Source organism: Bos indicus, chromosome 6, assembly GCF_029378745.1.
Source record: "Bos indicus isolate NIAB-ARS_2022 breed Sahiwal x Tharparkar chromosome 6, NIAB-ARS_B.indTharparkar_mat_pri_1.0, whole genome shotgun sequence".
Taxonomy (NCBI): Eukaryota; Metazoa; Chordata; class Mammalia; order Artiodactyla; family Bovidae; genus Bos; species Bos indicus.
This window is the reverse complement of record NC_091765.1, coordinates 9,863,494-9,935,582: the sequence shown is the minus strand read 5'-3', so window position 1 is coordinate 9,935,582 and position 72,089 is coordinate 9,863,494. Positions and strand designations below refer to the sequence as shown.

The 72,089-nt window shown below is 36.8% G+C and overlaps 1 pseudogene; it reads left to right on the top strand.

Moving 5' to 3' along the window:
* The first annotated feature begins 21,513 nt into the window (after positions 1-21,513).
* LOC109559974 (peroxiredoxin-6 pseudogene) lies at positions 21,514-43,972 on the top strand (annotated as a pseudogene).
* Positions 43,973-72,089: the final 28,117 nt, after the last annotated feature.

The following is a 72,089-nucleotide window of genomic DNA, read 5'->3' as shown; positions in this document are numbered from 1 at the left end:
GAGAGAACAGATTCAGTTCCACCCACCAGAATACAGATGCAAGCTCCCCTAACCAGGAAACCTTGACAAACCACTAGTTCAACCTCACACATAGGGAGCAGGCTCCACAATAGAGAGGAAACATGAACTTTCAGCCTACAGAAAGGGCACCCAAAACACAGAAATCTAAACAAAATAAAAGGCAGAGAAATATTCAGCAGGTAAAGGAACATGAAAAATGCCCACCAAATCAAACAAAAGAGGAGGAGATGAGGAGTTTACCTGAAAAAGAATTCAGAATAATGATCAGATCAGATCAGATCAGTCGCTCAGTCGTGTCCGACTCTTTGCGACCCCATGAATCGCAGCACGCCAGGCCTCCCTGTCCATCACCAACTCCCGAAGTTCACTGAGACTCACGTCCATCGAGTGAGTGATGCCATCCAGCCATCTCATCCTCTGTCGTCCCCTTCTCCTCCTGCCCCCAATCCCTCCCAGCATCAGGGTCTTTTCCAATGAGTCAACTCTTCACATGAGGTGGCCAAAGTACTGGAGTTTCAGATTTAGCATCATTCCTTCCAAAGAAATCCCAGGGCTGATCTCCTTCAGAATGGACTGCTTGGATCTCCTTGCAGTCCAAGGGACTCTCAGGAGTCTTCTCCAACACCACAGTTCAAAAGCAACAATTCTTCAGCGCTCAGCCTTCTTCACAGTCCAACTCTCACATCCATACATGACCACTGGAAAAACCATAGCCTTGACTAGACGAACCTTTGTTGGCAAAGTGATGTCTCTGCTTTTGAATATGCTATCTAGGTTGGTCGAATAATGATAGTCCATATCATCCAAATATCTTGAAAACAACATGGAGTTAAGATAAATAGAGACAAAGATTGAGAAGATGCAAGATATGTTTAATAAGGAACTATAAGAAATAAAGAAGAGTCAGTCAATAATGAGTAATGCAATAATTGGGATCAAAAGCACTCTGGAGGAAAAAAAAAACAGTAGAATAACTGAGGCAGAAGATAGGATAAGTCAGGTGGAAGACAGAATGGTAGAAATAAATGAAGCAGAGAGGAAAAAAGAAAAAAGAATTAAAAGAAATGAGGACAACCCCAGAGACCTCTGGGACAATGTCAAACACCCCAACATTCAAATCATAGATGTCCCAAAAGAAGAAGACAAAAAGAAAGGCCATGAGAAAATATTTGAGGAGATAATAGTTGAAAATTTCCCTAAAATGGGGAAGGAAATAGCCACCCAAGTCCAAGAAACCCAGAGAGTCCAAAGAGGATAAACCCAAGGCAAAACACCTCAAGACACATATTATTCAAACTAATGAAGATCAAACAAAAAGAACAAATATTAAAAGCAGCAAGAGAAAAGCAACAAATAACACACAAGGGAATTCCCATATGGATAATAGCTGATCTTTCAATAGAAACTCTTCAGGCCATGAGGGAATGGCAGGACATAATTAAAGTGATGAAAGAGAAAAACCTACAACCCAGATTACTATACTCAGCAAGGATATTATTCAGATATGAAGGAGAAATCAAAAGCTTTACAGACAAGCAAAAGCTGAGAGAATTCAACACCACCAAACCAGCTCTTCAGCAAATGCTAAAGGACCTTCTCTAGACAGGGAACACAGAAAGGTTTATAAAATTGAACCCCAAACAACAAAGTAAATGGCAATGAGATCATACTTATCAATAATTACCTTAAATGTAAATGTGTTGAATGCCCCAACCAAAAAACAAAGCCTGACCAAATGGATAAAAAATAAGACCCCTATATATTCTGACACACCTCAAGCCAAGGGAGACATACAGACTGAAAGTGAAGGACTGGAAAAGATATGTCATGCAAATGGAGACCAAAAAAAAAAAAAAGCAGGAGTAGCAATACTCATATCAGATAGAATAGACTTTGAAACAAAGACCATGAAAAGAGACAAAGAAGGACAGTATGTAATGACCAAAGATCAATACAAGAAGAAGATACAAATAAATATATATGCACCCAACATAGGAGCAACTCTATACATAAGGCAAATGCTAACAAGTATGAAAGGGGAAATTAACAGCAACACAATAATAGTGGGAGACTTTAATACCCCCACTCACACCTATGGATAGATCAACCAAACAACATTAGCAAGGAAACACAAGCTTTAAATGATACAATAGACCAGTTAGACCTAATTTATATCTATAGGGCATTTAACCACAAATCAATGAATTTCACCTTTTTCTCAAATGCACAGGGAACACTATCCAGGATAGATCACATCCTGGGCCATAAGTCTAGCCTTGGTAAATTCAGAAAAAAATTGAAATCATCTCAAGCATCTTTTCTGATCATAGTGCAGTAAGATTAGATGTCAACTACAAGAAAAAAACTATTCAAAACACAAACATATGGGGGCTAAACAACTCTCTTCTGAATAACCAACAAATCATGGAAGAAATCAAAAAGGAAATCAAAATGTACATAGAAACAAATGAAAATGAAAACACAACAACCTAAAACCTATAGGATTCAATAAAAGCAGTGCTAAGAGGAAGGTTCATGGCAATGCAAGTCTATCTCCAGAAACAAGATTAATATCAAATAAATAACCTAACTTTATACATAAAGCAACTAGACAAAGAAGAAATTAAGAACCCAAAAGTTAGTAGAAGGGAAGATGTAATAAAAATCAGAGTAGAAAGAAGTGAAAAAGAAACAAAGGAGACTATAGCAAAAATCAACAAAGCTAAAAGCTTGTTCTTTGAGAAGATAAATAAACAAACCATTAGCCAAACTCATCAAGAAAAAAAAAAGGGGGGGGAGAAGAATCAAATCAACAAAATTAGAAATGAAAATGGAGATAACAACAATCCAGAAATACAAAGGATCATGAGACTACTGTCAGGGACTATATACCAATAAAATGGACAACTTGAAAGAAATGGACAAATTCTTAGGAAAGTATAACCTTCCAAAACTGAACCAGGAAGAAATAGAAAATTTTAACAGACCCATCACAAGCACAGAAATCAAAACTGTAATAAAAAATCTTCCAACAAACAAAACCCAGGACCAGATGGCTTCATTTGTGAATTCTACCAAAAATTTAGAGACGAGCTAACACCTACTCAAATTCTTCCATAAAATTGCAGAGGAAGGTAAACTCCCAAACTCATTCTATGAAGCCACCATCACCCTAATACCAAAACCAGACAAAGATGCCACAAAAAAAGAAAACTACAGGCCAATATTGCTGATGAACATAGATGCAAAAATCCTCAAGAAAATTCTAGCAAACAGAATCCAATAAACATTAAAAAAGATCATACATCATGATCAAGTGGGCTTTATCCCAGAGATGCAAGAATTATTCAATATTTGCAAATCAATCAATGTGATATATCACATTAACAAATTGAAAGATAAAAACCATATGATTATCTCAATAGGTGCAGAGAAAACCTTTGACAAAATTCAACATCCACTTATGATAAAAACTCTCCAGAAAGCAGGCATAGAAGGAAAATACCTCAATATAATAAAAGCCATATATGATAAACACACAGCAAACGTTATCCTCAATGGCAAAAAACTGAAGAATTTCCCCTGAAGTCAGGAACAAGACAAGGGTGCCCACTTTCACCACTACTATTCAACATAGTTTTAAAAGTTCTAGGTACAACAATCAAAGAAGAAAGAGAAGTAAAAGGAATTCAGATTGGAAAAAAGAAGTAAACCTCTCACTTTTTGCAGATGACATGGCCCTCTACATAGAAAACCCTAAAGACACCACCAGAAAATTGCTAGAGCTAATCAACAAATATAGTAAAGTTTTAGGATATAAAATTAATACACAGAAATCCTTTGTATCCCTGTGCACTAACAATGAGAATCAGAGAAATTAAGAAAAAAATCCCATTGACCATTGCAATGAAAAGAACAAAACACTTAGGAACAAATTTACCCAAAGAAACAAAAGACCTATATATAGAAAACTATAAAACACTGATTAAATAAATTAAAAAATGACACAAATAGATGGAGGAATATACCATGTTCATGGATCAAAAGAATCAATATAGTGAAAATGAGTATACTACCCAAAGCAATCTATAGATTGAATGCCATCCCTACCAAGTTACCAACAGTATTTCACAGAACTAGAACAAATAATTTCACAATTTGTATGGAAACACGCAAAAAAACTCAAATAGCCAAAGCAATCTTGAGAAATAAAAATGGAAACAGAGGAATCAACCTGCCTGACTTCAGACTATATACTACAAAGCTAGTCATCAAGACAGTATGGTACTGGCACAAAGAGAGAAATATAGATCAATGAAACAAAATAGAAAGTCCAGAGATAAATCCATGCACCTATGGATACCTTATCCTCTGGTCATGGACATTTACATTGCTTCCATGTTCCGGCTATTGTAAATAGTGCTACAGTGAACATTGGGGTGCATGCATTCTTTGGATTATGATTTTCTCAGCATATATGACCAGTAGTGATATTTCTGTGTCATTTTTAAGGAACCTCCATATTGTTTTCCATAGTGGTTTTGCCAATTTACATTCCCACCAACAGTGTAGAAGAGTAACATTTTCTCCACCAACAGTGTAGGAGTAACATTATCATTTTTAAGGAACCTCCATACTGTTTTCCATAGTGGTTTTACCAATTTACATTCCCACCAACTGTGTAGGAGAGTAACATTTTCTCCAGCATTTATTTTTGTAGACTTTTTGATGATGGACATTCTGACTTGTGTGAAGTGGTGTCTCATTGTAGTGTTGATTTGCATTTCTCTAATAATTAATGATGTTGAGCATTTTTTGATGTGCTTTTTGACAATATGTATGTCTTCTTCAGAGAAATGTCTATGTAGATCTTCTGCCCACTTTTTGATTGAGTTTTTTTGTTTGTTTGTTTTTTGACCTAGAGCTGTGTGAGTTGTTTGTATATTTTGAAGGTTAATCTCTTGTTGGTCCCTTCATTTGCAGATATTTTCTCCCATTCTGTGCATCATCTTTTCACTTTGTTGATGGTTTTCTTTGCTATGCAAAGGCTTTTAAGTTTAATTAAATCCCATTTATTTCTGCTTTTATTTCCATTATTATAGGAGGTGGATCAGAAAAAAATTACTGCAATTTATGTCAAAGAGAGCAAATACATTTTAATATTTGACTTTAAGTTTTCAGTATTAGTTTGCTTATGGGTATGTACCAGCAAAAATGCATACATTACTATAGCATATTTGCAGTGTTATTAATAAAGACATGTCATCTTGTGTACAACCTCTATCCTAACAGCCTTTAGCTTCTACAACACTTACCAGAAAATGTAGCCTTGGATGATTGTAGAGTCACTACAACTGCACTGGAATATGTTGTTCAATTCCATTAAAACATTTCTCATTGAAGTGAAAATGACCAATTACATATAGAATTGGGTAAAGAGAAAGAAAATAGATACTTATAGTTGTCCCTGAAAAGTGAAATTAACATGGCTCATCCAGGTAAACTAACTCTGCTGAGGGGAAAACTAAAGAAACAGTGAAGAAAATAGGATTTTTTTTTTTTTTTAATGTACAATGTCTAGCAGCTGTATGTTTTCCCTGGTGTCTCAGAGGTAAAGAATCTGCCTGCAATGCAGGAGCCACAGGAGCCACGAATTTGATCCCTGGGCCAGAAAGATCGCCTGAAGGAGGGCATGGCAACCTACTGCAATATTCCGGCCTGGAGGATCCCATGGACAGAGGAGTCTGGCAGGTTACAACCCATTGGGTCACAAAGATTTGGACATGATGGAAGCTACTTAGCACACAGTTTTAAAATATCAGGTAGATTTTATTACTCTCTCTTAGAAGCTGTCAAAAATTTTGTCATACATTATACAGTTTTGGACAAAGGAAATACTTATTATAGTTTAAGTCATGTTTTACCCTACTTCCTAAGTGAAAGCTTTTAACATTTAACGTTGTTCTATTTAGAATTAACTATCTCCTAAGACAACATTCTATTGATTATATCTTACAGCAAGTACCACATATGGATAAAGATAAACATCTTTTCATTTGTTCTTATTTTCAAATATAATTTGCCACCCATGCTGAAATAAGCACGTTTGGGTAGCTATAAACTGTATCTGGGAAGATATTTAAATAATGCCACTTATAACAATGCTACTCTTCAGCTGAGACTTCTCAGTTCCCCAAAGGAATCAGTCCCTAGTGGCAACACAGAGTCTCGAGGCTGCTTCTCTGCTTTTTTGTTATAGATTGTATTGACTGTCAGTAGTTCCTACTTTGAAACAATTTGTCTTCCTCTTGAATATTTATTCAATCATACTTTGTTGTGGTATTGACCTTACACCATGAGGAAGCAATGAATAATGACAAACTTCCCCAGGTCCTGACAGATGGTCTTAGTATTTGGCTTTCCTATCAGCTCTGAACCTCAACATGTGGGAAACAAAGGAACAAAGTACAGAGGAAATGTCTGCATTAAGAGTCAAGTGACCATTTGCAGACAAGAAGTATGCCAACTCCTGGATTTTAATAGGGATATATTTTCATCTAAAAACTAAGTTTTCAAGGCTAAACATGAAAAGAAAGGTTAATATGTGTATTGCTGATTTTAGCTGCCAGACTGAAGCATATGTAAAAGGTTAAAGACATACATAATTACAAGTTTGAATATTACAAATAAGCCATAATTTTAGAATCTATATATTTTTGAAGTATGTATCATAGATATTATTTTTATTTTGTCATGCATTCAACACTTAACAGTTATTGATGTACAGTCAATTGACAATAAATTGTAAATACTTGAAATTAGATTCTAAAATATGATTTATCAATAGCACATGGTTTTATAAGCAACAGGTAGATAGATGTCTTATATTGATATAGTCATTTCAGTTACAAACTTTCAAGCAAATAACATTGGATTTTTTTGGTTTAATATTCTATTCTCACTTCAACTGTTTCTCAATAATGTTATACTATGGGAATTACTGATTAGTATTTTCATTATAGGGGACTGGAATGAAAAAGTAGGAAGTCAAGAAACACCTGGAGTAACAGGCAAATTTGGCCTTGGAATACGGAATGAAGCAGGGCAAAGACTAATAGAGTTTTGCCAAGAAAATGAACTGGTCATAACAAACACCCTCTTCCAACAACACAAGAGAAGACTCTATACATGGACATCACCAGATGGTCAACACTGAAATCAGATTGATTATATTCTTTGCAGCCAAAGATGGAGAAGCTCTATACAGTCAGCAAAAACAAGACCAGTACCTGACTGTGGCTCAGACCATGAACTCCTTATTGCCAAATTCAGACTTAAATTGAAGAAAGTAGGGAAAACCACTAGACCATTCAGGTATGACCCAAACCAAATCCCTTATGATTATACAGTGGAAGTGAGAAATAGATTTAAGGGCCTAGATCTGATAGAGAGAGTGCCTGATGAACTATGGAATGAGGTTCGTGACATTGTACAGGAGACAGGGATCAAGACCATTCCCATGGAAAAGAAATGCAAAAAAGGAAAATGGCTGTCTGGGGAGGGCTTACAAATAGCTGTGAAAAGAAGAGAAGCAAAAAGCAAAGGAGAAAAGGGAAGATATAAACATCTGAATGCAGAGTTCCAAACAATAGCAAGAAGAGATAAGAAAGCCTTCTTCAGCGATCAATGCAAAGAAATAGAGGAAAACAACAGAATGGGAAAGACTAGGGATCTCTTCAAGAAAATCAGAGATACCAAAGGAACATTTCATGCAAAGATGAGCTCGATAAAGGACAGAAATGGTATGGACCTAACAAAAGCAGAAGATATTAAGAAGAGATGGCAAGAATACACAGAAGAACTGTACAAAAAAGATCTTCATGACCCAGATAATCATGAAGGTGTGATCACTCACCTAGAGCCAGACATCCTGGAATGTGAAGTCAAGTGGGCCTTAGAAAGCATCACTACGAACAAAGCTAGTGGAGGTGATGGAATTCCAGTTGAGCTATTCCAAATCCTGAAAGATGATGCTGTGAAAGTGCTGCACTCAATATGCCAGCAAATTTGGAAAACTCAGCAGTGGCCACAGGACTGGAAAAGGTCAGTTTTCATTCCAATCCCAAAGAAAGGCAATGCCAAAGAATGCTCAAACTACCATACAATTGCACTCATCTCACACGCTAGTAAAGTAATGCTCACAATTCTCCAAGCCAGGCTTCAGCAATATGTGGTTTTAGAAAAGGCAGAGGAACCAGAGATCAAATTGCCAACATCTGCTCGATCATAGAAAAAGCAAGAGAGTTCCAGAAAAACATCTATTTCTGCTTCATTGACTATGCCAAAGCCTTTGACTGTGTGGATCACAAGAAACTGTGGAAAATTCTGAAAGAGATGGGAATACCAGACCACCTGACCTGCCTCTTGAGAAACCTATATGCAGGTCAGGAAGCAACAGTTAGAACTGGACATGGAACAACAGACTGGTTCCAAATAGGAAAAGGAGTACGTCAAGGCTGTATATTGTCACCCTGTTTATTTAACTTATATGCAGAGTACATCATGAGAAATGCTGGGCTGGAAGAAACACAAGCTGGAATCAAGATTGCCAGGAGAAATATCAATAACCTCAGATATGCAGATGACACCACCCTTATGGCAGAAAGTGAAGAGGAACGAAAAAGCCTCTTGATGAAAGTGAAGGTGGAGAGTGAAAAAGTTGGCTTAAAGCTCAACATTCAGAAAACGAAGATCATGGCATCTGGTCCCACCACTTCTTGGGAAATTGATGGGGAAACAGGGGAAACAGTGTCAGACTTTATTTTGGGGGGCTCCAAAATCACTACAGATGGTGACTGCAGCCATGAAATTAAAAGATGCTTACTCCTTGGAAGGAAAGTTATGACCAACCTAGATAGCATATTCAAAAGCAGAGACATTACTTTGCCAATAAAGGTCCATCTAGTCAAGGCTATGGTTTTTCCTGTGGTCATGTATGGATGTGAGAGTTGGACTGTGAAGAAGGCTGAGCGCCGAGGAATTGATGCTTTTGAACTGTGGTGTTGGGGAAGACTCTTGAGAGTCCCTTGGACTGCAAGGACATCCAACCAGTCCATTCTGAAGGAGATCAGCCCTGGGATTTCTTTGGAAGGAATGATGCTGAAGCTGAAACTCCAGTACTTTGGCCACTTCATGCAAAGAGCTGACTCATTGGAAAAGACTCTGATGCTGGGAGGGATTGGGGGCAGGAGGAGAAGGGGACGACAGAGGATGAGATGACCGGATGGCATCACTGACTCGATGGACGTGAGTCTGGTTGAACTCCGGGAGTTGGTGATGGACAGGGAGGCCTGACGTGCTATAATTCATGGGGTCGCGAAGAGTCAGACACAACTGAGCGACTGATCTGATCTGATCTGACCTGATATTCATTTTCCCTAGGGGACTCTTTCTTCTCTCTCCAATTAATTCTTCATATATTCGTCAGAATTTTCCTCCCTAATACAGATCGGATTTTCTCATTTACCTTTCTGAATATCCCATATGGTTCTCAACTGTTCAGAAAATAGACATTAAGGTCCTTAGAAAAAAATTTAAGACCTTTTATAATTTGAATGTGATTAACTTTTTTTAGTATCACAGGCCAATTCTTGCTTCAAATACTGTATTTAATCTACCCTGAGTCCTCTGAAAGTATTATGCTTTTTCACATCTCTACATTGTTCATCCCATTATTTAATCCTTCCCACCTTGCTCAGCCTAAAGATGCCTTACTCCTGATTCAACTTTGCACTGACAAGTTATATCCAACACAAGGGCTTCCCTGGCCCTACCATTTAGATCAAATTTCCCTCTGGTGTACTTTGATTAAAAAACCCTACATTTTAACCTCTGATTTGTTTTGCTTTTTAAGTTGTCCCCTCACTCACAGGCATGCAGATTTACTAATGCAGAACCCACAAACAGATAAAAATATTAGATTATGATATTCTTCAGCAAAATAACTTAGTTTTATTTCTTATTTTCTCCCCGGACCCATGCACAGCTCTCAGCCATGTCTCCCGCAGTGCATATATCTGAAACACTTGAATAGAGAACAGAGGGTAGAGGGTCAAAATAATCATAGAAATAGAGAAGTCACTTTATACTCTATTTTTTCCCATTTACCTCTAATATTCTTATAATAAAAATAACATGAAATTTTAAAAAACAACTAATTATAATTTAATAACTTTAATTCATATATTTAAATGTGTTTGATTTTTTATTTAATGAAACTATAGATTTAAAATGAAAGATTTATGTATGCAGAAATAAAAACTTTATGGTATAAATAAAAAATATTTATTTATTTAATTTTATTTTTCTATAACATCTTTGAAAAAATATTTCTATAATATTTTGGAAAATAATATCTATACTATGTAGCCAACCAAATAGCATCATTGCCATTTGAATAACAGACTCATGTAAAATTATATATACATCTCATTCCAGAAAGGAAAGATAACATAACAATCTTATTAAAGATTTTCATTATGCCAGATATTTTAGAATTAAAAGCAGACCTGGAAGCAAGGCATGGCCTTTTAAATTTAAATGTCATCAGACATATTACACTTTTAATATTGAAGTGCTTAATTGGGCAACTATATCTTTTCTTCTTTTTTCAATTAGTCTTTAAACTATTTTATCTTCACAATAAAATCATGAATATTGCATGAATAAAACTTTTTAGTTGTATATAATATTTGAATAGTCCTAAGGAAACATCAGTTGTATTAATTAACAAGCACACTTGTTTACTAAAAATTGAAAACAATTTTTTACAGCTCAGTTGGTAAAGAATCCACCTGCAATTCAGGAGACACTGGGTTTAATTCCTGGATCAGGAAGATCCCCTGGAGAAGGGATAGGCTACCCACTCCAGTATTCTTGGGCTTCCCTTGTGGCTCAGTTGGTAAAGAATCTGCCTACAATGTAAGAGACCTGGGTTTGATCCCTGGGTTGGGAGGATTCCCTGGAGAAGGGAAAGGCTACCCACTGCAGTATTCTGGCCTGGAGAATTCCATGGACTGTATAGTCCATGGGGTTGCAAAGTGTTGGACATAAATGAGTGACTGTCACTTATAGAACCATAATGTTTATGATGGAATCAGTCCTATGCTTAGTATCAGAGCTTATATTTTAAGTCTGGATTCTAGCTACCACTATTATCTTTCATTCTTCTCAGGCTTTCTTTATTCGACAGAGTATAACAAACAATTATCCTTCAGATTCTATGGTTATATTTTAGCAGAGTAAATATTTTAAACATTTTGTAAAACTCTAAACTATTTTAAGGAGCTTAGGTCAGCATTTATGTTATTGTATTCAGTGCAAATGGAGAAATAGAACAAACCTAATAGTATCTTACAGTCTCTGCAAAAATTTCCCATTTCTAGCCAATAACTAAAATTCAGCTTGTTGTAATAAAACAAATAGATAAATTATAAAAGTGCTTAAATTGTAGAGAATCATTAAGAACAACCATCTATTTTTATAAATGAAAAAACTGAGTTATAGGCCACACAAATGACTTCCTGAGAATCCTATATCTATAATCAGAATTTTAACATTGTGCCTGTTTCTCCCATAGTTGACCTCATATGGCAAAGGCCAACAGATATTCTAAGAATGTATCTTTTCCTATTGTGCATAAGGACAGATAAATCTCTGTAGGTAACCTTACAAGTGTGACAACTGATTCCACTCAAGTCATGCCTGCACAACTCCAAGGGATACCTTATAGTTTTCCTCCAACTATTCTCCAGTAGCTTCCTTCCCCATACACTGTAAGGATAACAAAGTCTCCTCTTCTAAAACAATGGTCTTATCCCTTCCTCATCTTATTTACTCATTTTGTATCTGACTGATGTAGAAAAGTAATTTAAACACTCACACAATGAATGACTGCTCAACCAACTTGGGGTATTCAAGTTGGCTGAGCAGTCATTCAATTTCCTTGTGATTCAGGTGAATATTTGAGGCTTGTTTACAATCCTTGTTAATACAGGTCTCATTGAATTTTCACTATAGACCAGATTAGTTCTACTATCAAGGTGGTGCCCCTGCTTGAGTCTCTACTGAATCGCAATCATTCAACAAAAACTGTCCATTTGTGCTAGATGGAATTTTAGAGTCAGCTAGATACACATGGGGCTTCCCAGGTGGCCCTAGTGGTAAAGAACCCACCTGCCAATGAAGGAGACATAAGAGACAGGGGTTGGGAATATCCCCTGGATGAGGGCATGGCAACACATTCCAGTATTTTTGCCTGGAGAATCCCATGGACAGAGGAGTCTGGGGGCTACAGTCCATAGGATCTCACAGTGTAGGGCATGACTCAAGTGACTTAACACACAAGCAGGCAGGTATACATGAGCTGCTTCATCTCCCTTGTCATTCTTTTCCTGGCCTCTTCAATTTCACCCTATGCCTATGTGAGTACAGTCAATATCATCCTCTAGGGGATAATACACAGGTTTCTTGAGCTCTTTCTCTGCCTAGCGTCTTCCTCTCCAGTGAGCGTCCCCACAGATTTCAACTGACTCAGCAACCTGGAACTATCTCTGGTTCCTTAACTCTACAAAATTACCTGGCTCTGTTTGATTTTCTCTGTAAAACATGTTTTGCAAACTCAATGGTGATTGTAAGGTTAACCTTAATGTTTTCTGTTAAGGCAGGATAACTGTCCTGTTCTGCCTTTGTCCTTTTACTGAAAAGGGTCATTTTATACATTTTGTCTAGTTTCCTGTGTTTACTCTGCAGTTTTAGCACTTACTCATGCCTGAAAGTAGAAGCCCCACTTGAACTGTAGTTACTGTCAATTTCACAGACATAGAACTAATTGCATAGTGGGAATATACAAGATAATGTATTAAAATTTATTTATTGAAAAGAAATTGTTAAATAGAATGATAAACTTTTATCTTCAAAAGCGTTAAAAATACTCTTACGTGTATATTATTCTTTGTCAGATAGGGATCAATAAACTGCTAAAATAAGCATCTTGTTATAGAATGTGCTCTGTAGGTGCCAATAGTTGCAGAGGTTTGACATTTTTGTTTGTCTTATGGGACTGATGAAGATAACATAAAATGCAAATTTAAAATTTCAATTTTGGTCTACATATAATGTGACATATAAATTTAAAAGTGAGAAGTTTAGACTAAGATCAGCATTGGTGTGGAGGATTAAAAAAAGGAAAAGGTATGTTAAAGAAGTTTTTCTTAAAAAAAAAAAAGCAAGAGTAAAAAGTAACTTTCTCAAAGTCTGGAGATTTTAAATCATTTCTAAACATCTTTCTGTTATGCACTGTTATGAAGGAAGCTTGGTGCTTTACATTTTGATATGTGACTTTCAGGAAAAAAAATCTATTATGCTTGCATGGGTGGTGTCCTAAGTTCTGTCAAAAATAGTGCCAAACACAATTATAAATGAAAGTTCAGAAATCACATCCATATATTTAATATCTTACGTGGTCCAAACAATGACACTAAGCCAGTTTTATGCTGTCTAGATGGTATGATGAGTGATGGATTCTTCATTTGAGGTAGACATTTACTTCCTGGATAAGCTCTGGACAGTTCCTAGAGGCTCGGCTCCTCTCTAACTGGGGCATCATATTTGGTTTCCTCTAGACTACTCTCAGTAAATTTGATTTTTCTTCTAGGTCTTGCTGCCCTAATTATGTGAATCTATTTAAAATTCATCACTGATTTAATTAACCTCAAATGCCATTCATAATCCAGCTGTCAGAGCCAAGAACTGAGTAGCAGCTGGGAATACAAAACAAAGCAAAGCAGACAGTGCAGTAGAGCATTAAAAGGAGTGGAATGACAAATGGGGAATACCACCAGGAATAGAGAATTACCTTAGGAGAACAACTCAAAAGCACTTTGCATGATCAAATTCCACATGTACTTGTTTGGATGCTCTGGGAAATGCAGGCAGCTCTGTCTGCTGTTCATAGCAAGTTGTTCAGTGTCTAAAAGATAATTAGGCAAGTTGGACTACTATGTTGTTTTTCAGCACATATTATGCTGAAACACTGTGATAATAAGGCAATTTTATATAAGCTTAGCCTTTAAACTATGCTCAACTTCTTTTTCCTGAAAAGAATATCCTAAGCTTCAAACCATGATTCTACCACTAATTATTATGGCTTCATGAGACATAGAAGAATGAAAAAAATTGCCCCAGGTTCAAAGAGAAATTTGAAAATAGACATTGCATTTTAATTAACAAGGTCATTAGAATTTTTAAAAATAGCTGTCTATAATGTTTGGAGCTTAAAAAGTGATCTATAAAGCCATGCTAATGAAACAAGCATGTGATTCTTATCTGCCAGAATGAAAAAATTTTATTTTGCTGCTCCCAACAAAACTGTTTACCATCCACCAACCAATCATGGAAAATAGAAATATTGACTACATAATAGTACTTTGGTGAGGAATTAGTGTTCTAATAGGAGAATTGTTTTCCTAAAATGCTATGTTGCTGTTTTCATAAAATATATCTAGACATAATTGACTTCCAATAGCAACCATATAGCACAATAGTTAAGAGCACCTTCTCAGTCATTTTCTTGATGTGTTACTTTCAGCAGTTACATGTGTGCCTCAGCTCCCTGTTCTGTAAAAAAAAAAAAAAAAAAGTAAATTATAATGGTATCTAATGCATAAGGTTTTTCACATAAGTAGTGAAATGGTAAAATGCTTAGAAAAGCACCAAGTAAATACTGAGTATTTACTGTAATTATTATTATCACTGCCATTGTTTCATTACTATTACTGTCATTTCAGTGAAGAATAAACTAATTTTGATTCTTCACATCTTAATTATTAATGTAACAATTTATGAATAATTTATTAATTATAAATTATTAATGGAAACAAGTATTTTTCCACAGATGTTACTTTATTAATATCTTCCAGATTCCTTCTGAAGTAGTTACAGAGTTGAACACAAATGGAAATGTACTAAGTATTTACATACTGTAGAAATTTTTACTTACCATAATTAGCCTAATAACCCATTATTTGTATATTAATTTATATTATCAAATGAGCACTCTGAGTTTAATAAAATTAAGTAATCCAGGAAAAAAACGTGAATAATCATGACTCCAAAACTGACTATTCCGTTTAATTTGTCATTGTTGTTCAGTCCCTAAGTCATGTCTGACTCTTTTGCATCCCTACGTACTGTAGCCCGCCAGGCTCCTCTGACCATGGATTTCCCAGACAAGAATACTGGAGTGGGTTGCCATTTCCTTCTCAGGGGCTCTTCCTAACCCAAGGATTGGACACATGCCTGCCTATTTGGTAGGTAGATTCTGTACCACTGAGCCACTCTGCATGCCAATGCAAGAGATGTGGATTCTATCCCTAGGTCAGGTAGATCCCCTGGAGAAGGAAATTGTAACCCATTCCAGTATTCTTGCCTGGAAATCCCATAGACAGAGGAGCCTGGCAGGCTATAGTCCATGGGGTTGCAAAAGAGTTGGACAGGGCTTAGCAATTAAAACAATGTTCCCTTTACTTAGAGAACAGTAAATTCTCAAGAATACACAGAGATCCTGGTCTTCAACAGGTAGTGACACCAGATTTCCCTTTCTTTGCAACAGAAAAGGAGAAAATGCTGGAAAACAAAATAGTTAAAAAATAGAAATACAAAAAAATAAGATGTGTAATTCAGTGTATTTCTCTTAGTTTGATTCAATGATTCTTATTAAAGTGCCAGATGTATTTCAGACACTTTTTAAGTTTTCAGTAGGGTAAAGGTTTACATAAAATATGTGTATTCTCAGAAAGGAATGGGGACAAAAGAATGTAAAATAATGATTATATATAGTTTCACTAGAATTCAATTCAGATTGTATAGCCAAAAGTCTGTCACTTTCAAAAAACTTTTATTTTCAGAGCTTTTTGGATTCTAAAATAACAGACAAGAATAATTTACTTGATTTTACTCATAGTATCCATTGAATTGATTTTCTAATTAGGAGTGATTTTTCTTTGCCTTAGTCATTCACTTATTAAAAAATTCTTACAACTACATACTTTACCTATGATATACATACATTCCATGGCCTTTATTTATTCAATATCTTTAAAAATATATAAATCAACTATTTTGTCCTAATTATCCCCAGATCTCACTAATTAATTAACAAAGCCAGCTTAATGTAACAAAATACCAAAAAGAGCAAAAATGACAGACACAGACATCCAATGTCTATTAATCATCTTCTTAGCTACCTGTTTATCTTTTTTTTAGTTGAATGATGACATTCCATATAGAAGTTCTAAAACTTAAGTTCTAGTCATTCTCCATTTGGATATATGCAATCTGAAGAATTTGCAAACATCCTGGAAGAGCATGATAAATGCATTTTTTTTTAAAGTATGGCTTTCTTAGTCGAAATCAGATCCTCAAAATTATCCATAAATCAAATTAAAAATTACAAAAACAAGTTTCAAATATCATAGAATTGAACTTTCTGATAAGAATTTTTATGTCAGAAGTACATCATTAGTGTATCCCCCAGAATATTTTTAAGAATAAAATTATGGGAAGTGAAATATCCTGTGTGCATCTGCTCCACAGGCCTTCCTGAAGGCTTGTCCTTGATGCTGGCACAATCTATATCAGTATGCCTGGAGACAAACTGGGAACAAAGTATAAGCATGCGTGCAGCCCAGGGAACTCCTGCTGACTTTACCCAAGTTGACGTTGAGTCCAACTGTGGTCATTCTTCATTTGGTAGAAATTACTTAATCCTACATTTTACAAAACTCACGCCAGTACTAAAAATGTCTTTTCCTGCCAGTTTGCTCCTTTGTCTATAGCAGAGAAAGTATGGGGTTCCCCATGTTAACATTCTTGATATGTTCCCAGATATCATGTATATGAAGGTAGAATAGAAACATTCTTCCTCTGAAGGTTTTATTTTGGCAGCTTTCTTTCAAGTATTATTGAATACTTGCCTTTACATAGGGTTCTCATTTAAAAGTGATCTAAGTAAATACTAGTGTCTTAACCTTTGCCAATTTTGTGTGTTCATTATTCCCCTGAGAACAGTCAGACCCAAAGTGAGTTTTGAAGACAGGAGCTTTTGTCTCTGGTCAAAACCATTGAAAATGCAGCACAAAATAAGAATGGCTCCTAATATTCTATGTAAAGGAGTGATTGTCATTCACAGGAAAAAAATATTGAATTTACATTCATTAAGTAAAACAGAAAAATTAAACTAAAAGCTGGTTCAGTTCGGTTCAGTCTCATTCGTGTCAGAGTCTTTGAGACCCCATAAATCTCAGCACACCAGGCCTCCCTGTCCATCACCTGTTGGGGGCCAGAGTGAGGTACTCCGCCCATGGCAAAGGTCATGAGGAAGGAGGCTCGACATACGCAAAGGCGGGATCGAGCCTCAGGAGTCCCCCTGGAAATCCTCGAGCGTCTACCCCCATAACCAGAGCCTGCCTACTTTACTACTTTGTGCTCTCACCTACACCTCTGACTTTACGGGGGGCTGTCCCCCACCACCTCTTTCGGAGAAGGAGTTAACCTAGAGCTCCAGTCAATAAAAACTCTTGGGTGTGACAAGAGTGTTTTAACCTACAAACTCCTCTGAAGGTTCTCTAGCCTGCCTGACAGGCTCATCTGGCCACATGTGATTGCTCACAGCCTCCCAACTGTGAGAGGCACGAGATGCTTTAAACCTTCTAAAAACAGGTTCTTTAGAGAAGTTAGAAAACTATAAGTATAGTGGGCTAATTAGAAATTGTGTTGGTGAAGGGTTTTTCATTTGTTGAGCCAATGTTTGTTGCTATGTCTCCACATCCCCTGCCCTTACACACATTAATGAATATATAGAAGAAATAAGTATTAACCTTTGATATTAATCATGTTAGACCTTAGGCTAAGTAAATTCTTTCCTTAACTAAAACCCACTACACCCTCACCCTGTAGGAATGTAACTTTATTTGGGTGGCGTCTGTTTTAAGAATAATCAGCCCTGGAGAAATAAGTGTCCTGATTGACTGACTGTTGTCACAAGGAGAGGGTCATAAATTGTCAGCAGGCCCCCCTGGCCAGAAGATGATGTAACACCCCTAAGACCTCTGTATACATTTGTATGAAGCACCTGACTTTGATAAAAGTCAGGACTGCTGACCCCGCGTGACTTTTGCATAACATCTCAGTGTATAAAAGTAGACCATGGAAAATAAAGAATTGGGATCAGTTTCTCGAAATACTGGTCTCCCCATGTCTCTCTCTCCCTCTGGCTGATCTCCATCTGGAGCGCGGAACCCACCAAGCTTACTAATTTTGCCTGGGCTTCTAAGATCCGACCGGGGAGGCCTCAGTGTCTCCTCTCCTTCGGGAGAACGGAAGGACGCCTGCGGCCTACGTAAGTGGTGCAAGCTTCTTGTCTTGAAGTTTTATTGGTCCCCCGCGTAAACCAAGCTACTCAGCCTCTTTTCTCCACTGAATTTTCCTACTGAGCTATCCTTATTCTATTACTCTTTATATCTCTAATTAATATCTAATAGAAGCTATCGTATCCTGACCCTCGCCGACGCCGTCTCTCCTTCGAGTACCCTGGATCAGCCAGGGCTGGTCCTCGGCAATCACCAACTCCTGGAGTTTACCCAAACACATATCCATCGAGTCAGTGATGCCATCCAGCCATCTCATCCTCTGTCGTCCCCTTTTCCTCCTGCCCCCAATTCCTCCCAGCATCAGAGTCTTTTCCAATGAGTCAACTCTTCACATGAGGTGGCCAAAGTACTGGAGTTTCAGCTTTAGCATCAGTCCTTCCAAGGAACACCCAGGACTGATCTCCTTTAGGATGGACTGGTTGGATCTCCTTGCAGTCCAAGGGACTCTCAAGAGTCTTCTCCAACACCACAGTTCAAAAGCATCAATTCTTCGGTGCTCAGCTTTCTTTACAGTCCAACTCTCACATCCATACATGACCACTGGAAGTATTAAATAAGCACTGACATATATGAAACACTGAAGATACATAACATCAGTTATGGAAACATTTTATATCATTCATTATAAATTTCAAATTCCTCATGTACTTAAACAATTTTCACTGTTGAGAGACCATGCCCTCTTATATGCTTATACAGAGAGAAAGTCATCCCTGGAAACTCAGTTAAATAACAATTGAAAAGGTCTCTGTTGGAAAGATACTAAAATGATTTTTTTCTTATTTTTATACCTATAATTCTTGCTTTAAACTATAATTTTAAAACATCAACTACTATTACTAAAAACACTGTGATAGGAAGCCCACACAAAATTTTTTTTTCCTAAAATATACTCTAAATACTTTAAAAGAACCATGTTGTTCTAATGTTTCCTTCTTTTCTGTTCGTAATCTGGATGCACCATGATTGCCTAAAAAAAATACATTAAAATAAAAAAGAGTCGCTTATAACTACCAATTTAATAATCATGGCTATTAAGTGTGGTATAAAATATTAGTTCAATAGTGTCTATACAATTTAAATAGAGTTTTAAAAATATCTGAATAGCTAACTCTAATTAGGGCATAGTGGTGGCTGGTGGTTTAGTGGATAAGTTCTATCTGACTCTTGTGACCCCATGGATTATAACTCTTCAGTCTCCTCTATGCATGGGATTCTCCAGGCAAGAATACTGGAGTGGGTTGCCATTTCATTCTCCAGGGAATGTTTCCAACCCAGGGATCGATCTCGAGTCTCCTGCATTGCAGGCAGATTCTTTACCACTGAGCCACCAGGGAAGTTATATAGAAATATTTGCAAGAATTAGAGAGAGAGAGAATCTAAGTAGAACTATAATGTTTGCATGAAGCTTCCCAAAGTTTGCTCAGATTTTTAGGCAAGAGCTTAGAAGCATAAGAAAAGTGCAGAAATACAATACAGTTTTCATCACACGGTATCATACTAGGAGCATGACTTACTGTAGATACTGACCTTAATCACTGACTAAAGTAGTGCTTTACAGATTTCTCCACTAAAAGTACCTTTTTTTTGCTCTTTCCGTACTGTACTCTTTGCAAGGAAGTCATTCTTCATAGCTCATTCTTAAATAGTAAAGAGTTAATGCTTCATTACCTTGAGAGTGGACTATCTTCTTATCATTTAGAATTCTTGTGTACAAGAGTTTTGTATTATTTCTCTTATTTATATTTCATACATTCATTTATGTTTCATGTATTTATTTACACTAGTATGGACTTATGAATATTAATTTATACATTGGATTTTAATGTAATGCTGCATACTTTATTTTTTTGCTCAAACAGTTCCAGGTTTGGCCACTGGGAGCTCTTTCAGTTTGCTCCTGTATCCCTTTGACAGACATTCCATTGCAGGTGAGCTATTTGTTGTTTTAATTTTTGAACACTTCCTAGTTTTCTGATACCACAAGATGCTGCAGTCATTTTTAAGTATTTCCTACCCCAGTAATTGTGTATATATTAATCTCTTCAAAATAGTTCATGCTTTTCCATAAAACTAATGTAAAAACTGTATTGCAATACAAAATCTATATACACAAGACATAACTAGTTCTTCAGAAAAGCAAATCTATGTGTTTAGCATTGTCACCTTGTGAGTCCCCAGCAGCAGTATGGAATGAGGAGGTAGTGCAGTAGAACAGCTAGAGTTCCTATCCTCCAGGACAATCAGTTGTATAGGTGAAAGAGTAAAGGTGGAAATGACCCAAATCCTTGCTGAAGGGCAATATCATTTGGACTGGTAGCCGAATGGGAATCACAATGGAAAGAACTTCTCAGACTTCTTTGTGAGGACATGTGTTATAAGATATTCAGGAGAAGAGGGAAACAAAAAGGCTGATGACTCCTCAGGTCACAATGATGGGAAATTAAACTGTTTATGAAATTTCTGCAAGAATTGTGTGTCCTTAAGCTGACAGGCCTGGGGAAAAAAAGAAAAACAATTAATTCACTAAGTTGTATCACAAATAAATAATTTTGAAAAACACAGAAAATGTGTAAAATCAACCAAAATGTAGTAGCCATGGTTTAATGTATGATTAAAGTCATTGTCAACATGAAAGTATTTTAAAGTAGGAATGGAATCACAGACATCCTTACACATTTTATGTGAAATATCAAGAAAGCTGTCTGAATTATCAAGCAAGCTGTCCTAGATCCTCTTGATAGAAACATCTTTTATTATATTATTTTATTTACTTGCTTCAGTATGACACTTATGTGAATAATTAAGCCTTTCAATAGTTCCCTCATTTGAGTCACTTTTTGGAATTTAATATTGTTAATGCAATGCAGTTGTTCCCAGTTTTAGTCTTTAGAGAGAAGAAACTGTCTCTGGGTCAAGGAAAAGTGTTAAATAGTAATTGGTTTTGGCAGGGAGGTCTATATTCATCTTCCAGCACCTTCTCCATTGGGGCTCTACTGTCACCATGACCTCCACCTCCTTCAGCAGCATTCCAAATGTGCAGTGCTGCAGGCCAAAAGATGTATCTTGTGACATTCCCATAGGTAGGTTTTGCTTCCTAGGGAAATACTACTTATTCACATAAGTTTTCAACATTGTTGAGGAGGAAAACACCTTCTTTTCCAGTGCCTACGTGAGACACAGCATTGTGGTTTTTTTTAGCAGAATTCACTACTCATTTTTTTTTTCCTTCAAATAATGACATGAACTGCCTAATAATACTTTGTTCTTAATTATACTCCAAAGGTGGATAATTGGCACAAATTTAAATTGTTTTACATAAAATGGTACCCTCAATATTGACTGAAAACTAACTTAAAGTTAATTGCTCTAAGTTCAAAGCACTAAAACAGCAGGAAAGAAAGCTTGGTCTAAGTTGGTTCCATATAATTATGCTTCTAAAAATGACTGTACCATATTGGAAAATTTATGAAATCTGTCTTACTATGATGATATCATACTTCATATCTATTTTTTCTCTTACTAATACTTTTATTTTTAAACTGAAGATTTAACTATTTCTGCAAAATTATTAGAAAAACTTTAAATTGCTGAAATTATTGCATTTTCTCCATTCACTATTTAATTTCTGGTAAACATTCACTTAGCCTAAGAAAGGATTAGAAAAGAAAAGAAACAATATAAAATTTAGATGTCATATAAGGCATTACTGAAGAAACAATCTACATTATAAATATTTATGAGATAAAATTATCCACACATAATTAAATTAATAATTTCTTTATTTTCACTTCAACTTTTGATATATGTATATATTATCAAATAGTAGATACATAGTGTTGTAACGTAAATTTTTATGCTTGAAGATATCAGAAAATATCCATTAAATTTAAGTGATATTAAAATGATGACTTGTGGACATTTAAATCAGTTTAACTATTATAATTGCATCCATGAAATTAAAAGATGCTTACTCCTTGGAAGAAAAGTTATGACCAACTTAGATAGCATATTAAAAAGCAGAGACATTACTTTACCAACAAAGGTCCGTCTAGTCAAGGCTATGGTTTTTCAAGTGGTCATGTATGGATGTGAGAGTTGGACTGTGAAGAAAGCTGAGCACCAAAAAATTGATGCTTTTGAACTGTGGTGTTGGAGAAGACTCTTGAGAGTCCCTTGGACTGCAAGGACATCCAACCAGTCCATCCTAAAGGAAATCAGTCCTGGGTGTTCATTGGAAGGACTGATACTAAAGCTGAAACTCCAATACTTTGGCCACCTTGTGGGAAGAGTTGACTCACTGGAAAAGACCCTGATGCTGGGAGGGATTGGGGGCAGGAGGAGAAGGGGACTACAGAGGATGAGATGGCTGGATGGCATCACCAACTTGATGAACATGAGTTTGAGTGAACTCCAGGAATTGGTAATAGACAGGGAGGCCTGGTGTGCTGCGATTCATGGGATCGCAAAGAATCAGAAACCACTGAGTGACTGAACTGAACTGAACATTATAATACCACCCATTTCCCCCAGTATATCAGAGATTCATGGATATTCAAGGTAGTCCTGATTCTGACTTTTACCCTTTGCAAATAGCTATCATTGAAATATCACCATATTCTTTTAAATGATGTGTTTGCTTCTTCTCCTTTTATCTTGTGAACTATTTGTGACTCATGGATATTTGTGTACAACATTTAGCATAGTACAGACCACATGAGGGAAATTCAATATTTGTTACATAACTGAATGTAAATGAATATTTTTATTCATAAAATGCTTGCTTATTTTTCAAATTGAATGCTTGATTCACATTTATCATGGAAATGACACTGTTGACAGCCAAGGAAGGAGGCTTAATTAGGGTTTAGAAAGAAGCATTGTAGAATTACTAGTTTGTCCTTGAATTACCTCAACAAAAATTATTCCCAGTATTATGTATTTGACAAAGGTAAATAGCTTACCATTCATTATTTTCAATGAGTTTATACCTTAAATGGCCAACATTAAACCATAAACTACTCAAGGGAGGCAAGTTAACACTTCACTATACATCCAATATCACTACATACCTAGTGTGTTACCTGCTTCAAAATAGGACTCAAATCAACTATGACTACTCTAAAAAAGCAGCAAATACTATTTGTTAAATCCAATACCACACTCAGCCTTGCATATTGAAGTTAAAAAGATAGTTCCTTCTCCTAGTGTTTATAAACTAGCAGAGAAAGAATAGTTATCAAGGAGTGAAAATGCATGGTGATAAACAGTGTTTGTGAAACTGAAGCAGGCTTCTTTGGTTTAAGGAAGTTTTCAAAGAACTCACGTATATGTTATGAACTAAAGAACAGTAAAGTAGAGTAGATATTTAACAGTAAAATAAACTAGATCTAGTAAACTAGATACTTTCTATGGCACCCCACTCCAGTACTCTTGCCTGGCTGCATTCCATGGGGTCAGGAAGAGTCAGACACGACTGAGCGACTTCACTTTCACTTTTCACTTTCATGCATTGGAGAAGGAAATGGCAACCCACTCCAGTCTTCTTGCCTGGAAAATCCCATGGACAGAGGAGCCTAGTAGGCTGCAGTCCATGGCGTCGGGAAGAGTCAGACATGACTGAGTGACTTCACTTTCACTTTTCACTTTCATGCATTGGAGAAGGAAATGGCAACCCACTCCAGTGTTCTTGCCTGGAGAATCCCAGGGACGGGGGAGCCTGGTGGGCTGCCGTCTATGGGGTCGCACAGAGTCAGACACTACTGACACGACTTAGCAGCAACAGCAGCAGACACTTTAAAGAGTTGATGAAAGATTTCTAGGAAAAGTGGAAGGCACATGAACAACTGTTTTAGCAAAATAATATCATGATAACATTTGTATTTAAGAAAATACCATTGCCTGTGTTTTGGAAAATGATTTGGTGAGGGTCAGGCAAAAGTTGCTTCATACAACTCCACAAAAGACTTACGTTGTCTGCGATAATATAACATCACTGAGAATGAAAAGTATAGGACAGATTCAGACACTAGTAAGAAGATAGTCTTAACAGGACTTATTCTTTCTATATATGTAAAGTTAGAGAGAAGGTATATACATATTCTGCCTTAGAGAGTTCTTTCCACTATGTCTTCAAGTATCATCTATCTGTAGCTTGATGACTCCCCACAAAAACCTCCATCTGAGAGCTTCCTTTCCATCTCAAGACCTAGATTTATCTGTTCTCAGTTACCTATATTTCCATGATTCAAGGGCATCTCAAGTTTAATATATTCAAGAATCAATTTATTTTACCTGACAGACTTCTCCTATGTTTCCTATCTCAAAGAATGGCACCAATATCTCTGAAGCTGCTGAAGCAGAAAGCTGAATGATGATAAACCCTTAACATACTTCCTCTGTAACTGTGCATATGTGAAAAGACCAAGTCCTATTAAGATTATTTTGTTATTGTTCAGTCTCTAAGTCATTTCTGACTCTTTGCAACTCCATGGATTGAGGCGTGCAGGCTTCCGTATCCCTCACTGTTTTGTTACTAATACCTGAATCTGTCTTCTTCTCTCCATTCTTGTTGATATTTTAGTACAACCATAACTTTTGTGGAGTTCTGTAAAACAGCCCTGTAGTTGATCAGCTTTTGTCTTCACACTCACCAAACCACACTAGGTAGATGTTTAAGAAAATCAGTAAAGCCAACCCATCCTTGTCAAAGCAGCTTTTTTCCCTGTGATCATAAAAAAATACTATTTCCAGGTAAAAATAGAAAACTTTAATTAGTTAGTAAGTATCTTTCACTAATATTTCCATAAAACTTTATAAAGCATGTGCTCAAAATAACTAAATCAATATTGTGCAGTCAATAGACTTTGGATTTAATAGAATGCTTCCCCTAGCCTGGGCTTCCCTGGTTGCTCAGACAGTAAAGAATCTGCCTGTAATGTGGGAGACCCACGATCCCTGGATCAGGAAGATCCCTTGGAGAAGGAAATGGCAACCCACTCCAGTATTCTTGCCTGGGAAATTCCATAGAAAAAGGAGCCTGGTAGGCTACAGTCCATCGGTCAGAGTCAGACAGGACTAGCAACTAACTTTTTATTTCCCCTAGCCTAGTACTTTCAAATAATTTGTGAGAAATTTAAGAATTAACATCAACTTTATTGAAGTGGATGAAAACCACAGAGAACAAGCTTATATACAGCCTTAGAAGCTCATGGTGCTGATTCTATATAGCTTCTGTAATAGACTGCATTGGATATACAAATGATCAAATTAAACTAAATTTCAAAATATATTGTAAATGTGTATCCAGAGTAAAACAATATTTTTAATATACATTTATTTATTTAGATTGGAGGCTAATTACTTTACAATATTGTTGTGGTTTTGCCATACATTGACATGAATCTGCCACATGTGTACATGTGTTCCCCATCCTGAACCCCCTTCCCACCTCCCTTCCCATCCCTTCCCTCTGGGTCATCCCAGTTTACCAGCCCCGAGCACCCTGTCTCATGTATCAACCCTGGACTGGAGATCTATTTCACATATGATAATATACATGTTTCAATGCCATGCTCCCAAATCATCCCACCCTCGCCCTCTCCCGCAGAGTCCAAAAGACTGTTCTATACATCTGTGTCTCTTTTGCTGTCTCGCATACAGGGTTATTGTTACTTGCTACTGCTGCTAAGTCGCTTCAGTCATGTCCGACTCTGTGCAACCCCATAGACGGCAGCCCACAAGGCTCCCCCGTCCCTGGGATTCTCCAGGCAAGAACAATGGAGTGGGTTGCCATTTCCTTCTCCAATGGGTTATTGTTACCATCTTTCTAAATTCTATATATATATGTTATTATACTATATTGGTATTTTTCTTTCTGGCTTATTTCTGGAGCCTATTATACAGAGTGAAGTAAGCCAGAAATAAAAACAATAATTTTTAAAAGTATGTCCAAGATTTATATTTACTTCTGTTAAATGTTAATGCATTTATTCATTTAAAGTGTAACTGATTTACAATATCATATTAGTTTCAACAAAGGGATTCATTATTTTTAGGATTATACTCCTAAAAGTTATTACAAGATAATGGGTATAAATCCCAGTGGTACTGTTTAATATATCCTTGTTGTTCATCTATTTTACATAGTAGTTTGTACCTCTTAATCCAGTATCCAAGCCTTATCCTTTTGTCTTCCCTCTCCCCACCCTCCTCGGGTAATCAATAAGCTTGTTGTCTGTATCTCTGAGTCTGTTTATGTTTTTGCTATATATATTTGTTGGTTTTACTTTCTTTATTCCAAATATAAATGACATTATACAGTATTTATTTTTCACTGTCTGACTTATTTCACTAAGCATAATATTCTCTAGGTCCATCCATTTTGCTGAAAATGTCAGAATTTCATTTTTTTTGATTGGCTAAGTGAAATTTCAATAGGTAGATAGATATACACACACACACACCATATTTTCTTTATTCATTGTTGATGAATAGATGCACTGTTGATGCACTGTAGATGGACCCTCAGGTTGCCTCCCTAGTTTTTTTTTTTTTTTTGTCTTCTTCTGATTTTTTAAATTAATTTATTTTTAATTAAAGGATATTTGTTTTACAATATTGTGTTGGTTTCTGCCATACATCAACACGAATCAGTCTTGGGTATACGTATGTCCCCTCCCTCTTGAAATAGCTTGGCTTTTGTAAATAGGAATGCTATGAACATTGAGGTGTGTGTATCTTTTTGAATATTTTTTTCTTTGTCCATTTAGAATATATACTCAGGAGTGAAATTATTGGATCATATAGTACTTCTATTTTTAGTATTTTTGTTGTAGAATCTGAAGTCACAAAATACTTCTCAGAGGACACTCAAGACAGTGGAGTATAGTTCATTAAGCTATCAGGTCCAAGGGGAATTGGTTCCCAACAAGGACCTCAATGATATTGGAGGACTCAGTTTTACACCTTTTGCTACATGGCCGGTTACATGTTAGTAATTAGTTTTACAACATGTAGGTAAGGAAGAATTAACAATTACAGCATGCAGGTGCAGGCACCATCATTAATCTAACTGAGACAACCTGACCTTTACTTCCAGTCTTTGTTTGCCATCTGTGAGGAGGGGCTTTCCTGGTTTTTCTTTAAGGATGGTTAACAGGGTTCAGGCCCAATTCACATCCTGCCTTGAGATGGCTGACAGTCTTCAGGATGAAATCCCTTTTGCCCTCCCCGCAACACTTTGAGAAACTTCTATACCGATTTCCACAGTGGCTGAACCAATTTATATTCCCGCCATCAGTATTCCAGGGTTCTCCTTCTTTTCTCCACATCCTCATCGACATTTGTAATTGTAGACATTTTGATGAAAGCCATTCTGCCAGGTGTGAGGTGATATCTCATTGTTATTTTGATTTTCATTTCTAGCATAATTAACGATAGTGAGCATCTTTTTATGAGGCTATTATCCACCTATATATCTTCCTTTGAAAAATACCTATTCAAGTCTTTGCCCATTTTTTGGTTGAGTTTGTTGTGTGTGTGTGTGTGTGTGTGTGTTTTGAGATTGTCTTTAATGAGCTGTTTAGATATTTTGGATATCAACACTTTATCAGTCTTACTGTTTGTAAATATTTTATCCCATCCTCTGGTTTGACTTTTTGTTTTGTCAGTGGTTTCCTTTGCTGTGCACAAGCTTTTAAGTTTAGTTAGGTCCCATTTCTTTATTTTTGCTTTTGTTTCTTTTTGCTTTTGATGTGGCTTGGGCATGATTGCCATTAACCATCATTAAAGAAAAACCAGGAAACCCCCTCCTCACATATGACAAACAAAGATTTGGAAGTTAAGGTCAGATTGTCTCAGATTAATGATAGCCCCTGTACCTGCATGCTGTAACTGTTAATTCTTCTGCACCTGCACGTTGTAAAACTAATTACTAACATGTAACCAGCCAGAGCCAGATAATATTGCTATGTTTTATGCCAAAAAGTGTTATGTCTATGTTCTCTTCTGAGACTTTTATGGTTTTGGTCTTACATTTAGGTTTTTCACCTATTTTGAGTTTATTTCCGTATATGGTATGAGAAAAAGTTGTAACCTTTGACATATTGCGGTCCAGTTTTCCCAGCACCACTTATTGACAAGACTGTCTTAACTTTGTTACATATTTTGTCTCCTTTGTTGTGTTGATTGACCATGGGTATGTGAGTTTATTTCCAGGCTTTCTATTCTGTTCCATTGATCTATATGCGTGTTTTGTGCCAATACATGTTGCTTTGACCACCTGAGCTTCATAGGATAGTCTGGGAAGGTCATATCTTCAACTTTGTTCTTTTGTCTCAAGATTGCTTTGGCAATTCAGCATCTTTTCTGTTTCCATATGAATTTTAGGATAATTTGTCCTAGTTCTGTGAAAATGTCATGGGTAGTTCCATAAAGATTGTATTATATCTGTACATTGCTTTGGGTAGTACAGACTTTTTAACAATATTACATCCAAACCAAGAGCACAGGCTATCTTTCCATTTCTTTTTAGCAACTTCAGTTTCCTTCATCAGTTGTTTCATAGCCTCCGGATTATGGGTCTTTAATTTCTTTGGTTTACTCCTGGGTATTTTAAGTTTTGATGCAATTTTAAATAGCACTTCTTTACTTTCTCCTTCTGATATGTAATGGAAGTGAAGTGAAATCGCTCAATCATGTCCGACTCTTTGCGGCCCCATGGACTGTAGCCTTCCAAGCTTCTCTGTCCATGGGATTTTCCAGGCAATAGTACTGGAGTGGATTGCCATTTCCTTCTCCAGCGGATCTTCCCGACCCAGGGATCGAATCCGGGTCTCCCACATTGTAGACAGACGCTTTACAGTCTGAACTTATATGTAATTACTAGTGTATAAAGAAGCGGCAGATTTCTGCATGTTAATCTTGTATACTGAAACTTTACTGAATTCATAATGATTTTTTAAATACTTTTTTGGTGGAGACTTTAGTTTTCTATATAAAAACTGCTAATAGCGACCGTTTTACTCCTTACCTTCTAATTTGAATGTTATTTATTTATTTATTTTTGTCTGACTACTGTGGCTAGGATTCCAATACTATGCTAAATAAACATGCCAATAGTAAGTAATTTTGGCTTGTTCCTGAATTTAGAGGAAAGGCTTTCAGCTTTTCAGCATTGCATGTTATATAGGCTGTAGGTTTTTTGTAAATGGCCTTTATTATGTTGAGGTATGTTTGTTCCCTCCATCCCTACTTTGGTGAGATTTTTTGTCTTTCTTTTAATCAAGAATGGATGTTGACTTTTGTCAAATGATTTTTCAGCACCTATTGAGATGACCATGTGGCTTTTTTCTGACCTTTTGTTAATTTGTTGTATTACATTGATTGATTTGTGGATACCAAGTCATCTTTGAATCCCTGAAATAAAGCTAATTTGATCATGATGTATGATATTGGATATATATCAGATTTGGGAAATAACATCCTATGAACGTGTTTGTTGCTCAGTCGTGTCTGACTTTTTGAGACCCTATGTACTGTTACCTGCCAGATTCCTCTGTCCATGGGAGTCTCCAGACAAAAAGACTGTAGTGGGAAGCCATTTCCTTCCCCAGGGGATCATCCCGACCAAGGGATAGAACCCATGTCTTTTGCATTGCAGGCAGATTCTTTAACATCTATCTGAGTCATCAGGGAAGCCCCTAGTAGTGGAGAGGGTTGCCATGCCCTTCTCCAGGGGATCTTCCCAACCTAGGGATGGGACCCAGGTCTCCTGCATTGCCAGGGGATTCTTTACCAGCTGAGCTACTTAGGTACCTGAGTTCAACTGGCCCTCTTAATCTCTCATTGGATTCTGTTTGCTAATATTTTTAAGGATTTTTGTATCTATATTTATCAAAAATGTTGGCCTGTGATTTTCTCTTTTTGTACTGTTGTTTGGTTTTGGTATCAGGGTAATTGTGGCCTCATGGAATGCATTTGGGAATGTTATGAACTTTTCAATTGTTTTGACCTAGTTTGATAAGGTTAGATATTAATTCTTTATATATTTGGTAGAATTTCCCTGTGAAGCCATATAGTCCAAGACATTTGTTGACTGGAAGTTTTATAATTACAAATTCAATTTCGCTACTAGTGTTCAGTTTGTTCAAATTGTCTTTGTTCTTGCTTCATTTCTTGGCAGGTTGTATGTTTCTAGAAATCTGTCCATTTCTTTTGGGTGTCCACTAGGTTGATGTATAACTCCTCATAGTATTCTTTTCTGATTTTTTTTTTTTTTCTATCTCTTGGTAATGTTTGTTATTTCTGCACTTTCACTTCTTATAATTGTTATTTGGGTACTTTGTTTCCTTCTTAGTGAACCTGACTAATGATTTATCAATTTTATCTTTTCAAAACCCTCCATCTTGTGTTCATTTATCTTTCATATTATTTTTTTTCTATTTATTTTTTGTCTCTTTATTAATTCTTTAATTATGGTTATTTTGAGCTTTGTTCTTCTTTTGCTAATCTTTTAGGTGGTAGGTTAGTTTGTTAACTTGAAATTTTACTTGTTTCTTGAGGGATGCCTGTATTACTATGAACTTCTCTCTTAAAATTGCTTTTGCTACATCCCATAGATTTTGGAAAGCTGTGTTTCTATTTTCTTTTGTCTTGAGGTATTTTATGAATTCTTCTTTGATATCATCATTGACCCATCATTTTTATAATAGCTTGTTGTTTAGTGTTGAGAGGGTAACAGGCAGGAAGGCTAAGGGCCCCCAAATGGAGGAAATAGGCTGCAAGTGTCAGACAGTTTTTCTCTCTCCCTTCAGCAACAGGAGGAAATAAACTGTAAGTATCAGATTTTTTTCCCTTCTCTATACAAAATTAAAAGGAGATTTCTTTTAAAATTCTGTGTTCCATGACAACACCTGGCTCCACCTGAACTTAACTTTTCTCAACCCTTGAGCTTTTCTTATGGAAATATTTTTCTTAAGCTGTTTTAATGAACTATGTATTTACCTTACACTCTATCTTTCTTCAAGTCTGTTCCACCTAAGACTCAGAACTGACTGGACAAACCAGTGTATTTTAACCAACAAACCAGTATGTTTTACTCATGCAAATGTTCTTCTAAACTATGTTAATGAGACTATGTATTTGCTTGGAAACCTGTCTTTCTTCAAGATTCATATCAATTATTTTATGGCCCAGGATGACTAACCTTGTGCCAATGTTATCTCAGAATGCATGTTGTGGGAGAGGGGCCTGGTGCCACTCTCTGAGTTTTGGGACATTTCCTTTTTCTAATTAGCAGCCTGCTGGTAGGTATATAACTTCCTGCTAAAGACTAGCAGGGGGGCACTCTTTCTGCCCTCTTCTGATGTCTGTGTCAGACGTGCTGTCTCTCTCTTTTATACTTTAATAAAACTTTATTACACAAAAGCTCTGAGTGATCAAGCCTCCTCACTGGCCTCAGATTAAATTCCTGTCCTCCAGAGGACAAGAATCCCAGCGTCTTTCATGGCTCAGCAACAACCTTTCAGTATTTGCATACCTGTTCTTTTCCCATTTTTATTTATGTCATTTGGTTTCTAGTTTCATACCATTTTGGTCAGTCAAAGTCCTTGATATAGTTTCTATCCTCTTAAATTTATTGAGACTTGTTCTGTGGCCTAGCATGTAATCTATCTTGAAGAGCATTTTATGGGCACTTGAAAAGAACATGTATTCTTCTGTTTTGGGATTATAATGTCCTATAGGTACTTACGGAGTTCCACTGGGCTATTGTTTCATTTAATACCACTGTTTAAGAAAATTTAAAAGAAAACCTTTTAAATTTCTGTCTAGATGATCTGTCCATTAATATAAGATTTTTTTTGTCCTTACCCAGAAAAATAAACATAAAGGAACACAAGCATACTGCTAAGGAAAATCAAACCACAAGGGAAGAAACAAAAAGAAGGAGAAATAAGCAGAGAAAAACTCAAAAAATAATTAGAAAACAAGTAATAAAATGTCAATAAGAGCGTATCTATCAATAATTACTTTAAATGTAAATAAATGATCCAATCAAAAGACACAGAGTGGATGATTGGATTTTAAAAATCCAATTCTTTCTACTTACTTACTTCAAGGTATCACTTCAGATCCAAAGACACACACAGACTAAAAGTGAGGGAATGGAAAAAGATATTTCATGCAAATAGAAATGATAAGAAAGGGAGGATAACAACATATTTCTTTTAAACAAATTCTAGAACAAAAGATGAGGAAAGTCATTATATAATAATAATGGATACAAGAGACAGTCAATGCAAGGGAAGGAGATAAAATCTGTTCACATGTATGCACCAAATATTAGACACACCAAAACATATAAAACAAATACTAACAGACATGAAGGAAGAAATGGCAATAATACAATAATAGTAGGAGACTTTAAAACCACAGTTATATTAAAGAACAGATCATCTGTTCATTATATCTAGTATAGGTTTTTTTTTTTAATTTTTATTATCAAGGGGTTAATATATGATAAGTTATTTGTTTTTCCTTTGTTTCTAAATAATAATCTTGCTAGGTAGAGTATCTTAGATTATAGACTTACCATTCCAGCACTTTGAATATATCATGCCATCTCTATTCTGGTCTATAAAGCTTCCTTAAATTAGCTGATAGCTGAACAGAAATTTCCCTTGGTATATGACTTTTTTTTTTTTTTTTCTCTTGTTCTTTTTAGAAATATTTAGAAAGATGGTAACAATAACCCTGTGTATGAGACAGCAAAAGAGACACTGATGTATAGATCAGTCTTATGGACTCTGTGGGAGAGGGAGAGGGTGGGGAGATTTGGGAGAATGGCATTGAAGCATGTATAATATCGTGTATGAAACGAGTCACCAGTCCAGATTCGATGCAGGATGCTGGATGCTTGGGGCTGGTGCACTGGGATGACCCAAAGGGATGGTATGGGGAGGGAGGAGGGAGGAGGGTTCAGGATGGGGAACACATGTATACCTGTGGCGGATTCATTTCAATATTTGGCAAAACTAATACAATATTGTAAAGTTTAAAAATAAAATAAAATTAAAAAAAAAAGAAATCTCTTTTTATCTTTAACTTTTGCAGTTTTATTTATGGTATTTCTTTTATTTTATTTTATTTTATTTTATTTTTAAACTTTACATAATTGTATTAGTTTTGCCAAATATCAAAATGAAAAATATCATGTAAGAAACGAGTTGCCAGTCCAGGTTTGATACACGATACTGGATGCTTGGGGCTAGTGCACTGGGACGACCCAGAGGGATGGTATGGGGAGGGAAGAGGGAGGAGGGTTCAGGATGGGGAACACATATTTATGGTATTTCTTGATGTATTTTTTAGGATTTAATCTTGTTTGGAACCTCTATGCTTTCTGAACCTTGATATCTGTCTTTCTTCAGGTTCATGTAGTTTTTAGCCATAATTCCCTCAAACACATTTTTGATTCCTTCTTTCTCTTTTCTCTGGGACCCCATTTTATGTTTAATGTTATCACAGAGATCTCTGAAACTGTTTTCATTTTTAATTTGTTTTTCTTTTTTCTACTATGGTTGCATGATTTAAATGTATATTTTTGATAAGAAAAATATTTTATGGAATGAAATAGCTATATTTGAAAGATATTCATAATAAGTATAAATGAATTATTAAAAATGTAAAAAGTAATGTATTTTGTATTTATTTAAGCAATCAAGTTTAATGAGTGATCACATTTAATTGATATACCTAAAATATTAATCATGTTTCATAAAAAACATACATAATAGCATTAAGGAACTTGTATCTTAAATACACTTTTATTTTAAAAAGTGAAAATACTCCTTATTTTTAACTCCATGAAATCTACAATTTACTGTTCTTGGAAAGAAAGAAAAGATGCACATACTTCCTCTGCATATGCTTAATCAACTTTCCTAATACATGGGAAAACACCAGGCACCTGCCCACATCAGGAATAGTGCTTTGTGAGTGCCTCTGCCTAGAATTCTCCCTTCCTTAAAATACATGGATATTTATCCTTTATCTCTTTATGTTGACTTTTGAATGTAACTTTCTCTTTTCCTGATCATCTTAAAGATAAATTTCACATCTACTATCAGGGTTGCTTTTTATTTTTTATCTACACTGCTTACTTTCCTTATTTTGCTTCATAGTAGCAACCATACCAAATATAATACATATTGTTTTTATTTGTTCATGGTCTATCTGCCGCCTATAGTATGTGATCCTTTTAGATTACAGATTTTATTGACTGCTTTGGTTACTGCTATATCCCTAAAGATCAGGACAGCTGCATGTTAAATGCCCAATGCATGCATATTTGTGGGAAATGATGTTTTATTTCTAATACTCAAGTTTATCGATTAAAAAAGGTAAGTGAAGAATTCCCATTAGCCATAGGCTTAAAAATTCTGTCTTGAGATAAGAAATGTTAACTAGCTTATTCATATTTCATAAATATTGTATTATTTTTAGTCTAGTAAAATATATTATTGGAACATATAAATTAGAAAAATCAAATCTTAATAACTTTATATACCAAGAAATCTGTCTTTGTTAATTGAGGGATGCCTTGGAAACCAATACTATTCTCCAAAATAATTAACATCTTTCCTAAAACAAATAATATCTTACAAAAGCACTTTCTGTTTAAAATCCTCTGTGTGATAAAATGTCATTAAGAGGAATGGTTAAAGGCATAAACTCTGAAGCAGAAAGCCTCAGGTTAAAGCCCAGCTCTTCCATTTATTTGCTATACAGCCTTGAAAGAGACCCTTAATCTCTCTGTCTAGTTCCCACACCTGCAAAATAGGAATAAAATGAATAATTTAACTATTACTACCTTATATGATTGCTATGCAAATTTAATTAATCAATGCAGGTAAAACCTATAGAACAAAGTCTAGCAAATAGTATATAAATACATGCACAGAATACTATTTTTTAGGAAATTGTTTTTTTTTTTTTAAATCTATCTCCCTATATCTTCCCTCCCTTCAAATTTAACCATTTGCTTCCCAGACAGAATGTGATTTTTGGAGTCATGTATCAAAGGGCATATGAAGATAGAAGTGAGAAAAAGTAAATGAATGGATTCAAAAGAGATTGCATGAAGCTGTACAATCAATTTAATCTCAGTTCAATGCATGAAAATGATATATTTTTTAAAAAGAATACATCATAAAATCACAGGCTATGAATTTGAACCCTTGTTTTTCTTCTTGTGTCTCTTTGGGAAATTGATTTTCCTGTGCTCAACAATAAAATGTAGACAATTATACTTGCATTAAATAGCTTGAGTAAATTGCTGCAAGGATAAAATATATTGCTACTAGTGAAAAGCAGTTTATGGTGATGGTAACCCACATGCCTTTCTCTCCAGGACTTGCTATTGGATTTCAAGTTCAAAGAGGTTCATGATTTATAGATCTGCCCACTTCACCAGGAATGACTGTTTATCTATTGTAAGGTTGTTCAGTTCAGTTCAGTCACTCGGTCCTGTCTGACTCTTTGCAACCCCATGAACTGCAACACACCAGGCCTCCTTGTCCATCACCAACTCCCGGAGTTTACTCAAACTCATGTCCACTGAGTTGGTGATGCCATCCAACCATCTCACTCTCTGTTGTCCCCTTCTCCTCCTGCCTTCAATCTTTCCAGCATCAGGATATTTTCAAATGAACCAGTTCTTTGCATCAGGTTGCCAAAGTCTTGGAGTTTCAGCTTCAGCATCAATTCTTCCAATGAATATTCAGGACTGATTTCCTTTAGGATGGAATAGTTGGATTTCCTTGCAGTCCAAGGGACTCTCAAGAGTCTTCAACCCCACAGTTCAAAAGCATCAATTCTTCAACACTCAGCTTTCTTTATAGTCCAAATCTCACATCCATACATGACTGCTAGAAAAACCATAGCCTTGACTAGACGGACCTTTGTTGGCAAAGTAATGCCTCTGCTTTTTAATATGCTGTCTAGGTTGATCATAACTTTTCTTCCAAGGGGTAAGCATCTTTTAATTTCATGGCTGCAGTCACCATCTGCAGTGATTTTGGAGCCCCAAAACATAAAGTCTGTCACTCTTTCCTCTGTTGTAATATACATAATTCACTGACAATTCTATGTGGTTTATGAGACATACCTAAGATGGAAGGACACAGGCTAGAAGAAGGTTAAGAATCAAAAAAGTTATAACATGTAAATTCTAAATTAAACAAAAATAAAAAGTGCTTGTAGCTATATTACTATCCAACAAAATAGACTTTAAGGATAAAACAAAGTGAAGCTGAATAAAATTATGGTCATTTTATAATGACCATAATTATTTCAGAAGGAAAATATAGCAATTTTAATTTAGCTTACACTTGAGAATGTAGCTGCAAATTTTCTGTTTAAGTGCTGGTTCTGTCATTTTGAGCTTGAGAAATAAACTCTTTCAAATAAAAAAAAAAATGTAGGAAAGCTACTGATTAGCTCATAAGGCTGGCAGGAAGTTTACAAAACTAGATGCACAGAAAGAAAGACAGCAATGCTAAGTTTCAACTACTGCATCATGATTATAATGCAAGCGACAGTCAGGTTACAATGTCACGTGGACACAGCTGGAGCAGCTGACACCAACACTATGGCTAGATATAGCTGCTAACACCACTGGATTTCCTGGGCAATTCTGGAGGATCTACATGGGTGAGTTAATCCTAGATCTTTCTCATCACTTGAAAAAAAGAGCCCAAGAATCCTAATCATCAAATCTTTTCAGGCTACAAATTGATAGATACATACAAATGTATATAACATTTTTCTAAAGGCATAGTCATTGAGAAAATTAAAAAAAAAAAACCTACAAGTAAAAATTTGCTTTTGCAAATTACAGAACAAACATGGCCTCTACAACTACAGCACAAGGCTAAAATATTCAACTTTTCATGGAAATTGCTACCCTGATGGATTTCAACATCTTTTTTTCATGCCTTACTTGAATGGATTCCTGACTTATTCATTCAACAGTAGGGAAGGTGGCAAAAATATCCTTAAATAATTCAAAGTGCAAAATCCAACCTCCAAAACAATTAATAGATTGTCTCAACTTTCTTCCAGTTTTATTGAGCCACTATTGATATAGAGTTCTGTGATCCTTTGGCCTAAAATAGTCACCATAGCAGAGCTTGCAATTTGACAGACAAAAGACAAGCTGACAGCCGTTCCTCAATCATAGACTGCCCTTCCAGTGCTAAGCTGAATTTGACATTTTAATTTAAAAGGTATTTTAACATAGATACACACACACATACACACACACACACACACACACACATTCTGCTATTACAAAATCAGTGTTATCTTACCTGAACCAAAAAGAAAAAAAATCTCCTGATATTCAAAAGGCAGATTTTTTTGTAAGAAATATATTATGGTTCTATATACATGAATCCTGATAGATTTAAAATAACATTACTAGTTTATTATTGTAATGTATCTTATCACTACAGAAAATAATAATAACTAGTAAGAATCAAGAAGGAATTACTATAAGTACAGAATTCAAATTCCTGTTTCTATAATTATTTACCAACTTGAGTGAAAGGATGTGTAAGTGGGCATATGCATGACTGTTATAACACATTAATGAACAGGAATCATAAATATATCAAAAATCATTGTATTAGTTTTATTTTTAAGAAGGAAAGCCTTAATTTGTTAATTAGGATTACTTAGAGAAATATAAATAGCACTATATTTGGTTTTACAGAACAACTAGCACATAAACTCTGAACAAAATATATTTAATAAGTAAAAGAAAATACAATGTCACTATATGACCTATTCAATCAAATAAGGCAGTGGCATAATCTAAAAGCATCAAATTGACTAAAATAGCAATTTTCAGTATAACCTGCACCATCTTGCCCATGAAATCAGCTGTTTGGCATCCAGAGTCAGCCAACAGCTGGTCTTGTCCCAGTTGGTTGAATCATGAATGTGGAACTGACTAAGGAATCCAAGCATCTCAAGTTTGGTATGGGGGCCTTGTGGGGAGATTTGAGGGAGGAGTATTACCAATCCCTCATGGATGTCAAGGAATTATTGTACTTCTTTTCAGTATACTGTCTTACCATATTACATTTTGTTAGGAAAATAAAAATAAAATTCCATTAATTCCAGATTAGTTACATTTTTAGAAACTATGCTAAACTTGGAGTCATTGAAGGAGAAAGACAACCAAAGCCATTAACCGTAATTTTTACTAAATCTTTGCTATATGAGAACACTTTAAAAAGATGCCTCTGTGGAAACAGGAAACAAAAATTTATAAAATAGATTGGGGAAGGTTACTAGAGTTTGGTATGATTTGGTTCTAACCATTGTTGAAAAAATTGTTGAAATTTTTGGCCAGCATGGAGAAACTGAGGTTGCCTTAATCATAGGACTGGATGCAGCATAATTAAGACTGGGGCTGTAATTAAGCCCATGATGAATAATTGAATGTTTGTTGAATGAGTGAATAGCCACTGGCTGACCAATTTGGATTTAGCAAGAGTTCAGGGAAGAAAAGTTGAGAGCTAAGACATTGGTAGTCTCACTGGAAATTTTTCAGTCTATCAGCATCTTTTACCAAATACAATTCTATTATTTTCTTTCCTTCCATGTTATTAATTTCAGTAAAGTTTCAGGAATACAAAAGCAACATTCAAGTATCAGTTGCATTTCTATACATTAAGCATAAACTCTCAGGAAAAAAAGAAACGAAGTAAACAATCATTTTTTTTTGATACATAAAAATATTTTACTTTCAATCTTTTATTAAAAGGGAAGGTAGGTTTTAAAGATTGAGAGACACAGAGTTTAAACTCCTGATTTTCTGGTGGTCCTTAAATTCTTGAACTTTTAGCCATTTCTTGAACTTCCTTTCCATCACTAGTAGTTTTCTTTTTTTTTTTTAATTTTATTTTATTTTTAAACTTTACAATATTGTATTAATTTTGCCAAATATCGAAATGAATCCGCCACAGGTATACCTGTGTTCCCAATCCTGAACCCTCTTCCCTCCTCCCTCCTCCCTCCCCATACCCTCCCTCTGGGTCGTCCCAGTGCACCAGCCCCAAGCATCCAGTATCGTGCATCGAACCTGGACTGGCGTCTCGTTTCATACATGATATTATACATGTTTCAATGCCATTCTCCCAAATCTCCCCACCCCCTCCCTCTCCCACAGAGTCCATAAGACTGATCTATACATCAGTGTCTCTTTTGCTGTCTCGTACAGGGTTATTGTTACCATCTTTCTAAATTCCATATATATGCGTTAGTATACTGTATTGGTGTTTTTCTTTCTGGCTTACTTCACTCTGTATAATAGGCTCCAGTTTCATCCATCTCATTAGAACTGATTCAAATGTATTCTTTTTAATGGCTGAGTAATACTCCATTGTGTATATGTACCACTGCTTTCTTATCCATTCATCTGCTGATGGGCATCTAGGTTGCTTCCATGTCCTGGCTATTATAAACAGTGCTGCGATGAACATTGGGGTACATGTGTCTCTTTCCCTTCTGGTTTCCTCAGTGTGTATGCCCAGCAGTGGGATTGCTGGATCATAAGGCAGCTCTGTTTCCAGTTTTTTAAGGAATCTCCACACTGTTCTCCATAGTGGCTGTACTAGTTTGCATTCCCACCAACAGTGTAAGAGAGTTCCCTTTTCTCCACACCCTCTCCAGCATTTATTGCTTGTAGACTTATGCATCACAGCCATTCTGACTGGCGTGAAATGGTACCTTATTGTGGTTTTGATTTGCATTTCTCTGATAATGAGTGATGTTGAGCATCTTTTCATGTGTTTGTTAGCCATCCGTATGTCTTCTTTGGAGAAATGTCCATTTAGTTCTTTGGCCCATTTTTTGATTGGGTCATTTGTTTTTCTGGAATTGAGCTGTAGGAGTTGCTTGTGTATTTTTGAGATTAGTTGTTTGTCTGTTGCTTCTTTTGCTATTATTTTCTCATATTCTGAAAGCTGTCTTTTCACCTTGCTTATAGTTTCCTTTGTTGTACAGAAGCTTTTAAGTTTAATTAGGTCCCATTTGTTTATTTTTGCTTTTATTTCCAATATTCTGGGAGGTGGGTCATAGAGGATCCTGCTGTGATGTATGTCAGAGAGTGTTTTGCCTATGTTCTCCTCTAGGAGTTTTATAGTTTCTGGTCTTACATTGAGATCTTTAATCCATTTTGAGTTTATTTTTGTGTATGGTGTTAGAAAGTGTTCTAGTTTCATTCTTTTACAAGTGGTTGACCAGTTTTCCCAGCACCACTTGTTAAAGAGATTGTCTTTAATCCATTGTGTATTCTTGCCTCCTTTGTCAAAGATAAGGTGTCCATATGTGCGTGGATTTATCTCTGGGCTTTCTATTTTGTTCCATTGATCTATATTTCTGTCTTTGTGCCAGTACCATACTGTCTTGATACTAGAACTAATCAATGATTATAGTAAAGTTGCAGGATATAAAATCAACACACAGAAATCCCTTGCATTCCTATACACTAATAATGAGAAAACTGAAAGAGAAATTAAGGAAACAATTCCATTCACCATTGCAATGGAAAGAATAAAATACTTAGGAATATATCTACCTAAAGAAACTAAAGACCTATATATAGAAAACTATAAAACACTGGTGAAAGAAATCAAAGAGGACACTAATAGATGGAGAAATATACCATGTTCATGGATGGGAAGAATCAATATAGTGAAAATGAGTATACTACCCAAAGCAATTTATAGATTCAATGCAATCCCTATCAAAATACCAATGGTATTCTTCACAGAGCTAGAACAAATAATTTCACAATTTGTATGGAAATACAAAAAACCTCAAATAGCCAAAGCTATCTTGAGAAAGAAGAATGGAACTGGAGGAATCAACCTACCTGACTTCAGGCTCTATTAGAAAACAATCATTTTTATAACAACATCAAAAAGAATAAAATACTTGTGGGTGAATTTAACCAAGGAAGTTAAAGACTTGTACACTGAAAACTATAAAACATTAAGGGAAGAAATTGAAGAAGACACACCTGAATGGAAAAACAGTGTGTGTTCTCAGATTGCTACTTCTGTTTGTCTAAGTCATGTCTGAATCTTTTTGACTTTGTAGGCCACCAGGCTCCTCTGTCCATGGGATTTCTCAAGCAAGAATACTGGAGTGGGTTGCCATTTCCTTCTCCAGATGGTCTTCCAGACGCAGGAATCGTTTCTGCATCTCCTGCATTGGCGGGAAGTTTCTTTACTGCTGAGCCAACAGTAATGGTCTGTAGTGATTGCAGTTCAGTTCAGTTCAGTGCAGTCGCTCAGTCGTGTCCGATTCTTTGTGACCGCATGAATCACAGCACGCCAGGAGTCCCTGTCCATCACCAACTCCCGGAGTTCACTCAAACTCATGTCCATCGAGTCGGTGATACCATCCAGCCATTTCATCCTCTGTCATCCCCTTCTCCTCCTGCCCGCAATCTCTCCCAGCATCAGAGTCTTTTCCAATGAGTCAACTCTTCTCATGAGGTGGCCAAAGTACTGGAGTTTCAGCTTTAGCATCATTCCTTCCAAAGAAATCCCAGTACTGATCTCCTTCAGCATGGACTGGTTGGATCTCCTTGCAGTCCAAGGGACTCTCAAGAGTCTTTTCCAACACTACAGTTCAAAAGCATCAATTCTTTGGCACTCCGATTTCTTCACAGTCCAACTCTCACATCCATACATGACCACTGGAAAAACCATAGCCTTGACTAGATGGACCTTTGTTGGCAAATTAATATTCTTCTTTAGAATATACTATCTAGGTTGGTTATAACTTTCCTTCCAAGGAGTAAGCGTCTTTTAATTTCATGGCTGGAATCACCATCTCCAGTGATTTTGGAGCCCCAAAAAATAAAGTCTAACACTGTTTCCACTATTTTCCCATTTATTTCCCATGAAGTTATGGGACCAGATTTACAGATTTAATAAAATCCATGGCAAAATTTCAATCGCATTTTTCGCAAATGCTGGAAAAATAATCCTCAAGAATCAAATGGAACCACAAAGATTCAAAATAGCTAAAGCAATCTTGTGAAAGAAGAAAGAGAAAGTTAGAGGCATCATACTTTTAATTTTCTATTTGTATTACAAAGCTATAGGAATCAAAACAGTATGATACTGGCATATAAAGAAACACATAGACCAATAGAACAGAACGAAGGACCCTCAAATAAACCCACACATGTTTAATCAAATGATCTTTAACACAAGTGCCAAGAATATAAAGTGGGCAAAAAATAACTTCTTCAATGAATACTGTTGAGATAACTGCATATTCATATACAAAAGAATGAAATTGGACCCTTATCTTACACAATATACAGAAATCAACTTAAATTAAAGCCTTAAACATAAGACTTTAATTGTAAAACTCCTAGAATAAAAAAAAAATAATTTCTACCTCAGTCTTTACAATGCATTTTTTAAATGACACAAAAGCATAGGCAACTAAGAAATGAACAATGTAATCAATAAAATTTCCTATGGAAAAGGAGAAAATATTTGTAAACCATATGTCTGATAAAGGATTAATATCCAAAATATATAGGAAAATCCTATCACTCAATAACAAAAACTAAGCACATTAAAAATGTGCAACTGGAGAAATTAGAACCACAGGCTAGTGGCTGTCAGTCCTGCATCTCCTCCTACATCCGTATCACTGCTGCCGTCACGGGCGGAGGTCTCCTCCTCCAGGATGAGGCTCCCAACTTTGAGGCAAGTACTACCATCAGCCGCATCTGTTTCCATGACTATCTGGGAGACTCACAGGGAATTCTCTTCTCCCATCCTCGGAACTTTACCCCAGTGTGTACCACAGAACTCGGCAGAGCAGCAAATCTGGCACCAGAACTTGCCAAGAGAAAAGTTAAGATGATTGCTCTTTCCATAGACAGCGTGGAAGACTATCTTGCATGGAGCAAGGATATCAACGCTTACAATGGTGAAGAGCCACAAAAAAGTTACCTTTTCCTATCACTGATGATAAGAATGGGGACCTAGCCATTCAGTTGGGCATGTTGGACGCACCAGAGAATGACGAAAAGAGCATGCCTGTGACCGCTCATGTGGTGTTTACTTTTGGTCCTGATAATAAACCGAAACTGTCCATCCTCTACTCAGCTACCACTGGCAGGAACTTTGATGAGATTCTCTTTCCAGCTGAGAGCAGAGAAGAAGGAAGTCACCCCGGTTGAATGGAAGAATGGGGACAGCATGATGGTCCTTCCAACCATTCCTGAAGAAGAAGCAAAAAAAACTTTTCCTTAAAGGAATCTTTTCACCAAAGAGCTCCCATATGGCAAGGAATACCTCTACTACACCCCCAGCTATAGGCTCGCCACAGAGTTGGTGCTGGAGCTGCCCACTTAGCACCATGAGCCAGAGGATGGCAGGTGCCCATCATGTTTCCCCACAGCAATCCATTAAAAACATCCTGGTGTGATCACAGCCAAGGTCTTTAGGTTGCTATACTACTGGCTTATTAAATGAAAGCAGTTCTAAAAACCCCTTGGGGTCCTTTGTGCCTTCAGCTGCTTTCTCCTCTGTTCATATATCTTCACACTCTCTGCTGACTCTCTTTGAAATTTGAGACTCATCTTAAATCTCTGCAGGGTTTATGACCAAGAGGTGGCATCAGTTTATGGTCAAAAAAGCCTGCTTTGCTCCATCATAGTGTCAGCTGAAATGCTCATTTCACTTTTTAAAACCTGAATGGAAAAAATAGGGTGGGGGGGGGCGGTCTTAAGATGGCAGAGGAATAGGATGGGGAGACCACTTTCTCCCCGACAAATTCATCAAAAGAACATTTGAACGCTGAGTAAATTCCACAAAACAACTTCTGAATGCTGGCAGAGGACATCAGGCACCCAGAAAAGCAGCCCATTGTCTTCGAAAGGAGGTAGGAAAAAAATATCAAAGACAAAAGAAGTAAGGACAGAGATCTGTCCCAGGAAGAGAGTCTTAAAAAAGAGAGGTTTCCAAACACCAGGAAACACTTTCACTGGTGAGTCTGTGGCGAGCCTTGGAACCTCAGAGGGCAACATAACTGGGAGGAAAAATAAATAAATAATTAAAACCCACAGATTGTGTGCCCAACGGTAACTCTCAGCAGAGAAGCAGTGCAGACGCCCTCATCCGCCAGTAGCAAATGGGGGCTGGGTAGGGAGGCAGGGGCTGAATTGCTTAGAGTAAGGACCAGGCCTGAATGCCCCAAGGGCAATCTGAGGGAACTAACTTGAGATATCAAACCAGACTGTGGGCTAGCTACCCTGCGAAAAGCCCTAACCTAAGACACTGCCAGGCTCTCTCACAGAACAAATGACTGAGCAGAGCTAGCTGGCTGTGGACCGGCCCATCTGCCGGAGACAGGCAGGCAAGGGCAGCTAGAGCCAGAAGGGGGCAACCACGGCCCCAGAGAGGCATCATCTACCAAACTGCAAGCAGGCTTCATTGCTAACCAAGACTTCTTGGGATTCTGGATGGTCAACATCCGCCTGAGAAGGTTGTGCTGGTTGTACACTCAGAAAACCAAGCAGCAGGGACAGGGGAGGTGATAAGTCACAGCAACTGTGCTCACCAAACACAGTCACCTGAGCTGCTAGGACCTGGGAAGGGCACAAACACAAGCCCAACAGAGTCTGTGCCTTTGTGGAGTACCCGAGAACTTGAACCTGAGCGGCGTAGAGCTGGGAAGTGCATACAACCCAGGGCCGGCCTCAGACAGTTCCCAGCAGAGCAACCTAGAGCCTAAGCAGTGTAGACAGGGAAGGTACACACTGTGAGTGGGGGCAAACCCAGTGTGGATGAGACACTGGGAGCACTCCCCACAGACACCAATGTTATTTGTTTGCAGTGTTCCTCCCTCCCCACAGCACTACTGAACAAGTAAGCCTAAAAAAGTGTCCACCACCGCCCCCTTGTGTCAGGGCGTAAATTAGACACTGAAGAGACCCACAAACAGAAGAAGCAAAACAGAGGGAACCGCCTTGGAAGTGACAGGTGCAATAAATTAAAACCCTATAGTTAGCACTGACTACATAGGAAGGGGCCTATAGATCTTGAGAAGCGTAAGCCAGATCAAGGAACTATCTGAAAATGAACTGACCCGACACTGTCCACAACAACACCAGAGAAAGTCCTAGATATATTTTTACTATTATCAATAACCATGTATATGAGACAGCAAAAGAGACACTGATGTATAGAACAGTCTTTTGGACTCTGTGGGAGAGGGAGAGGGTGGGATGATTTGGGAGAATGGCATTGAAACATGTATAATATCATATATGAAACGAGTCGCCAGTCCAGGTTCAATGCACAATACTGGATGCTTGGGGCTGGTGCACTGGGAAGACCCAGAGGGATGGTATGGGGAGGGAGGATGGAGGAGGGTTCAGGATGGGGAACACAGGTATACCTGTGGTGGATTCATTTTGATATATGGCAAAACCAACACAATATTGTAAAGTTAAAAAATAAAATAAAAAATGTATATATATATATTTTTTAAGTCCTCTATTACTTCTTTAATTTTCATTATTATAACCTACTACTACTTTGAAAAAAAAAGACCCTATTTTTTAAAGCAAACTTCATATATATATATATATATATATATATATAATAATTTTTGTGACTTTGTTTTTTTTTTTTTTTAAATATTGTGTTTTTGAGACTCAAAACTCTACTTTAGATTTTTAATCTTTGTTTTTTTGTATTTGTTATCAACTTTGTACCTTTAAGAACCCAATCTTCAGTACCCATTTTTACTTGGGAGCAAGATTACCGGTTTGACTGCTCTCTCCCCCTTGGGACTCTCCTTTTTCTCCACCAGGTCTCCTCTATCTGCTGCCTCCCCCTTCTCTTCTCTACCCAACTCTGTGAATCTCTTTGTGTGTTCCGGACTGTGGAGAACACTTAGGGAACTGATTACTGGCTGGATCTGTCTCTCTCCTTTTGATTCCCATTTTATCCTCCTGGTCACCTTTGTCCCTTCCTCCCTCTTCTCTTCTCTGTGTGACTCCGTGAACATTTCTGAGGGGTCCAGACTGTGGAGAGCACATAGGGAAGTGATTACTGGCTAGCTTGCTCTCTCCCCTTTTGATTCCCCCTTTATCCTCCAGGCCACCTCTGTCTCCTTCCTCCCTCTTCTCTTCTGTGTGTAACTCCATGAACATCTCTGAGGGATCCAGTCTGTAGAGAACAAATAGGGAAGTGATTACTGGCTAGCTTGCTCTCTTCCCTTTTGATTTCCCCTCTTCTCCTCCTGGTCACCTCTATCTCCCTCCTCCCTCTTCTCTTCTCCCTGTAACTCTGTGTACCTCTCCGGGTGTCCCTCACTGTGGAGAAACTTTTCATCTTTGACCTACATGTTTTATCATTGTGCTGTATAGATGGAGAAGTCTTGAGGCTACTGTAAGAATAAGACTGAAAACCAGAGGCAGAAGGCTTAAGTCCAAATCCTGAGAACACCAGAGAACTCCTGACTCCAGGGAACATTAATCAATAGGAGCTCATCAAATGCCTCCATACCGACACTGAAACCAAGCACTACCCAGGGGCCACCAAGTTCCAGAGCAAGACATACCATGCAAATTCTCCAGCAACACAGGAACATAGCCCTGAGCTTCAATATAAATGGTGTCCAAAGTCACTCCAAACGCTATGACATCTCATAACTCATTATTGGACACTTCATTGCACTCCAGAGAGAAGAAACCCAGCTTCACCCACCAGAACACTGACACAAGCTTCCCTAACCAGGAAACCTTGACAAGCCACCTGTCCAACCCCACCCACAGTGAGGAAACTCCAAAATAAAGAGAACTCCACAAACTGCCAGAATACAGAAAGGCCACCCCAAACACAGCAATATAAACAAGATGAAGAGGCAGAGAAATACCCAGCAGGTAAGGAACAGGATAAATGTCCAGCAAACCAAACAAAAGAGGGAAGAGATAGGGAATCTACCTGATAAAGAATTCCAAATAATGATAGTGAAAATGGTCCAAAATCTTAAAAACGAAATGGATTTACAGATAAATAGCCTGGATACAAGGATTGAGAAGATGCAAGAAAGTTATCAAGGACATAGAAGAAATAAAAAAGAATCAATATATAACAAATAATGCAATAACTGAGACCAAAAACACTCTGAGGAAACCAACAGTAGAATAATGGAGGCAGAAGAGAGAATAAGTGAGGTAGAAGATAGAATGGTAGAAATAAATGAAACAGAGAGGAAAAAAGTAAAATGAATTAAAAGAAATGAGGACAATCTCAGAGACCTCTGGGACAATGTTAAATGCCCCAACATTTGAATCATAGGAGTCCCAGAAGAAGAAAACAAAAAGAAAGATCATGAGAAAATACTTGAGGAGATAATAGTTGAAAACTTCCCTAAAATGGGGAAGGAAATAATCACCAAAGTCTAAGAAACCCAGAGTTCCAAACAGGATAAACCCAAGGCAAAACACCCCAAGACACATATTAATCAAATTAACAAAGATCAAACACAAAGAACAAATATTAAAAGCAGCAAGGGAAAAACAACAAATAACATACAAGGGGATTCCCATAAGGATAACAGCTGATATTTCAATTGAAACTCTTCAGGCCAGGAGGGAATGGCAGGACATACTTAAAAGTGATGAAAGAAAATAACCTACAGCCCAGATTACTGTACCCAGCAAGGATCTCATTCAAATATGAAGGATAAATCAAAAGTTTTACAGACAAGCAAAAGCTGAGAGAATTCTGCACCACCAAACCAGCTCTCCAACAAATGCTAAAGGATATTCTCTAGACAGGAAACACATAAAGGGTGTATAAACTTGAACCAAAAACAATAAAGTAAATGGCAACAGGATCATACTTATCAATAATTACCTTAAACGTAAATGGGTTGAGTGCCCCAACCAAAAGACAAAGACTGGCTGAATGGATACAAAAACAAGACCCCTATATATGTTGTCTACAAGAGACCCACCTCAAAATAAGGGACACATACAGACTGAAAGTGAAGGGCTGGAAAAAGATATTCCACAAAAATAGAGACAAAAAAAAAGCAGGAATACCAATACTCATATCAGATAAAATAGACTTTAAAACAAAGGCTGTGAAAAGAGACAAAGAAGGACACTACATAATGATCAAAGGATCAATCCAAGAAGAAGATATAACAATTATAAATGTATATGCACCCATCATAGGAGCACCTCAATATGTAAGACAAATGCTAACAAGTATGAAAGGGGAAATTAACAATAACACAATAATAGTGGGAGACTTTAATACCCCACTCACACCTATGGATAGATCAACTAAACAGAAAATTAAAAAGGAAACACAAACTTTAAATGATACAATAGACCAATTAGACCTAATTGATATTTATAGGGTATTTCACCCCCCAAAAATGAATTTCACCTTTTTCTCAAGCACACACATAACCTTCTTCAGGATAGATCACTTCCTGGGCCATAAATCTAGCCTTGGTAAATTCAAAAAAATTGAAATCATTCCAAGCATCTTTTTTGACCACAATGCAGTAAGATTAGATTTCAATTACAGGAGAAAAACTATTAAAAATTCCAACATGTGGAGGCTGAACAACACGCTGCTGAGTAACCAACAATCACAGAGAAAATAACAAAATAAATCAAAATATGCATAGAAATGAATGAAAAGGAAAACACAACAATGCAAAACCTGTGGGACACTGTAAAAGCAGTGCTAAGGAGAAGGTTCATAGCAATACAGGCGTACCTCAAGAAACAAGAAAAAAGTCAAATAAATAACCTAACTCTACACCTAATGCAATTAGAAAAGGAAGAAATAACCCCAGGGTTACTAGAAGGAAAGAAATCCTAAAAATTAGGGCAGAAATAAATGCAAAAGAAACAAAAGAGACCATAGCAAAAATCAACAAAGCCAAAAGCTGGTTCTTTGAAAGGATAAATAAAATGGACAAACCATTAGCCAGACTCATCAAGAAACAAAGGGAGAAAAATCAAATCAATAAAATTAGAAATGAAAATGGAGAGATCACAATAGACAACACAGAAATACAAAGGATCATAAGAGATTTCTATCAGCAATTATATGCCAATAAAATGGACAACGTGGAAGAAATGGACAAATTCTTAGAAAAGTACAACTTTCCAAAACTGGACCAGGAAGAAATAGAAAATCTTAACAGACCCATCACAAGCATGGAAATTGAAACGGTAATCAGAAATCTTCCAGCAAACAAAAGCCCAGGTCCAGACGGCTTCACAGCTGAATTCTACAAAAAGTTTAGAGACGAGCTAACACCTATCCTGCTCAAACTCTTCCAGAAAATTGCAGAGGAAGGTAGACTTCCAAACTCATTCTATGAGGCCACCATCACCGTAATACCAAAACCTGACAAAGATGCCACAAAAAAAGAAAACTACAGGGCAATATCACTGATGAACATAGATGCAAAAACCCTTAACAAAATTCTAGCAATCAGAATCCAACAACATATTAAAAAGATCATACACCATGACCAAGTGGGGTTTATCCCAGGGATGCAAGGAATCTTCAATATCTGCAGATCAATGTAATACACCACATTAACAAATTGAAAAATAAAAGCCATATGATTATCTCAATAGATGCAGAGAAATTCTTTGGCAAAATTCAACATCCATTTATGATAAAAACCCCCTAGGAAGCAGGACTAGAAGGACCATACCTCAACATAATAAAAGCTATGTATGACAAACCCACAGCAAACATTATCCTCAATGGTGAAAAATCGAAAGCACTTCCCCTAAAGTCAGGAACAAGACAAGGGTGCCCACTCTCACCACTACTATTCAACATAGTTTTGGAAGTTTTGGCCATAGCAATCAGAGCAGAAAAAGAAATAAAAGGAATCCAAATTGGGAAAGAAGTAAAACTCTCACTGTTTGCAGATGACATTATCTTCTACATAGAAAACCCTAAAGACTCCACCAGAAAATTGCTAGAGCTAATCAATTAATATAGGTAAGTTGCAGGATATAAAATCAACACACAGATATCCCTTGCATTCCTATACACTAATAATGAGAAAATAGAAAGAAAAATTAAGGAAACAATTCCATTCACCATTGCAATGAAAAGAATAAAATACTTAGGAATATATCTATCTAAAGAAACAAAAGACCTATATATAGAAAACTATAAAACACTGATGAAAGAAATCAAAGAGGACACTAATAGATGGAGAAATATACCATGTTCATGGATGGGAAGAATCAATATAGTGAAAATGAGTATACTACCCAGTGCAATCTATAGATTCAATGCAATCCCTATCAAGCTACCAACAGTATTCTTCACAGAGCTAGAACAAATAATTTCACAATTTGTATGGAAATACAAAACACCTCGAATAGCCAAAGCAATCTTGAGAAAGAAGAATGGAACTGGAGGAATCAGCCTGCCTGACTTCAGGCTCTACTACAAAGTCACAGTCATCAAGACAGTATGGTACTGGCACAAAGACAGAAATATAGATCAATGGAACAAAATAGAAAGCCCAGAGATAAACTCACGCACCTATGGACACCTTATCTTTGACAAAGGAGACAAGAATACACAATGGAGAAAAGACAATCTTTTTAACAAGTGGTGCTGGGAAAACTGGTCAACCACTTGTAAAAGAGTGAAACTAGAGCACTTTCTAACACCATACACAAAAATAAACTCAAAATGGATTAAAGATCTCAACGTAAGACCAGAAACTATAAAACTCCTAGAGGAGAACATAGGCAAAACACTCTCTGACATACATCACAGCAGGATCCTCTATGACCCGTCTCCCAGAATATTGGAAATAAAAGCAAAAATAAACAAATGGGACATAATTAAACTTAAAAGCTTCTGCACTACAAAGGAAACTATAAGCAAGGTGAAAAGACAGCCTTCAGAATGGGAGAAAATAATAGCAAATGAAGCAACTGAAAAATAATTAATCTCAAAAATATACAAGGAACCCGTGCAGCTCAATTCCAGAAAAATAAACAACCCAATCAGAAAATGGGCCAAAGAACTAAACAGACATTTCTCCAAAGAAAACATACAGATGGCTAACAAACATATGAAAAGATGTTCAACATCACTCATTATCAGAGAAATGCAAATCAAAACCACAATGAGGTACCATTTCATGCCAGTCAGAATGGCTGTGATCCAAAAGTCCACAAGCAATAAATTACGGAGAGGGTGTGGAGAAAAGGGCACGCTCTTACACTGTTGATGGGAATGCAAACTAGTACAGCCACTATGGAGAACAGTGTGGAGATTCCTTACAAAACTGGAAATAGAACTGCCATATGACCCAGCAATCTCACTGCTGGGCATAAACACTGAGGAAACCAGAATTGAAAGAGATATGTGTACCTCAGTGTTTATCGCACCACTGTTTTTAATAGCCAGAACATGGAAGCAACCTAGATGTCCATCAGCAGACGAATGAATAAGAAAGCTGTGGTACATGTACACAATAGAGTATTACTCAGCCATTAAAAATAATACATTTGAGTCAGTTCTAATGAGCTGGATGAAACTGAAGCCTATTATACATAGTGAAGTAAGCCAGAAAGAAAAACACCAATACAGTATACTAACCATATACATTCAATTTAGAAAGATGGTAATGATTAACCCTGTATGTGAGAAAGTAAAAGAGACACAGATGTATAGAACAGTCTTTTGGACTCTATTAGAGAGGGCGAGGATGGGATGATTTGGGAGAATGAAACATGAAATATACATTGAAACATGCATATTATCATATGTGAAACGAATCGCCAGTCCAGGTTTGATGCATGATACAGAATGCTCGGGGCTGGCGCACTGGGATGACCCAGAGGGATGGTATGGGGAGGGAGGTGGAGGGGGTTCAGGATGGGGAACACATGTACACCTGTGGTGGATTCATGTCGATGTATGGCAAAACAAATACAATATTGTAAAGTAATTAACCTCCAATTAAAATAAATAAATTTATACAAAAAATAATAATAATTAAAAAAACCCTGAATGAACATTTGGGCCAACCCAATAGAATGACTATCAGGGGTTTGTTTTGGGGTGTGTGTGTGTGTGTGTGTGTGTGTTTAAGCTATTCTAATCAAATCCTCTGTTACCATTTTTGGGAAGGAATACAACTTGGGGTTTAACTTCCTTTGTACATATCTTCATGTGTAACCTAAGAACTTAAGAGTAATCCGGAAGTTCTTCAGTATTCCATGTTTTGATCACAACTGGGGGGAAAATTTTTTTTTTTTTTCAATTCAGTACTTTTCTAGTAGATAAACGAAAGATGAGCCTTGGGAGAGAATCTTTAAATGTTTTGCTATCGAGAAAATTTTTCAGTAAATTTCTACTGAAAGCAAGAAGCTAAGAGAAGGTTCCACTTGCCTGCCAGGGAGGAGTAGCAGAAGGCATGAGCAACATGACCATGCCAAGTGCCTTTCCAACAATTTCTGGATGTCAGTCTGCTCTGTGATAACATGCATATGGAAGGGCCCACCATGGGAAGAGGGGAGAGGAGGATAGAAAATGTTTTATTATAGCCGTGTTCTTGCATTGGGAGAGGGAGATGTTTTTCTGAATTTTGCTTCTTAGGGATCAGCAAATAAATCCTTTGTCAAAAACATGGGGAAAAAAATGAGCAACTGAATAGACATTTCCTCAAAGAAGAGATGTGCTCTTTGGTGAACACGTGCCCACCATTACTAATCACCAGAGAAATACAAACCAAAACAACTGAGATATCACCTCAGGCATCTTAGAATGGCTATTACTAAAAGGTCAAAAAGATAAAAAATGTTGGTGAAAAAGTGGAGCATAGGAAACTCTGGTATACAGTTGGCAAGATATAAATTGGTACAGCCATTCTGGAACACAGTATGGAAGGTTCTCAAAAAAACACAAAAATAGCAGTACTGTGTGATCCAGCAATCTCCTTTCGGGTATATAACCAAAGGAATTGTCATCAGGATCTCAAAAGATACACTCTTGTGTTCACTGCACCATTAGTTATCACAATAGTCAAAATATAGAAATAAACTAAATGTCTATCAATGGATGAATGAATGAATAAAGAAAATTTAATGTATATGTACAAGGGAGTATCACTAAAGCTTAAAAAAAAAAGAAGGAAATCATGCAATTTACAACAACAGTATACTAGGTGAAAAATAAACCAGACACAAAGACAAATACTGCATCATCTCATTTCTGTGTGGGTTCTAAGGTAGTAATATGCAGAAGCAGAGAGTAGAATATTTGTTTCCAGGGGGCTCGCAAAGAAATGAGGTAATAGTCATAGGGTACAAAGTTTCAGTTATGCAGGATAAATAAATTCTCAAGATCTGCTATACAGCTTGGTGCTTATAGCTAACAATGCTTTTTTGTATACTTAAAATTTGTTGAGGCAATCGTGTCTTGCCACACATAAAAAATATTAATAAAAGAAACTTTGTGAGGTTTTGAATATGTTTATGACCTTGATTGAATTGAAGGGTAGCAGAATATGCTGTCCAAATTTTGACTGTAGATATTTAGAACATGCCAAGCCCAAATATGCTGCTTTGGTATACTGATTATTTTGATCTTTATGTATTTGAAAAACACCTAATTCAGGGAAAAGCTTTCTCTGAATTCTCTGTATCTGCCTAAAGACAGATCCTTTAAAATAACTCAGCTGTCATAAATCTCCTTTCTGGGAGTTTCATCAACCAGGGAAGATTGACTCATCACAGGAAGGAGACTAGACGTGGATACCACAGCCAGACAAACTTTGTCACAAACCATCATACTTCCCATGTATTATTCTGAATATCCATTCATCTTTCCAAAAAAATTCTTTTACTCTCTTCTAAGATGCCTCATCTTTTGTCCCCTTTCCCTATTAAAATAGTATATAATCCTGAATTCTAAGCCACCACTTTGAATTACTCATTTTCCCCTGGATATCTCCCAAAATGCATATGGCATACATGTTAATAAACTACTGTTTGCTTTCCTTTTGTTAATCTCTTTTATTATAGAGATATCTGATAAGAATTCTGAGGGTAGAAGTAAAATTATTTTTCATCCCCTGTAGTGGCGATGGTTTCATAGTAGTTAACATGTGTGCATGCATAGTGGCTAACTCGTGTCTGACTCTTTGCAACTGCATAGACCATAACCCACCAGGCTGCTCTGTCCACGGAATTTCCCCAATAAGAATACTGAAGTGGGTAGCCATTCTCTCCTACAGAGGATCTTCCTAACCCAGTGATCAAACCCACGTCTCCTGCATTGGAAGGCAGATTCTTTACCACTGAGCCACCTGGGAAGCCCTCATAGATATACACAAACTCAGCAATGTCTATACATTAAATTTGTATAGCTTTTTTCATATCAATCATATTTCAGTATTTTTTAAAGTTCAGATCAATATAATTGGTTTTAAGAGCTTTCACATGTATATGACCTTAAATGTATTCCGCAGTTAGAGAAAAATTATTACCTTTTGGTTGAGAGGTAAGTTTTAAATTAGTTTTATGAATAAAAGAAAAAATAGAGAGCTACACATACTTATGCTCCATTTCTGAAAACAGGCCTATCTGAATGATGCAAAGTTATCATTTCTTTGCTTTCTGAGGACAACAGTTTGAAGGCCAAGATCAAACCTTAATCATCAATATAATCCCCCCTCAAGAGTGCTCATTCATAATTTATGGCATAGTATTTTCCCTCAAGTAATTGTTCTGTAAATATTTGCAAATAAATTATTAAAATTTAAAGTCAAGAAGAAGAAGAAAATGATGAATGATATCTTGGGTAGAATGTCAAAATGGGTAAATAGCAAAACTTAAATAAAAGACAGCCACTCACAGATTTGCCCAGATAGTCCATAGAAGTGAGAACAGATGGATACAATTTTTTTTCTTTTTTTCAATGAAAAGGAGCTCAAGAATAGGTCTTCTTTTTATGGTAGCATGTAAACTCACACATACTCATCTGCATGTTTAAATTGTACACTTATTGTTTCTCATGTGACAGAATCATTCCACATGTATTAATTTGATGCTTGTAATTAATTTCTATAGGAGAGAGAGCCCACCCCTTATATAATCACATCCTACTAAACAATCCATTTCTTCAAAGAAGGTTGTTTTTCATTCCAAATCAAATTGCTCCCTCCCTTCATTTGACATTGTTTCTCAGTACTTTCCTAGTCAAGTCACAAAATGACTTTATCACTGGGGCTTCCCTGGTGGCTCAGACAGTAAAGAATCTGCCTACAATACAGGAGACCCAAGTTCAATCCTTGGGCCAGGAAGATCCCCTGGAGAATGGAACGGCAATGCCTCACCCCAGTATTCTTACCTGGATAATTCCATGGAGAGAGGAGCCTGGTGAGGGTCACAAAGTATTGGACATGAATGGGTGATTAACACTTCATTTGACATTACCATATATTACAGAGATTTTAATTATAGCAATTTTAACATTTTATTTAACTTAGTTTTTTAAAATATAAATTTATTTATTTTATTTGGAGGTTGATTACTTTACAATATTGTATTGGTTTTGCTATACATCAACATGACTCCACCACGGGTATACACATGTTCCCCATCCTGAACCCCCCTCCCAGCTCCCTTCCCATACCATCCCTTTAACTTAGTTTTCAACTACATGTTTTTTAACTATTTATTCCTTGGATACAAAGATGAGCCTTGAAAGCATTTATATTAACATTATAGTTCATTGCATGTTGAATGAATGATGAAATTTTGTTGAATAAATGAATGGGGAAATTCTTTTTTTTCTTTTAAGTTTAAGGCAAAAATTTTAGCTTATAGTTAGAAGAACAGATGTGAACATCAAAAAATAAGGTGGCTTAGGTAGAATGTTCTACTTTCATAAACTAAATTGAGAAATATATCAGATCAGATCAGATCAGTTGCTCAGTCGTGTTTGACTCTTTGCGACTCCATGAATCGCAGCACGCCAGTCCTCCCTGTCCATCACCAACTCCTGGAGTTCACTGAGACTCACGTCCATCGAGTCAGTGATGCCATCCAGCCATCTCATCCTCTGTCATCCCCTTCTCCTCCTGCCCCCAATCCCTCCCAGCATCAGAGTCTTTTCCAATGAGTCAACTCTTTGCATGAGGTGGCCAAAGTACTGGAGTTTCAGCTTTAGCATCATTTCTTCCAAAGAAATCCCAGGGCTGATCTCCTTCAGAATGGACTGGTTGGATCTCCTTGCAGTCCAAGGGACTCTCAAGAGTCTTCTCCAACACCACAGTTCAAAAGCATCAATCCATCTTCACAGTCCAACTCTCACATCCATACATGACCACAGGAAAAACCATAGCCTGGACTAGACAGACCTTTGTTGGCAAAGTAATGTCTCTGCTTTCGAATATGCTATCTAGGTTGGTCATAACTTTCTTTCCAAGGAGTAAGTGTCTTTTAATTTCATGGCTGCAGTCACCATCTGCAGTGATTTTTGAGCCCAGAAAAATAAAGTCTGACTCTGTTTCCACTGTTTCCCCATCTATTTCCCATAGACAATGATTAATTTAGACAACTATAACAAAGAATATGTGTTATCACTCCTAGTGTTAGACAACATGCTTCTTCTATTAATAGTTCTTTACAGACCCCATGAAATCTTAGCCTTCAGTAGAATTCAAGAAATATTTTGCTTTATACCTGGTAGATGAAAAGAGATTTGGATGGAAGAAAGCATTTGAGGAAAAAGGAGAAAAAAGATGGTAGTGTGTCTCTTTTCTTGATCTCACATATATCAAATTTGAGCATCTTGGATTGAGGAAGGAGGGCCCCAAACTTTTAGAGTTATAGAAATACTCTGAGTCTCTGAAAGCTGAAAGTGTTAATCACCCAGTCATGTCCGATTATGTGACCCCATGAATTGTAGATCACCAGGCTCCCCTGTCCATTCTCTTCTCCAGGTGATCTTCCCAACCCATGATTCAAACCTGGGTCTCCTACATTGCAGGCATATTCTTTACCACCTGAGCCACCAGGGAAGCAGTATTTAAATAAGGCCATGTGTCATCAGGTGGGCAAGAAGCCCTTTTCCTCCATTGAAAACTCTGCATCATTCTGACCCTCCAAGGAAGAAATGTCCTCAAAAAATTGGGAGACAGCTCCCCTGCTGGCATTTCAGGATAGCAAGCTGCTGTGTGGTAAAGCTTTCCATAAGCCAGGGAAGCAGGTGTGGGCAAGTGGAAGCTGAAGTAAGAGAGTAATACCGGAGTAACACAACGTGAAGACTGCAGCTTATAAATTCACAAATGGGTATATGTGAAGAATTTGTCTTATAGGACACTGAAAGGGAGAGCTTGCCCACACCATCATATAGGTCAGGGCCATCAAACCAAGAGTCATTTGAGTGGACAAGAGATGGAATTGCCAAGCAATTTTGAGCATTCAGCTGAAATTGGAAACAGTAAATCTGCCCCATCTGACAAAGTTATGTAGTGTTTTGTTTTTTTTTTTTTCCAACAAAGCTCAGGAGTGGAGAAAAGTTTTTGATTAGAGAGATCCAGTTTGGGAGTGTGTTATATGAAAGCAGCAAAGCAGGAGAAGGGAACTGAAGAGAAACATGACCTGAACATGACCATTTAGTTTGGAAAATAAAATCAAGAAGCAAATTTTAATCTAAAAATATACGAAGGGATTTAAACACTGAAATGGATGAAAAAATATATTTAGTGGAGACAAGTTTGCTATCAGATAGAGGGATTTGAAATTAATGATATAGAATATAGTTCAGTTCAGGGAAATAATAAATCCTGACTGTGGCCTCAGGTGTTTACTGAAGAAAAATAAAGTGAAAGTTATTGCTATAGAAGAGATTAAGAAATTGTGAAAACAATTGAAGTTATCCAGGATAAGGCAAGAATGGGAATAAAATAAAACAAAGTGAGTCAGATGTATATTCTTCCCAGAAGGCAGAAATTTGTCCACATTTTTAAAAAATGTATTGATGAAGAAAAATTAACCCTGTTTCAAATAATTCAAAAATCCCATTCATTAATCCATTCCCATTCAATGAAACATTTTTTATTTACAGAATGGTACTATTGGGTATATGGGCTTCCCAGGTGGTGCCATGGTAAAGAACCTGCCTGTCAATGCAGGAGACGTTAGAGACATGTGTTCTATCCCTGGGTCAGGAAGATCTTCTGGATAAAGGAATGGTAACCCACTCCAATATTCTTGCCTAGAGAATCCCATGGACGGAGGAGCCTGGTAGGCTATAATCCATAGGGTCACATAGAGTTTGAAATGACTGAAGCAACTTAGCACATACACACACACACACACACACACACACACACACACACACACACACACACACACTATTGGGTAAATAGTAGACCACCTTCAGGGCAACACAGATATCTGGGATCCTTTCTAGTCCTTGAACTATTGACAGGATTTTGCTGCATCTGACTGGCAGATGGGGGAAGAAAAAGAGTGAAGAGGTTAGGTTGAGATGGAGGAGGTATATTTCACATCTGTTTACTTCTCTGGCTGGAATTCAGTTGGTTCTAAGTAATTTCAAGAGAGTTGGGAAACTTAACATGGTTGTATACTGGAAAGAAAACAATCTTATGTGTCTCCTTTACTGTCAATACTTCCTTTTTGGTTGTCAATATGTAGGGTTTTTTCCTCACACCAAGGAATTCTGAGACCACAATTCCTGCCCTACAGTTCAGTTCAGATATGACACTATCTGCCTGGAGTTAGCATCACCTGCAGGTTAAGGATTCAGTCAACCTCATCACTCCATTTCAGAACTCATTTTCTAGACCAAGTTGTTACATTTGTTTCTGAGCGGCAGGTTGTCAATTGGAGGACCCTGTCCTCAGGTTCCATTTCTTTGCTAGAAGGTCTTGCAGAACCCAGTACTTACTAGAAAGAGTTCACTTACTAAGTAACTGGCTTAGAATAAAGTGTTAAATGCAAGGTGGAAGAGTAGTGTAGAGTAAGGTATGTGGAAATGGGCTCTGAGTGCCCACACCCTCTCCCAGTACCTTCATATGGAGCTTCCATCCATCCTGTTGAGTTTTTATGAATACTTCACTAGCTGCAATTGATTAAATCATTGGTTATCAGTGACTGAACTCAGTATCAAGCTCCTCTGCTCTTCCCAAAGATGAAGGTAGCAGTGGTACTGAAACTTTCAACCCTCTAATCATGTGGTTGGTTTCACTTGCAACCAGCCCTTATCCTTAGGGACATTCCAAAAGTCATTTCATTAACAAACTCAGATATGGTTAATGGAACTTGTTATGTACAATGAAAGATGATTATTATAATTATCAACAGTTATTCAAGTTTATAAAATAAAATCAACTCATTAAAAGTTTTTATTTTTAATAACTATAAACCAGGCACAATTATTATTATTAAGAAGTTTAATTTTATTTTTTGGTGATTATTTTTATTTTAATTAAAGTAGATTTACAATGTATTAATTTCTGCTTATAGCAAAGTGATTCAGTCATACATGTATATACATTCTTTTACATTATGATCTGTCACAGGATACTGAATATGATTCTCTGAGCTATACAGTAGGACCTTGTTGCCTATCCATCCCATATATTTAATAGCTTATATGTGATAATCCCAACGTCCCACTCCATCCCTCTGCCCCCCTATAACCCTTGACAGCCACAGTTCTGTTCTTTATGTCCATGAACCTGTTTCTGTTTTGTAGACAGGTTCATTTGTGTAGGTTTACTGGGGCTTCCCTGGTGTCTCAGTCAGTAAAGAATCCACCTGCAATGCAAGAGACCTGGGTCCGGAAGAACCCCTGGAGTAGGAAATGGCAACCCCCTCCAGTATTCTTGCCTGAGAAATCCAATGGACAGAGGAGTCTGGCAGGCTACAGTTCACAGGGTCACAAAAGACTTGGACAAGTCTTATCAATGAAACAGCAAACCTGTATTCTGTCACCTTTCTATAATCACTTATTTTTTTAATTAAATTTATTTATTTTAATTGGATGTTAATTACTTTACAATATTGTATTGGTTTTGCCATACATCAACACAAATCCACCATGGGTATACACGTGTTATTAATTCCTGTATCTTTTTTTTTTTTTTTTGGTTGCTGTTGTGGAATTTTATACATAGATAACCATGACCCCTGAGAACAAAGACAATTTTATTTCTTCCTTCCTGATGTATATACCTTTAATTTCCTTCTATTATCTTATGTTTCTATTGTGAGAAGGATTTTTTTCCAGTTTTTCTTCATGGCTTATCAGGTTAAATTGCATTCAGATTACTTGTTTTAGAGTTAAACACAAATCTTTAGCAACTTAAAAAAATCTTTAATTGACTAAGTTATCTGGATTAGCTGAGTCAGAGGCTCATGTGTCATGTCTGGTTATGGCATTGTGGGATTGCTGTAGAGACCGTTCCTGCTGTGGACTCCACTCACAAGTGGAAGTGGTTTGGCTTACCTGGTAAATGGATCAGTGTAGTACACTCAGATATGGCCTATTTTTGTCTTTCAAATCTAAACATTTTCACCAAAACTTTGCAGTGGCTTATTTTGTCTCATCATGCTTTAGACTCTTGGAACTCCCAAAACTTCGCTGAGGTAACAGGCCTCTGAATGTTTTGCCTTTATCTCCTGCATGCTAGTCATAAGAATGCATTTAAAATGCTTGCAAAACTTTACCCATCAGGTCCAATTATCTTAATGTCATCAGTGTTATAGGCAAGGCTGATGCTGTGAAGTGCTAGTGTGATGTTTTGTGGAACATCATGATAGTTAAGATCTTTGTAGCTCTTCATGTGACATAGAGCAGGACTGGGCTCTATGGAGATGGGCTGCTATGCTGCTGCTAAGTTGCTTCAGTCATGTTCGACTCTGTGCGACCCCATAGACTGCAGCCCACCAGGCTCCCCTGTCCCTGGGATTCTCCAGGCAAGAACACTGGAGTGGGTTGCCCTTTCCTTCTCCAGGAGATGGGCTACTATTTGCCAAGTAGAAGTAAATGAATTCTACTAGGGCTTCATATAAAGAGAAACTACTTACCAGTTCCATATTGAATACCAGCTGGGAGAGTCTTTGTTGAATTGCTTTCTAGAACTGCAGCTGTAACTGAGTCAACATGTGAATAAGTTGCATAGCTCATAGATACTTTTCAAAACCAGCCTTCTTTCTAGACAGGCCAAAAACACATTAAATGGGGATGTGATAGTCATGACCAACCCTGAATCTTTAAAGTCTCTGATGATAGCATGAATCTCAGTAATACCCTGAGGAATGAATTATTGTACTAATAGAGTGATAGAATCAAGACAAAGCTCCATTTAATCCCTTGACACCACCACCCTTATGGTAGAAAGTGAAGAAGAATTAAAGAGCTTCTTGATGAAAGTGAAAGAGGAGACTGAAAAAGCTGGCTTAAAACTCAATATTCAGAAAACTAAGATCATGACATCTGATCCCATCACTTCATGGCAAATAGATTGGGAAATAATGGAAACAATGAGAGACTTTATTTTTTTGTGCTTCAAAATCACTGCATATGGTGACTGCAGCCATGACATTAAAAGATGTTTGCTCCTTGGAAGAAAAGTTATGACCAACCTAGACAGCATATTAAAAAGCAGAGACATTACTTTGCCAACAAAGATCCATCTAGTCAAGGCTATGGTTTTTCCAGTGGTCATGTATGGATGTGAGAGTTGGACTATAAAGCAAGCTGAGTGCAAAAAAACTGATGCTTTTGAATTGTGATATTGGAGAAGACTCTTGAGAGTCCCTTGGACAGGAAGGAGATCCAACCAGTCCATCCTAAAGGAAATACAGTCCTGAATATTCATTGGAAGGACAGATGTTGAAACTGAAACTCCAATACTTTGGCCACCTGATGTGAAGAATGGGCTCGTATGAAAAGACCCTGATGCTGCGAAAGATTGAAGGAGGGAGGAGAAGGGGACGACAGAGGATGAGATGGTTGGATGGCATCTCTGACTCGATGGACATGAGTTTGAGTAAACTCTGGGAGTTGGTGATGGACAGAGAGGCCTGGTGTGCTGCAGTCCATTGGGTTGCAAAGAATCGGACACAACTGAGCGACTGAACTGAACTGAATTCCTTGACCGTTAAACTCCTATATGACTGGTTGACTATTGTGGCATTTTGATTTTGTAGAATTAGTTTCATGTCAGGGCTAATATCAAGTAATCAGTAAAATTTTTGATTATTTTACTCTCTTCTTTGCTAAGACACCCAGGTGAATGATTTCAAGTTCCTATAGAAAAGGCTAGGAAAAATTTACAGTGTAACTTTTCACCTGGGTAGCAGAACATTTTCTCAAGCAAAAAGGGGGCTTGTATTTTATTCAAAAAGCTCTGAGTTTGTGAACTGTTTCATATCTAGAAACTTTTTGAGGAGCAATTTTTAATTGCAATTGAAGAATTTAAAGTTTTGTTCAAAAGAGCTAAACCTTTTCTGCTTATACAAGCCAAGTATGATTTCAGTACACTACCCATCTATTTCAGTTCTTTAGATGCTATATATATGTTGCTAAGTTGCTTCAGTCATGTCTGACAATTTGCGACCCCATGGACTGTAGCCTACCAGGCTCCTCTGTCCATGGGATTCTCCAGGCAAGAATACTGGAGTGGGCTACCATTTCCTTCTCCACTACTATATACAAACCAATGACAAATGTATCTGAGAGTAAAAACATTCTGATCATGACTCTGAATATTTTTCAATTATGGTAAATATGTTCCCCTGACTCTGGCGTTCAAGTGCCACCACTTGACCCACCCATCCCAGGATTCTGCCCTCATTGAATACAAATTTAATGACAGCAATTCTCACAGTCATTTTTTTATTACAAAGATATTCTCACAGAGCTTTCAGGGATGTTAGTATCCCCCTCACTAATGTATTTTTTGCATTTTTGTGGGTATGCAAGTGTCTATAGTAAGCATATATGTGAGAAGCTCTTATATAAGAATTCAGTTCTGATTCTCCATCTATTGATATCTTTAGTTATTGTCCCTTGCAACATAAAAATAAAGTTTAATATTTCATTTTTATTCTGTCATCTACCTTTGCATCCAGATTTCATTCAGCCAAACAAACTGACACTCTCAGGTTGTTTTAAGCTGACACATTGAATACAGAATCTCTACTGAGTGTACCATGGGTACATAGAGAACAAGCTTTTCCCAATTCAGTGTTTCTATTCTATCCTTATCCAACTCCCATGGGGCCTTTTCCACACATGCTCTCTAGCCTTTGTTGATAGTAAACTACTAACATCTTGGAATTATTTAGGTATGTCTGGCACCTCTCAAGGCCAGACTATTCACTTGACCTCTTGTAGTGTGCAGGTCTTACTTCTGGCTTAGAAGCCATGAGAAGAGGTGTAAATGGGTTCTGAAGAGCAATCTCACGCATGAAAACTACTTTAGAAGTGGAAAGTGAGTTAAGAGAAAATCAGCCACCTGAGACAGGGGAAAAAGGCCTATTTCTACTGACAGAGAAAGCTCACAGAATTTAAACATTCAAGGGTCTAAGCTTAATTTTAATTTTTTTTTTTTTTTCAATAAACATGTTAGAGTGAAGTGTCTCTGATGATGCAGGGATGGATTAGGATGCTGTTGACTATGTAGCAGGAATGTACTGGGAGGTGAAACATCTGTCATGGAACTTGCTTGTGCTGCTATTACCTGCTTGAGTTCAAAATTATGTGTACATTTTCCTTAGTGATTATTTTAAGCTTATTATTTCTTGACTTAGGGAATCAGCTTGCTGCTGCTGCTAAGTCACTTCAGTTGTGTCTGACTCTATTCGACCCCATAGATGGCAGCCTGCCAGACTCCCCTGTCCCTGGGATTCTCCAGGCAAGCATAATGGAGTGGGTTGCCATTTCCTTCTCCAATGCGTGAAAGTGAAGTCGCTCAGTCATGTCCGACTCTTAGCGACCCCATCAGCTTACACATCACTTATTATAGTGTCAGATTGCAGAGAGTGCTGAAGTGCCATACTTATGTTTTCAGTCTCTCAGAGACTCTTAGTGTGCCAAGGGACGTGCAACATTACTTTGCTCTCAATAAGGTATAATTTCCTAATTCAGATTCCCTCTAGTTCCATGCAGTATATTCACCATATATACATAGAGTACCATAGCCTTGGTTCTAAGTACTAAGTACCAGAGCAACTCCCTGCCAACTTAGATATGCTGGAAATCAGTTTTCTTTCTCTGGGCCTCACTCATAGATGTCAGTAAATGCATGATTGCAGCATACATAAAATATTTTTTTCATTCTCTTACTTAGTCTAGTACCATCAGAATCTTTTAAATTGTTGCCATGTGATTGGTGGCATTCCCCTCCATGCCAAACAATGCTCCTGCCTTCATGTAACATAATTACATTGGCCATAAATGTACCCCATATTGACTTTGGAATATAAACAAAGTTATACTAGTCATCAAGGATCAAGGTTGTAATTTCTGTATATGTGCATTTTTAAGAACATCCAAACTTGCCATACAATATCAGAAGAATCATGACTTAAGGGAAATTGATATTTTAAAGTGACACAAAAAGTAAGTTATCTGAAATCATGCTTTTGCAATATTATTTTAAGTTGCAATGTATATTCTTGCTTTCTTCAAGAAATATGTAACCCTAGGGACAGTTCTAACAAACCCCTTCATTGGTTACAATGTTAATACATTACTTATTTAGTGCATCTGTAAGAAGCATTTTAGCCTGGAAGGAAGTTTTTTTGAAAAAATTCAAACAATTGAGGCTTCTCTTTCCATGTCATTGTGTTACCAGAGTTGTGGAGAAGTGTTCTGCCTCGCAGAAAGGTGGCATTAACGAGCCTTAATTTCTGGTTTGAGAAACAGTTGGCTAAAAGTGGTCTAAGGAGTGGGAGAAATTATTTTAGGCCACAACCCTTGAGCAATTCATCTTTTATCAATATAGGAGGAAAGAAACAAATATATGATCAAATTCCAGGGAGGTAATAATGGAAATGTTTCAGTCCTCTTATAAGACTCTTATACCCTAATCTTTAAAGTACAATCATAGTTTGGGTTTTTTAAAAGGAAGCAAATCGGGTATTTATGTCATTTACTTAAAAGATACCTCTGTTCTTCCCAACATGATAGCCCATTCTTTGGATCTAACATTGGTAGACAGCCCATTTATTTGATCTAATGTGAAATAAGTGAAATAGATTTATGCTATGATTTGAATGCCCCCACAATAAATGAATTTCCTATGTTGAAATATTAACCATAGTACCGCCAAGGTGCTGGTATTAGGAGGTGTAGCCCTTCATATGTTAATTAGGTCATTAGGGCAGAGCCTCCCTTATGTAAGAGATTTCAGAGAGCTAGCTCACCCCTTCTGCCATGTGAGGACACCCCAAGAAGGTGCCCTACCAGGGGGTGGTGCTCACCAGACACTGATGTGCTGACACTGTGATCTTGAACTTCCTAGCCTCCAGAACACTGAAAAATAAATCACTGTTGTCTATAAGCTATCCAGGTTATTACAGTAGCCCAAACAAGACAGTTTGTATTTTAAAATACTAACATGTAATTTTTATTTTTCATTAGACTTTTTTATGGGGGGAGTGGTAACTTCTGCTTCCTTAGAGCCCTCCATCTGAGGCTCAATGAGGGTAGAAGTCAACAAAGAAAAAGGAGAAATCATTGAACTTGTCTTTTAAGCAAGAGTTTTTCAAAACAGACTCTTACAAAACCCCCAAAGACAAAAATCACAAATTAAATGCAAGTGTTATCCATTTGAGAAAGAAAAGAATTTTCTGACTTCCAGAAATTTTTACATGTAATATTCATAAGCAAAATTTGAAGGAAAGGGAGGAATTTTAGCTGAACGCCAAGGAGGTGAAGACATTCTCTCATGTAAAATAGGAACATTATACCAAGATTCACTGACTGAATATATTCCCACTTCACTTAAGGTTTCGTAGACTAGTTATAGATTATTGTTGTTTGGGCTTATTAGAGTAAGTCAAAAGGGATAAACACACACACACACACACACACCTGCCTTTCTCTATGTCACATACCCTGAGTGGATAAATTGGAATGACTTGGATGAGTTATACAAAAGCAGATTATTGTTAAAAAATAAAGAAGTTCATATCTGTATTCCAAGTAATACTTTTTTTTTTCTGAAGAGATAAGTCTCATCAATCAATTTGAATATCTCTTCTAGAGATATTTCAAAATGATTCTAATATTTGAAGGGAAGCCCATTTTCCCCTAAAATTTCTAATATCAGCTTATTATATCAGTTTCTATAAAATAGAAAAATCAATAACTTTTTATAAAAAAGCAGTCTTTGAAAACGTTAATGTCTTTTGTTTATTTTGAACATGCTGTCAGCATGTGCTGTCAGCAATCAAAACCTGTAAAGAATAACATACAAGAAGGTATGTAATGGGAGTTTCTGATATTGTACCAGCTATCAGACAAAGTAATTGAAGAATCAATGTGAGATAGCTTAATCTTTGGGATTAGAAAACATGATGTATTTTCAAGGAATTAATTTCATTAGATTATATCAGATCAAGATGTCATAAAAGCTATACTATAACTCCTAAGTCATAAGTAAAGGAAATGTTCTGCTTTATGTTCAAATATCAAAATTTGGTAATTTATCTTATGGACATTTAAAAGTATCCTCTATCATTTATGGATAATAATAGGATCAAGATATTTCCAGATAAGCTAAAGAGTTAATTTGAGTCTAGATAATACAAGGTCTGGAGGAAGCACAAGTTGAAATCAAGATTGCCGGGGAAAAATATCAATAACCTCAGATACGCAGATGACACCACCCTTACGGCAGAAAGGGAAGAAGAACCAAAGGGCTTTCTTGATGAAAGTGAAAGAAGAGAGTGAAAAAGTTGACTTAAAGCTCAACAATCAGAAAACTAAGATCATGCCATCTGGTCCCATCACTTCATGGCAAATAGATGGGGAAACAATGGAAATAGTGGCTGACTTTATTTTTCTGGGCTCCAAAATCACTGCATATGGTGATTGCAGCCATGAAATTAAAAGACACTTACTCCTTGGATGGAAAATTATGACCAACCTAGACAGCTATTCAAAAGCAGAGATGTTACTTTGTCAACAAAGGTCCGTCTAGTCAAGGCTATGGTTTTTCCAGTAGTCATGTATGGATGTGAGAGTTGGACTATAAAGAAAACTGAGGCGTGAATAATGGATGCTTTTGAACTGTGGTGCTGGAGAAAACTCTTGCGAGTCCCTTGGACTGCAAGGATATCCAACCTGTCCATCCTAAAGGAAATCAGTCCTGGGTGTTCATTGGAGGGACTGTTGTTGAAGCTGAAACTCCAATACTTTGGCCCCTGATGCGTAGAGCTCACTCATTTGAAAAGACTCTTATGCTGGGAAAGATTGAAGGCAGGAGGAGAAGGGGACAACAGAGGATGAGCTGGCTGGATGGTATCACCAACTCCATGACATGAGTTTGGGTGAACTCTGGGAGTTGGTGATGGACAGGGAGGCCTGGCATGCTGTGGTTCATGGGGTCACAAAGAGTCGTACATGACTGAGTGGCAGAAATGAACTAAATTTCTGAACTGAACTGAATACAAGGTCAAAAACAAACTGATTGAAATTAGAAACATATTGCCTGTCACTGATTTTTTTTCACATAATTTTATCCATATTGTGAGTGGTTTTCAATGGTTTTCTGTCTTCTTTTTTGACTGATTCTATTTAGTATTCAATGAATTATATTTCCTAGATTTATATGTTTTGTTTCTCTCAGAGAACTATCTGAAACAAATTAATTGACAAAAATTATTTGGAAATTTTTCTTCAAATACTATTTTCCATGCATTAGTTTCCATTTATTTAAAATGTAAAAACTATTTAAGAAAAAAATCATGTTTTCTTAAGTATCTTTATTTTTAAGATAAAATTTATATTCCATTAACTATGCTAAAGTTACCCCTTTAAACTTGTTTTTAGCATGTTCTATGCAATTTTATCCTACAGTTTAGGAGCTTTTTTGAGTATAATTTTAAGTATAATTTCTTACACTATTTCCTTATATTGCTACAATTTAAAACAATTTTTTCTTTCAAGACTGAAGCTATAGAAAGAAGTCTGTGCAATCTCAGTGAAAAGTATAGGTATAGAAAAATGAACCAAATGCTAAGAAACAGATTAAAAGCCACTCTCAAGGAGTTTACAAAAAAAAGGATAAAAGGAGGAAAATTTCTTAAAGCTGCATGAAACTTGCAAAATTACTCCTGTGATGCAAAAATTATAAATAATTGAAAACCTGTATGTAGAAGTATTTACTTTTGATCAAGTTGTCATTTTAAATAAACTGTCATTATGATCAATTTATCGAATCAACTATTTCTTATAATTTTTCACCTATATTTAAATAAAATGGTTCTACATTTGCTGGTGTCAGCCCTTAATTGCAAAGCACTAAAAATTAAACTACTGTTCAAGGTAACTATTTATAAAATTACTTTTTCCCCTACCCAAAGTCTGTGGTACAGCAGTACTTTGGAACATATATCAATGTATTTTATACAATATACACTTTCATCATTCTCAAAGGTTTAATTTCCTGTGAAGAAGAAAGGGAGAAAAAACTAATATTCTTTTCCCTATATTAGCAGAAGAAATAATTAAACACATGTTTACTGAAATGTTTCTTTATTTTAAAATATCTTCTTTCTTTTTTAATATTGAACTTTAAAAAAATATCCCCAAAACATGGATTAGTTTCTAGTAATTGTTAATTCACCTCATCATATAAAGCATAACTTATTGTGACATATGTAAAACAAAAACTGTCAGGTAGTAAATTTTAAAAATACAGTATTTCCAATGGGATAATCTGCTAAATATTCTTGATCTCACTCTGATGTACAAAGGCTCAAGTTGAGGGAACATTGCAATTGCTGATACATAATAGTTAGAGCGGACAAATTTACTTTCCCCTCTACCTTCAGTCTCTCCCCTCCTTCTCTTCCTTCCTCATTCTGTATTCCCTTTCCCTTCACTCTTTCTCCTCACTCTCCTTTTCCTGTTTATCCTTTATAATGTGAGATGTAGTGCTTGAATAATACAAATGTATTTACAAATAGTGTATGCCCTACGAACATATCTGCATAACAAAGAAAACTCTTATTATGAATAGTTTTAACTTCTAAGAGCTTACATTGACACTTAGATTGCCCGAACAGTACTGAATAAAGAAATGTTCTTCAAAATCATCCTGTTAATATCATTAGGTGATGAAGAGATATTTGTATAGACCTCTCTCTGAATGGGTTAAAAAAAAAAAAAAAAGAACATGTTTGTATCTCATGTGAATGGTTTTCAAAGGCTGACCTCAGCAGAGGAGGATTTTAATAATCAAGTAGATTGATCTCTTTGGTGGATACCAGTCAGTTCTTTCCCTAGCCACCCCTGTCATTGCTCAGTGGGCTCGTGAACAAAGAGCCATAGTGGCAGGCGTGAAGGTTCTATGTGGATACAGCAACATGCACTTCCATTCACCAAGGCTGATCTGGCTAGAGCCAACACTGAATGCCCAATCTGTCAGAAAACAGAGACCAGCCCTGAATCTTTTATATGACATTGTTCCCTGGGGTGATCAGCAAGCTACCTGATAGCAGACTGATTAAATTTGACCATTCCCATCATGAAAAAGGTAGAATTTGTTCTTGCTGGACTAGATACATACTCTGGATATGGATTTGACTTCCTTGTATGCAATGCTGCCATCAAAACTATCATCCATGGACTTAGAGAATATCTTATCCATCATCCTGATAGTCTACACAGTATTGTTTCTAATTAAAGAATTCACTTCACAGCAAAAGAATTGCATCAATGAGCCCATACTCATGGAATTCATTAGTCTTACTATCCTCTCTACCGTCCTGAAATGACTGGCTTGATGGATCAGTGTTAGGGTCTTTTGAAGATGCAATTACAATACCAGCTAGATCTCAATAGCTTGCAGACAGAAGCAAGCTTCTCAGGGAACCATCTAATACAATGTCCTATTTCTCCTGTAGCAAAGATGTGCAGGTCCAGATATCAAGGAATGGAAGCGGGATTGCCAGCACTCTCTATTACTCCTAATTAACAGCAATCAAGATTTTTGCTTCCCATTCACATATCCTTATGCTTTGCTGAACTAGAAGTCTTAGTTCAAGAGGGAGGGATACTTCCATCTGGAGACAATAATGATTCTATGGAAGTGGAATTTAAGACTGCCACCCAGTTAATTTAGATTCCTCATGTTTCTAACTCAGTAGGCAAAACAAGGAGTTATTGTGCTGACCAAGTGATTAATCCTGTCTACCAATGGGAACTTGAACTGCTACTCCACAATGGAGGTAAGGTAATAATCTGGACTACAGGAGATCCCATAGAGTGACTTTTAGTTTTACCATGCCCTGTGATTAAGTTCAATGGAAAACTACAACAACCTAATCTAGGCGAGACTACTAATGTCACAGACCCCTCACAAATGAAGTTGAGAGTCACCCTGTCAGGTAAAGAAACCATGATTAGCTGAGGTGCCTGCTGAGGGAAAAGTAAATACAGAATGGGAAGTGAAATAAAGTAGTTATAAATACCCATCACAACCACATTACAGGTACAGACCAGTTACAGAAATGGGGACTGTAATTGTCATCAGTGTTCCCTCCTTATTTTGCTATGAATATGTGTGTCAGCAAATATCTTTGTTTTCTTTCCTTATTTATTCTTTTATATAAAATAAGATGTATTGAATCTACATTATAGTATTTAAGTATTGTCAATTTTATATCATATCACTTGAGGAATGGGATATCAAGGAAAAGAGTACACATAAGTTGGACTGTGAAGAAAGCTGAGAGCCAAAGAATTGATGCCTTTGAACTGTGGTGTTGGAGAAGACTCTTGAGAGTCCCTTGGACTGCAAAGAGATCCAACAAGTCCATTCTAAAGATCAGTCCTGGTGTCCTTTGGAAGGACTGATGCTAAAGCTGAAACTCCAATACTTTGGCCACCTGATGCGAATAGTTGACTCATTGGAAAAGTCTCTGATGCTGGGAGGAATTGGTAGGAGGAGAAGGGGATGACAGAGGAGGAGATGGCTGGATGGCATCACCGACTAGATGGACAAGAGTTTGGGTGAACTCCGGGAGTTGGTATTGGACAGGGAGGCCTGGCGTGCTGCAATTCATGGGGTCACAAAGAGTTGGACACGACTGAGTGACTGAACTGGACTGAAGTCAAGAACATTACCTCCTTTTCTGGGGAAAGATTTGTTTGTACACAAATGTATCATGCGAGGTAGAATTATGACTGTGTTTCTGTCTTCATTTAGAGATTAATTAAA